Source organism: Thermobia domestica, chromosome 3 (genome assembly GCF_964235325.1).
Source record: "Thermobia domestica chromosome 3, izTheDome1.hap1.1, whole genome shotgun sequence".
In the NCBI taxonomy this organism is placed as follows: domain Eukaryota; kingdom Metazoa; phylum Arthropoda; class Insecta; order Zygentoma; family Lepismatidae; genus Thermobia; species Thermobia domestica.
In genome coordinates, this window is record NC_137456.1 from 302,204,400 (window position 1) to 302,276,488 (window position 72,089).

The following is a 72,089-nucleotide window of genomic DNA, read 5'->3' on the forward strand; positions in this document are numbered from 1 at the left end:
GCAATTTATAATGACAGGAACACGAACACAGAAACATCGAGGACAATTAAAAATCATAAATGAACTCCCGCCGGGAATCGAACCCGGGACACCATACATGTAAGTCACACGTGCTAGCCAGTATATCAGCGGGGAGGGCACCACTCACCCCCTGTTTTGTTAGTAATTACGACCACTGTATTGCCAGCTATCACTTCTGTGGGTTGTATACTATGATCACATGTTCCTTCTTTGCTGGAAGAATTAAACATACATTCTATGTAATACATGAGGTATTTAGACCTACATGCTCTTCATATAATGTAACAAAAGGGTCATGCTGGGAATAAGAAAAAGAACATTCATTGGACAAAACGGAAACTATTGGCATCAAAAATATTTATCTACGAGTCACGCACAGTAGTATATTTCACAATAGTTACTGTTTAGTTCAGTAAACGAAAAAAGGGGTAAAAAAAAGCAAACATGTCGCGCCAACGAGATCGACCAGAATTGACAGAGGCGGAAACAGATGTGTAGTAGAGCTTAGCTCACGAATCTCTGCCGCGATTCTAATTCTTTTTTGCCGTCAACCGCGGCAGAGATTCGTGAGTCAAGCTATAATACAACAACTTGGTTAAATTCATAATTGGTTCTTTATCCTGTAGTAGATCGTATCACAACTTTACGGGAGTGCAGACAAAGATTTACTAACGCTATCATAGAGACACGACGTAACACGATCATATAGACACAAATGGATGTAACTGTGAATACTACAACTTGGATTTATCGAAAGCCGTTTAGATATTCAGTGGATTGCAGGGTTCTATAAGACACAAAAAATAAGACACAAAAAAATTCTTCATACCTCAGCTTCCAGTAGCTAGATACATGCAATTTCTGGTTAGATACTGCAACTCCCGTCGGATTTTAATACATGACGTATTGCAGGATACAAAATGTTTTGCATTGCTTCTTTGTTTGCATTGCGTCTTTGTGTATAAATTACGGATAGCCAATTCCGGAATTATTACTTTTCGGACTTCCGAAAGTAAAACCAAACAAGTTCCGGAATTCGAAAAATTGCGATTTTGGAATAATTCCGGAATTCGGAAAAAATCGGGAATTTAGAAATTTATGATTTCATTACCATTCCGGAACTCGGAAAAAATCGGATTTTTTCGAAATCCGGAGTTTCTCTCAATTCCGGAATTTTCTAAATTCGTGATTCTTTCCAAGTTTCGGAATTTTTCTGAATTCCGGAGTTTAACTGAATTCCATAATTTTCCGAAATCCGGAAAGTGAAAGTTCCGCTTCCGAAGAATGAATTTATTTTGGTTATATGAATACTGGCGGAAATAAGTCTTTGACCAGGTAATGGCGACTGTTTTGAAAGAAATGGAGAGTATGGCTATTCAATCTGTCATATTTGTAGTTTCGTGTGGAGAAAAAAAATTGTGAACCAATGATTTAAGAACAACTCAAGTTATTAATATAAACCTTGCCTACATCATAAAAGAAAAACGAAAGACATTTTGAATCGAAGAAATATAACATACAAGTTTGCAACCGGAGACAAAGAAACCTAACGTAACCAGACTATCGAAGAATCGTTTACCGCGTAGCGATTGCGGTTCAGTGATCAAGGTGCTTGTGCAAATGCACGTCGCATTTTTTTACTTTAGGATTTTTGATGGCGATTGAACGTCGATGACATACGTTTTATTACATTCAGATATTTGAATACTCGGATGTTTCAATACTTGAACTATTAAATCTTCAGGAATAATAATAGTAATAATAGTAAATTAATAATTATTATTATTATCTCGTAGAAGATTAAAAGCTAGGAGCTAATTATCGCTCAGGTCATAGCATTACAAGCAGAAACGTGACATTTGGAAAGAATATTTCGCTTTGGTTTATTGATGCTCACGAGGAGAAGAATTTCTCATCTCGTTTCTAAAACAAACAAAATAACATGAGCATTAACATTTTACAATCGAGGCGGGAAGGACAACTCAAAATTTTCGTCTCGGTTTGTATCGTAAACATTTCCCGTCTTGTCTCGATTCTTGAAATAGTGTATGTCCATTCTTTAAGTAACAATTGCTCTGTAGACTGAATCTCATAGGCTATTTCGTTGCATTGTATTTCAGAGCTCATTAAATTACGCTCTGTGTATGTATTTTTGTAGCAAAGCTTTTATATTTACCTCTGCATATCCTAAAACTTAGTTTATTATATGCCTTACTGTTGCGTGATATTCAGTTATATTTATTACAGTTATTTCCCCTAAAACATACAGTAGAATACTTTCTACATGAAACTTCAATGGAACGCTCTAGTTTAAAATGTTGGTAGTGGCGGAGGTGTGTCTTGAAGGTACGGAACCCTTTCATCGAAATCTCTATTTTCAAGTAAGTTTTGCTAAATTTTAAAGTAAGTTTAACACTCTTAATACCATTATTATTATTATTATTATTATTATTATTATTATTATTATTATTATTATTATTATTATTATATAAACATTGTGTATAATTTTTAAAGATATGCGGTTGGTATATGAATAGTAAAAGCTAATTGACTGTCGATCTCGGTCGTCGAAAAGTCTTCAGGAGGCAAGAACATCGGTCACGTTCTGGGTTTGAGTTCCGAAGGGGCGTAATAATAATACGAAATATTGCTAGCTAACTCGTGTGTCTATTTGACAATATAATTTTATATTATTATGTAAAAATAAGTAAGGCTGGCTGGCGCCCCGCCCCCTAATTTTTTCGATGCGCCTTATGGGTCCACGGTGTCGTACAACCCAACTACTCCTATACTGAAATAGTTGTTACTGTTGTCTAATTCGTAATGGAGTTTCTTCTTTGAAACAGAAGTATCACTCATTAACTTAAATACCTTAGTCATTTATTATATAATAAATGAACGAATTTGATTTACGTAGAGATATTCCATGAGAGAAAGTAATCAAGTTAATAGAAGATACCATTGAAAAGCTAGAACACAACTTAAAGAAGAAAAGGAGTAAACAACGAATTGCTAGATATGCATACCACACTTAGATTACGTTATCGGTTATACTTTCTGCAAAAACTGGGTTTATTAATATTTTTATACCCGTAACAATTTACTCAATATTAACAACGTCTCTTGCAACTGTAAGTGCTATTATAACAGGTTTGTCTTCTAAGTTAAACATAAGCAAAAGAAAAGATGAATATAGAACCATTGTCACTTGTATTAACTCATTTAAAGAACAGTTAGAGATGATAATTAGATTAAATGGCGAAACGGATGAAGAATATATAAAAAATAGGTTGCATCAAATCAGAGAACAACTTAAAGATATAAAATCAGAAAAGGTGCTAGCATCCAGAATCTCGACGATTTTCTCTATAATAAATGAGAAAGAAGAATATTAATTGGGATGTAAAAGAGATGATAAAAGAAACAGCAGCTAACAAAAGAAATGGAGAGCTTATACCTGATGATATTCGATGTCTTATTGTGGGTCTATCTGGTTCTGGTAAGACTTTTCTGTTATTTAACTTCTTATTACAGCCAGGTTGGTTAAACAATAATTGCTTCTACATATATTCTAAAAGCATGGATCAACCAAAGTATGAACAATTAAAAAACCGATTTGAAAAAGCAGAACTAAAGTTCAAAAAGCAAATTGCAACGTTCATAAGCAGTAATGATTTTATTGTACCTATTGATAAATGTGAAAAATACTCTGTCGTCGTGTTTGATGATTACATTTTGGAGAACAAAGATGCTGTTAGAAATTAATTTACGATAAGTAGACATAGACGTTTAGACTGTTTCTATCTTGCTCAGACATATTCAAAAGTACCTAAACAGCTTATAAGAGATAACGTTAACTTCCTATGCGTATTTAGACAAGATGATACTAATCTTAAACATGTGTATAACGAGTTTGTTGGAGGAGATATGCCTTATGATAAATTTAAAGAGATATGTTCAAAATGTTGGCAAGAAGATTATGATTTTATAGTAATTGATATGACAAGGAAGGTAAACAATGGCAAGTATAGGAATAAGGTAAAACACTTCATAAACATTTGATATTCTTTGACGTTTTTTGACGTTTGTTCGTTTTCTATATAATAAATGGATGAGAAAGAAATCAATAAGAATATTAAGTTAAAGGAGTTCTTGATAAAGGGCTTCAAATCTTGGAAGAAAGACAGAGCATGTATATACGATAAATTTAAGACACAAGAACAACCTGTAATTGATGCTATCCAAAATTTAGGAAGTGAGATCAAAAAAGTAGCAAAACCAAATAAAAATCTAATAACTGAACTTGTTCCAGCTGTACAGAAGACGGCTTCAATAGATCCTAGTCTACTAGAAACACCTAAAAAGATAACTTATGATAGTCAACCAAGTAATAGTGATACACCTATAACAGGAGAAGTAAAACACATGAGAAAACAAATTATAGACAAAGTCGAAGGAGTAGAGCCTTTAATAACAGCACAATCATTTGGTAAGATTGCAACTAAATATTATAGAAAAGAAATGATAGTGTATTTGGAATAAGAGCTGTTGAAGAAGATGGAAGAATAATAAAATAGGAAATTCTGATGTTAAAAAGAGTGGTGATGATTTGATAATTAATGGTAAAACTTATAAAGGAACAGAAGGTCTATGAGAATTGTTGACGATGAATACTAATAAAACCATTGAAGATTATGATGATGACGATTTTGAACAGTACAAAAAAGTAATAACAGAATCAGATGCTGCCTTCCAAAAATATAATCAAGATAAAAAAGTAGCATCTAATAGAGGTTCTAAGTACATTAATATTATCAAGCCTATTTGGGATGATTATATTAAGCCATATTTACCTCCAACACCAACAAGAAGGAAAACACCAAAGTCTGGGGAAGGAATAAAAATATACAACGAATTACCTAAAGAATATATATGGATGGATGATGTGAGAAAGTTAATTGATCGGTTAATAGTTATAGATGGAGAAGAGAATGCTCGTATTATAATTTTTATAATGAGAAAGTTGGTATAGTGAGCATGATGAATAATAAGGTTTCACAATTTATTCCTAATGAACCAAAAGGTATAGGTTATTTGATTAAGATATTAAATACGTTACCACCACGATTCTGGAATGATGAGAAGCTTGGAAAAGGACTAATGAATAAGATTTTAAACATGAATGTGATACCAGAGTTGCATATACTAGGCTTCAGCTTTTGCGGGCCTTTCACGAAGCAACGAGAAAGAATAGAAAGAGGTTATAAAGGTATTAACCCATTAGATGATGCTTGTAAAGAACACGATATATACTACAGAGACAATAAAGATACAGTCAAGACATATTGCAGATAAGAAACTAGAAACTAAAGCATGGAATAGAGCATTTAGTAGTGATGCATCAATTGGTGAATGATTAGCTGCTTTTGGAGTTGGTACTGCTATGAATGCTAAGGTTAAGTTAGGATGGGGACTATAAGTTTTTAAAAGTTATTATTTATAATTCTTTTATGGATACATCCCATAAAAGTGCTGTGCAAGATTTTCTTTATAATAAATGGATAGTATTGAAAGTTGTGAGTTACAGAGTTTTAAACCTAACACAAGGATATTTAATAATTTGAATGAAGCTAACAAAGATATTGAGTTTGATTTCGATGTGGGGGTTGGGTTTATACATCCACACAAAGCAGATTGTCATATGATTTCTGAAGTTGGTGCATCAGCTGGAGGAACATTTGGTGCAAATGATACTATAAAATTTGTAGATAATTTCTTACCAATCCTCTTTTCTCAAATTGAGGTTAGAAAGCATGGAGTTGTTATAGATAAGATTGAACTACCTGGAATAACATCTACAGCTATTGGAACATTAAAGATTTCCAAACAAGAAGTTGAATATCTAAAACAAGCAGGATTTGAAACAGATGATAAACTTGGCCTACGAAATGACTTTAGCGTTTTATATCCATTAAGATAAATTCCAGGCTTTATAAGTGATTATAAAGAGGTTATGTGGAAAGATGGATAGAGAATAACATTTACAAAAGCTAACAACAATAACGATGTCTTGTACAAATGGGCTGGAAAAGGAGCAAGTTCAACAGCTCCTCAAGATGGAAAAGTAACAATGAAGAATATGGAGATAAGAATGCCTATTATTGAATACGAATTTAATCACGAAAACAAGTTACTGTTGAATATTCTTAAAAAACCTAAAATCATGTTTTCATTCCATACTTATCAGTGTGTTCAGAAAAATGTCTAGGTTCTTTCTTGGAGTTCGATGTTACTACTCAAATTAATTCTAGATAATTTAATATGCCTGATTTTGTAGTTGTAATGATATAAACTGATTGAAGTAGCAAACAAACAGCAGATGCAAGTAATTTCGATCATTGTAAGGTAAAGAATATCTATCTTAAGAGTGGAAGGAATGAGGTATTTCCAAGAGAATCAAGAAACTTAGATATTGCTAACAAGGATTATTTTAAGATGTATGAAAATTATACTGCATTTAAGAGAATATCACGTGGTAATACCGGAATATACTATGATCCTAAAAAATATAGATAACAGGCCAATGTATGTGATTAATTGTAGTAAGAGGAAGAATGTATCGGTAAATGAGAGAACAAACATAAATATTGTAGTAGACTTTGCAGAAGCTGTGGCTAATAATACTATATGCTGTGCGATTTTAATTGTACAAAATAACTTTACATATGACCCTAGGTATGAGAAAGTAATAGAAGAGTTTTAAATAGTTAAATGTATTTTTGTAATGTTTGTGGAGCTTTTCCATAAACGTTATTGTAAAATTAGCAAAAATGATTAAAAAGTTTTTTTTTGTTAAAGATAAAAACTGAAGAGTGATAATACATTTTCTATATAATAAATATGGCGAGTCATATTGAGCTTTTAAATAAACTTGGAAGTGTTGAGCAAAAACAAGTTATTGGATTAAGAGAATTAGAAATAGATACAGAATATAAGATTGTGAAAATGGAAAAGATTAAAACTAAGTTCGCAAAGAGCATTTTAGATAAATGCGAAGAGTTTAAGGTCTTTCTTCCACCTAGATTTGCAAATCACTTAACAGATAAAATGATTGATGAAATCATTCAAGATGGATTAAAAATCAAATACTGGTCAAAAAGATAATTATCTAACTGTTGAGTTCTTCAAATGGGAAGCGGTTTTATGATTTTTTTCATGAAACGAACATTTTCCTTATAATAAATAAGCTATGGTTAATTATTTGAATAAAAAAAGACGTTAAACTATTGAGATTCCTTCGTATAGATGAGTTAGAAAAAGGTAAACAGTACGAGATAACATTGTGAAAATTTATTCAAACACGACGTTATGGTCAAAGAGTTTTAGTACATTTAGATGAGAAATATAAGACGTTATTACCACAAAGATATAATGATGATACTAAACAAGTGTTGAAAGACATGAAAAAATATAAGCTGTTTGTTAAGTATGAAGGTTTGAAAGATTTAGAAAATGGTTATACAATACATCTGTTTTACTTTAGAAATGAATCCAAAAAATAACAAAAATGGTTAAAAATTTTTTTAAAGTAAAGAAATGGAGTGGTTAGGATGGATCCCTAAAACGAATTTAGTCTTACTAATAATGTCAATGTAATCATTAAGAATGTACAAAAAAGCACAGACGTTGTCTTCGAAATTAATGGTTGTTTATTAAGCTTAAACTATGACCAATGGACTGAGTTTAAGAAATCATTGTTTCCCATAGAGAACGAGGTAAGCAGAAGATTCCATTATCAGTATCCAAACTTGTAATTTTAAGTATGTTTTAAATTATAGTTAATTGATTTTAAGAGTTTTATGGTTATAAAGCTATAAAACTAAGACCTTTGGACATACAGAATGCAATGCCATTTGAATATTAAAAGTCCATATATAAATAAGAGAGTCATTTAAGTTTTTGTAACAATATCCTTAAAGTTATGCAACGTTCAAGTCATTTAAAAGATAGCGGATTTTTTCTCTATTGATTGCCGTTTGAATTTTCAAAATCGACTAATATTTGACGAAGTTATAACAAATTTGAAATATTATCCTGAGAGTTATGCAACCAACAATACATTCATAGCATAGAAAGTTTATTTCTCTATTGATTGCCGTTTGAATTTTGAAAATCAGTTCATAAACAACGGAGATATTGCGATTTTAAGAAATAGCACCGCCACTGATGACAGGGTTGGTTATGGTGTTCAAAAAATTATCGTGTTTACCTTATTTGGTGGTAATTCATTGGTAATAGTTTCAAAGCTTAATTCGTAATTTGTAAAATTGTGGAAAACCATTTTAGAAATAATTAGTTTCCAACCCTGTTTTTAGAATTTTTTGTCTTACAACTTAGGATTTAGTTCTAATACCAATGAATGTTGATGGGAACGAAAGAGACCCAAGAGATATTTCTTCATGGATTCAATGACGTCATGTGTTACGTTCTCTCGGTCATGGAGACTACGTCATTGGTACAGTGCCCTCTCACGACTGCTAGCTAAAAGTTATGTTAGAGGAAGAGAGAAAGAGACCCAAGATATATTTCGGCATAGATTCAATGACGTCATGTATTACGTTGTCTCGTTCATGGAGACTACGTCATTGATACAACGCCATCTCACGGCTGCTAGCTAGAAGCTATATTGAAGAAAGAGGCTAATGTATATATGTATGTTAGCGTGAGGAGAAGGAAAGAGAAGCTGGATTGTTAATCACGCTTCAAAAAAGAAAGAAAGAGAATGATCATAAATCTCATGTACATGTATGTTATTGCTTTTCTCTCAACTGAAACTTGCTTGTAAACTGAATGCATGTGTGTGCGTGTGGCGAAAGTGTATATATGTTTGTAACAGCGAGTCAGCAACTTAAATTTTACTTCTCATCATTCAGCTATCCATTGACCAATTTGGATCAAACAAAAACTATTTTTCAATCAAAAACAGCACTACAAGTTATAAGTTTTAGATTGTATGTTTTTATGATATTAAATGCTATAAAAGCCTATGTACAGTGCAATTACTCAATCTACTTTATGCTATTCTTCTTTGTTAAAGTACTATGATCAGTAGCGGCTTCATATTTTTTTGTCAGTTAGGTGTGGAGGAGTAAAGTGTCCTAGGACATACATACATACCCTACTAACTTATTTTTTAAGTCGCTATAGCGCGGAAAAGTTGCCTCTGGCACTCATTAGAAAAAAAAGAAAAAAATCAAATCGGTTACCATCTTTCGTTCGCGCATCGCAGTAAAAATTTACCAAAAATGCCGAAAACGTTCTGATTTTTAATTTCTTATAAATAAATAATATTTAATTAATTCCATGATTTATTTTCGTTAATATAAATTGTAGTGAAGTATAAAAATGTTTACAGTGTGTTGTTTTGTTTTATATTTTCCAATTGCACAATTTTACTGAAAACTTTTTTTTTTACAAAAAAAAAATACTTTTTCATACTTTATGTATGTGGTAATTTTTCACATATAAGTTAAATGATTGGTTTAAAAAACAAGCAGCTTTGCAGGGAAATATTTCACCGCAGTCCAACAATTTACTGGATTCTATCAAGTGCAAGTGAGAAAAGTCTAAGAAGATACCTGCCCTTGAGTTATGATTCATCTATTTGCAAAGGAAATGCGGTTTGGGCAAAATTGCATCAATAAATCTTCAAGAAACGAAACGGCTAACTTCAAGACTGAGTTGAGTTCATCAACCATTCTGTAAAAGTGAAAATGATGCGTTCGTCCCAGATATTCCCACCAAAATTCCGTCAGAATGGCAAATGAGAATAAAACTGAAGATAACAGCACTAAATAGTGATAGATTTAGTGTATCTAACCCTGCTACTGCTGAAATTGCTTCCAGGGTTCTGCAAGATATTGAAATGGTGACAGACACGGAATATTCTCACGTGGTCGATACGAATAAAATACGGAGAGAGAAATGTCATATGAGGAGATGTTTGCATTGTAAACTTGATGCGTTTCTTCGCATTCTATACTTTGATGGGCGCAAATATGATACCTTGGTAGTTGAAGAACGTGATTCTAAGTTATTTCGTAGACATCAAAAAAGAGGAGCACCACACTCTCAATCAATAACATGGGTCGACATATATTGGTCACGTTTATCCATCATCGGGACCTTCTACTGATATCTCTTCCAGCATAATTTCCTACTTGACTGAACTTGACATTTCTTTGGACGAATTAGATGTTGTTGGCTGTGATGGTACTGTTACCAATACAGGATGGAGGAATGGTGTAATTCGGGAAATTGAAATTCACATAGGTGGAACGTTGCAGTGGGCCGTATGCCTTCTCCATTTTTAATGAGTTGCCTCTCCGCCACTATTTTCAACACGTTGATGGGGAAACAACAGAACCTAAAACCTTAAGTGGGCCGATCGGTCAACTGATAATGGCCGTGAAAGATTATCTGTAGCATAATCCCTGAAGTACACCGTCAAATTTTCAGCAAAGACCAGCAGTACTTTTGGATATTTCAAGATCAGTAAATGCAGGAGAATGTCCAAAAGACTTGCCCTATCGAGACCGTGGCCAAATGTATCACTCAAGATGGCTGGCAACCCCAAACAGAATTCTTAGGTTGTGCCTCAGTACTCAATATCCCTCAGAAGGTCTTAAACAATTGGTACTTTTTATATTGCTTTGGTACGTACCTTTGTGGTTTAAAATCATAACAAGCCATTATTTTTCAAATGGTTCGAAATATCTTTTTGAAACAATTGCTACAACAAGATACCTCCCTGAAACTCTTTGCCAAGTGGTAGAGCCTGTAATTGAGATAAACGCATATTTGCCCAGCTTAAAACTTTGGTCTTGGCTATGATAACGGACGAAAGGAAATGTATTAGAGAACTTGGTTTTAGACGAATAATAAAGGCAAGACAGGCAAAAACTAAAGGGAAGACAATCAGGATCTTCATACCACCCAAATTCACTTTTGGTGCTAAAGATTATACTGAAATAATTGACTGTTCGACCTGCAAAGTATCTTCTCCTCCATTGTTGCGTCGAATCAATGATGATGAAATCAGACTCTTTATACAGAGTGGCATGGTATCCAATTGGGAAGATGTAAGAGAGACATGTCAAAATGGTAACAGAAGCAGCTGGCAAAGTATGTGGTGCTCAGTCAACAGATGGATATATGAGGGCAACTGTAATCCAAAGCTATTATGCTACACTTCAGCCAAAAATATCATTTCAAAGTGAATCCTCACTGCTAAAACAAGTGAAAAAATCCACAAAAATCAATGATTAACTAACAATATGTAAAAAAAACCTGCAGTGGATGGTTGGTTGGGAAGGGTGTGGGTGGAACTCGAACTACAGCAACCTCCTTGTGCTGAGTTCTGGGTCATTCCTGTTTACGAATGGGCAAAGAGTTGCAGATGAAATTATTTAAAATTTAATTACAATTTTAAAAGGTTGCATGAACGGTTTTACAATGTTAATTTCGATTTTCAAACCAGTCATTTAACTGAAATAATCAACACTATGTTACAGAAATAAAAAATGTTATTTTTTGGAAGATAATTTTCAGTTATGTTGTGAATTTAAAAAATACAATAACTATTTTTTTTTACAATTAATGCAATTTATATTACAGAAAATAAATCATGGAATCATTAACTATCAGTTATTTTTAAGACAAAAGAAATCAGAAGATTTTCGTCAATTTTTGTAAACTTTAACTGCGATGCGCCAACGGAAGATATTAACCGATTTCAATTTTTTTCTTAATTTTTCTTATCTGTACCAAAGGCAATTTTTTTTACTATAGCGACTTAAAGAAATAAAAAGTTCTTTTCGGCCCACCTTAATATATATATGCATCATCACGGCATTGTCAAGGCTCTGTATTTGTATTTTACATTTATTGTTGCAGCCGGGTGTTTCTGACTGCCGTATACGGTAGTCCGATCATCACCCTTGTTCTTCGCGCGCAGAGTCATTCGAAGAACTGAAAACGTACTTTATACAAAAACAGTTCATGGTTGTGAACTCGGAAAGCCTGGTACTTCGGCTTTTCAAGGTCAAATAGTGGGAGAAAAAAGTACATGTAGAATGTGAAGAGGGTGCAACAGTGACTGATACTTGTAAGAAACATATTCATGTGTAGTTCGTGCTCATTCCGCTTGTAGCGCTACTGTGGCACAACGCATATTGTAACTGTATAACACTTGTACACCGCTTGTAGGTTGATTGACGTAAGTGACGACAGAAACTACCTTGTCAGCTCTGACTGCGATAAGGCACTGCTGTGCTGCTTTTGCTTTTCTGTTTTCTCCTTTGTCATTTGTGAGATGCCAAACATGTTGTTTTTAATTGTTGCACGTGTTGAGCAGGTTCCTGCGGAGCGAAGTATTTAAGAAGTTGACTACATATTCTTGTTTACGATAGAAATATGATAAGTACTTTGAATTATAATATTCAACAGTTTTAAATTTGTTAACTGTTGAAAAAAAATACGACAATAAAGTTGTACTTAAAAATGCTTATCAGTCGAGGACGTAGCAACTGAGAGTGCTGATTACACATTTTCTGGTGGAAGAATTTCGTTACCGTAGAGGTGAAGAGCAGACGCCCATTTAGACAGCCCCTCCCTCTTTTCAAAGTCAATCGAAAATGATCTCAATCGTTTGTACAGAAATGTGCAGGCCAAATTTTCATTTGTACACAATTAGAGGCGCCGCCAGAACGAAAAAGGTGAGGTGGGCTGTCTGAATGTTAGCTCCCCACCATGTCCAATTCAACCACTAATTATTGCAAACGTTCGTACATCATTTGTACAGAAATGTGCAGGCGAAATTTTCATTTGTACACAATTAGGGGCACCGCCAGAACAAAAAGAGAGTTGGGCTATCTAAATGGTACCCCACCACCAAACCCCATTCAATCAAAAATTGTCGCAATCGTTTCTACATCGTCTGTACAGAAATGTAAAAGCAAAATTATCGTTTGTACACAATTAGGGGCGCCGTCAGAACGAAAACAGAGTGGGGGCTATCTAAATGGTAGCCCTTTCCACCATGTCCAATTCAATCACAAATTGTCGCAATCGATTGTATATCGTTTGTACAGAAATGTGCAGGCGAAATTTTCGTTCCTACACAATTAGGGGCGTCGCCAGAACGAAAACAAAGTGGGGGCTGTCTAAGTGAGCCCGTCACCATGTCCAATTCAACCCCAGATTGTCGCAATCGTTGGTACATCGTTTGTACAGAAATTTGAAAGCGAAATATTTGTTTGTACACAATTAAAGGCGCCGCCGGAGAATGTTTAATTGGTAGCCCCTCCACCATGTTCAATTCAATCACGAATAGTCGCAATCGTTTGTACAGAAATGTGCAGGCCAAATTTTCGTGTGTACACAATTAGGGGCGTCGCCAGAACGAAAACAAACTGGGGCCTGTCTAAATGGTACCCCACCACCAAACGCAATTCAATCACAAATTGTCGCAATCGTTTCTACACCGTCTGCACAGAAATGTGAAAGCTACATTCTCGTTTGTACACAATTAGGGGCTCCGCCAGAACGAAAACAATGTGGAGCTATCTAAATGGTAGCCCCCCAACATGTCCAATTCAATCACAAATTGTCGAAATCGTTTGTACATGATTTGTACACAAATGTGCAGCGAAATTATCGTTTGCACATAATTAGGGGTGCCGCCAGAACGAAAACAAATGGGGGCTGTGTAAGTGATAGCCCCCCACCTGTCCAATTCAATCACAAATTGTCGTAATCGATTGTACACCGTTTGAACAGAAATGTGCAGGCCAAATTTTCGTTTGTGCACAATTAGGGGCGCCGCCAGAACGAAATAAAAGCGGGGCTGTCTAAGTAAGCCCCCCACCATGTCCAATTGAATCCCAGATTGTCGCAATCGTTTCTACATCATTTGTTCAGAAATGTGAAAGCGAAATTTTCGTTTGTACACAATTAGGAGCGCCGCCAGAACAAAAACAAAGTGGGGGCTGTCTAAATGGTTAGGGATGGGCACGAGCGAGTTTGAGCGAGTTTTCTTTGAAACTCGACTCGAGAACTCGGCTCGAAAAATTTCCATCAACTCGACTCGAAACTCGACTCGAATTTTGCTCGAGTTTCGAGTCGAGAAGAGCCTAAACGAGCCAAATCGAGCTAAATCCCGTATGTGGTTTAAAGTACTCTCTTGAATTATTCCGGATAGACAATACAATTATTATCAATGGTACTATTTTTACTACAAATTATTATTATTATTATTATTATTATTATTATTATTATTATTATATTTTATTATTATTATTATTAAAACACGATGTATAAACGTGAAGATAGGCGGTTTGTATCTGAATACTAAGAACTAGTTGATTGCGACCTAAGTAGTCGTGAAGTCTAGTAGGCAAGAACGTTGTTCGTGAGGTTGGAATTTGAATTTCGAAGGAGCAAGTACTCGGGCTCGAACCAAAGTTGTTAGAAGTTAGAGGGCGCCGGCCAAACATATTTAAAACTACACGGTCTGGGTTTAGGGTTGTCAATGTCTCGAGCGGCTCGGCTCACAGCTCATTCACTATGGACCCGAACCGAGAAGTAGGGATGCGCACGAGTCGAGACATGTCTCGAATTCGACTCGAATTCGAGTCGAGACTGCTCGAAAAAAAATTTGATTCGATTTGAAAGTCTCGAAAATCTTTGCTCATTTTTAAAAAATATTTCGAAGTAACTAATCATACAGAAACATGTATTTGCCTTGAAACCAATACCGTACGGTACCAGCATTTACTACTTTGAAAAGGTACAAGTATTTTTAAAGTTAATAGTTAACCTTCCGCCAGCGGGCTTTGATTTTCTTCTCATTTCAGTTCATTAAAACTAATAATTATATGTCATGATATTTGATAGTACTATAAATATGCTAACAATACTTAAGTATCTATCCAAATATCTAATTTGTATGAAACTGTTGCGTTAAAGTGAACTTCATAAATTGTCTAAGTGAGCAATTGGTAGTCTATAATAATGTATTGGACTTAGTAAGAAGTTAGTGAAGTGAACCATTGGATTAATTCTGGTTTCATCCGTTGCATTGGATTAATTCTGATATATCATTCTGATTTAAAGCCAGATTTAAATAACTTGATCTTTTTTAAAATAATCAAGTGATTATTAAAATCAAATTCCGAAATAAATTAATTTGAAGTGAAAATAAGTAAAATTCCGTTTCTGTTCTGTTATTTCAATTAGGAGGTATGTACAGTACAGTATGAAAACGAGTGTTATGCAGAGGATGATTAGGGAAAATCCCGTTTTGAACGGGTAACAAGGCAATCCTGCTTTCTTCTCTTCGTAACATAGTGTTTGTAAATCGTAAACTATTCCAATGGGGAAATCACCATTCTAATTTAAGACGAAAATTCTTTTATGTGCATATCTGTTTGTTCCCAGTTTTTTTTTTTTTTTTTAGATTTTGTAACTTTAGGCGAAATTTACGGATGTTATATGTATTTCGTGCAGCAAGCTAGTTCTGATTTTTTTTTATTTTTAAATTTGCCCTACCAAGGTATCAGTAACTTTTGTGAAAAAAAGCAATGTTGATAAATTGCTATGCTTTTTCCGTAATGCTTAAGAAACATTATCTGGGATTGAAATAGGTTAACGATTGGGGATTAATTCAAAATTCAATCCCAATACTTTCACTTAAATGGCATAATTAACATTTAATACTAATTCCTAATGCTTTTTCTTCAGTTAGCGACTTGTAGTATAGTAGAAAAAAGATTTGGTTTAAATAAAAAAATATTTAAATAAAAAAAATCAACAAAATGATTTTAAAAAATCACATTATTTCCACTCTGCGTAATTCACATGCATTTAGCATCTCGCATCTTGATTCTCCCTTCTGGAGAACAGAAAAAAAAACAACGAAAATTGAGATAGTTCAACGAATGTCGGGAATTATCCTTTTTATTTGAAGCGATGGTTGGAGCAATAAAACTTGTCAGTATCTCCGCTGTTGTATTGTTAAATTTACAGAAATGTTCAAAAATAAGCAAAACGTGATTCTACAAAAGACTGTACCCATAGTTTTATTACTGTCAACTGAAATCTCAGTATGTGGTTATCTGGAATGTTTCTGTCCCTTTTCAATTTACAACTTTAGAGGGTAGGGGGTATGAGCATCAGGGGATAACCGCTAAAAGAAATGCTTCAGGACTATGTGGGAAGCGGCATGTTTTGTATATACTTCTTAAAATGTTATCCATTCGTAAAATATAAATTCGCCCTTCCCTCCTTCCAATACAGAGAACCGACTCGTTTGCTGAAGAAAGATGTTCAGAGAAAAATGAAACGCTTGTGTCAAGCACGAAGTTCTTTATCAGACACAATGAACGTAATTCTTTTATTTACTGAATGTGTTCAGCTTACAGGTTATGACTAGTTCGAACCCTCCACGAAAATGCTAAAACCAATGACAAGTGCAAATATATATGACAAATTTGGGTGTATCAAATAATGCAGACAAATGGGAAGATGATTGAGCTCCTTCGTGGTTAAGCGGTTAGAGTAAGCGCCTTTAGTGTAGGATACCCGGGTTCAATTCCTGGCGGGAGCTCATTTGGTTCGGATTTCAGGTTAGTCTGTAGGTCCATGTCTCATATAGCCTCGCTGTGAACGGGATGTTAAACTCAAAATCAGCTCACCTCAGCAAACGGGAAAATAAGTTGAGTTGATTTTGAGTTCCCGTTCAGAAGCGAGACTATAAGAGACGTTAATGGGAAAATGAAGAAGTTTTGTTTAAAGATAACACTGCTTGATGCAGCGCAGTCTACCACTTGTAAAATAGTCTTGAAGTGTTGATATTTGGTATGCATGTGTGTGTATGTGTATACATTTGTTTCTGAATATTTATATACACTCGTAAAACGGATTTGATGGCAGGTAAGCCATTAAAAGTAGTAATATTAAAGTAGATTATAGTTTAGTGACTCTTTCAGAAGCAAAGCTGTATAAGACGTGAACCTGAGATTTGAACCACATGAGCTCCAGTTGTCAATCAAACCGTGGGCCCCCGCGCCGCACTATAAGCGTACGTTAGCCGCACAGCCACTGCGAGGCTCAATATTTAGTAATATCTATTAAATTGTAAAATAGCATTTACATAATTTTCACTAATATAATCTTCACAATGTAAAGTCTCACCTAGCCACATTATCTTGTTTAAAATCAGAAAGCCCTGGGTTGGACTGTGGGATTATAGGAATCCGAATGATATACTTTTATTCTATTTTGTACAGTACATCCATCTTTTCATAATCTCCCTGTTTGATAAGAATAGTTATGAATAGAAATTTAAGTCACATTCAAATGTATCAAACTGTTTGATTAATCTGGGGATGGTTAAGAAATTAATTGCGTCTGGAGGTAAACTATTTCGCAAGTCAATGGATACAATGTGAATGTATTAAAAGTCTACTGATTCACCCATCAAATTTAAATTTTGAAAAAATATTCTATGTGAATACTAAACAGGATATTTAAAAAATTCAATTGTTAATTTATTTATATATTGCTATTTATCAATTTATTTTATTATCTTTATGACACAGCATTATATTACCTTTGTACATGAATACAGTTAAAACACTTGATTAAAATGATGAAGATAAGTAAGGCAGGTCTTCAAAATTAGTTCAGGAAATCTGGCATAATTCAATTCAATGTTTAGCATCTTCGCAAGTTTCAAGTGTGGCAACCCTGCTCTTTTCTTTTCGCTTTTCATTTGAAGTGCTTATGCTCATTTATATCTCTTGTAAAAACCAGCATACTATACTTGTAAGATTTATCCTTCCGACACGCCACAAAGCTAACTAAAAAAATCATCCTGACCAAATGGGCTCTCTGTTTGTACGTGTATATTTGAAGAAAGAACAGCAAATGCGTTGTTTTTTTTTTAGCCTAATTGCTCAATTTGACGCTGTGGTAAAACTCTTATATCACTAAACTTGACAAATAATATAATAAAATATAATGCTTTTGCAACAATGAGCACGGATTGCAGAGAAAATCCGTAAACTCTAAAGTACCGCTATAGACTCTCCCTAAATTAAAGGCATTGATCTATTTATTATTTTCAATTAGAAGTCATTTTCGCTTCTATGTTACTAGTGACAGAATTCTTCTTTGTATCTTTGTAGTCGGGAAAATAATAATAATAATAATAATAATAATAATAATAATAATAATAATTGTAATTATTATTATTATTTTTTATTATTATTATAAATTCATAGAAGAAATGCAATAAATACAAAAGCAATTCACAATTTCCTTCATAATGAAAGCAATTGTCAAGTAGTTTCGTATTTATTGGACTTCCTTTATGAATATATAATTACTCATTATAGTGCATAAAGTGATCTACAAAATTTACAAATTGCGATAAAAATTGAAAATTTTATCGCAATTTGCTACGTAATATGTAAATGATTAAAAAACGCTTACGTATACGGTATGTAAAGATTATATATGTACTGTATATAACTTCGAACAGAGTTTTCTCGAGACGAGTCGAAACAGTCTTAAATGTCGACTCGTCTCGTGAGCATCCCTACCGAGAAGTGAGCCGAGACAACAGCTCACCCCAACTAACCCAACTCGAGCCAGCTCATTACAATCGAGTCGGCTTGAGCCGGTGGCTCACCTGAGCAGAACCGAATCGAGTTGATGGCTTAACCTAACCGACCCCACTGGAGCCATCGGCTCAGTTGAGCCGAGTCGAGCAGTGCCGGTGGAATCGTTTCAACCGAGCCATCTCGACCCGAAGGCTCACCTGATCAGATTCAAACTGAGTCGGTGGCTCATCTCAACCGAGGCGGCTCGAGCTATCTGCTTACTTAATTCAAGTCGATGGCTCATCGCAACCGAACCAGCTGTAGCATTTAGTACATTAGTGAAACATTAATAAGTATCTCGACTGATCCAATTTAGAATACCATATACCCGCTGGTTCGGAATTGAAATAACATCTCAAAATGTTTTAAAAAAATCTCCTAGGTAATCAACCAGAACTTTATCCAAAATAAAAAAAAAATATTGACTTGGTTTATTCGAAGCGTCACTTTTCGGTATCGCAATTACTATATGGCTTGAGAAAAATAATTTTAAAAAAAACAACAAAAACCAAAAAGTAATCGCGAGTGACTCTGAACCAGTGAAAATTTACAGCAGCAGCGTACCTGAAAACCTCCCAAAAATAAAAAAATGAAAGGCAAATAGTTAATATTATAGCACTCCACTCTCTCTCTTTCATACAATAAAAAAACTGGTTGGTGAATGCAAAAACATAGGAATTAAACAGATAAATTAATTTTTAGGAACAGTTTTAATTAGCATCAAAAAATTTTTAGATTTGAGTTACAATATACAATTAAATATATACAAACAATAACAATAGCTAGCAATTACTGTTCTTTCAACGATCTATATACTATCAGGATTGGAATTCACTGTATTTAAATCAATTTAATTTGGACTATAAAACCAAACATTCAATGACCAATAGAGAATTATTAGCTTGAATTGCGAACACCCTTTTTTCATTACACATTTATTAACTTTAAATGTAATCGATGTGGAGATTTTTGGATCAAAAGATTCAGTGTATACTTTAAGATTTTTTAAACGTGTGCATTCAACACCCAGTGACTATTTCTACTGTTTCTAAGTAATAAAAAAATAAATTAAGTACTCACCACTTCATATTTGGAAAATTAAAAATTGAAAAGAATTTTTTTTTACCCCAAAGGCTCCAATCATCTGGTGGGTCCACATTCTAAGACCTTCTCTTTCTTCTACTATAGTGCAACACGATTTAGCAATAAATTTAATTATTTCAGTGCTTATTAATTTTAAACGCCCTGTATAATCTTATTGCGTTAATTTTTCAGTTAAATAATTTCCTTAAATGTCTAAATTTAACGTAATTTCTGCCTCAATTCGATCAAACTGGTACTGTAATTTATTTCCCTACTCCTCTTGAAACTCCCTATGTAGTCTCGTTAAATTTATTCAATTAGAATTTACCGTTTATTAAATTAGTTTTGACCTCTTTAACCACTACTCCTAGCGAAAACTACCTAATTCAAGTTACACCCACTAACGTGTTTAAGCACTCTTCTACGTACTAGCACTACCATTCCACTACGTAGTTTAATTCCAATTTTTAAAAACTTAGAAGTAGAAAAGTCATTTAGAGATTACTTAATTTTTACAAGTTCACTTTTTTTAAAAAAAATCTATTTTTTCTCACTTTTTAATCTCACTTTTAGAAATTAATCTCACTATCAATTGTTAACTTTGTTAAATTCTAGCAACAAGACGGTATAAGAGGAGTCCTAACTCAACTTCGGTTAAATTGAGACAGCCTACATAGCCTAACAATTTTGCCTATCAAACTGTAGCAAACTGACGTTAAGTTACTTCTTCATACATTATTTTGAAGAAAAAAACACTCCACACTCACTACATTAATTCACGGTATTTTATATTTTAGATTTTTGCACTGACAAGAAAAGAGAAAATGTAATACGAATTTTCCGACTTTAAACAAACACTGCTGCATGTACGTAATCTTCCACTAGTTCCCCGTATCGCCTTCAAACCTAGTGACGAGGCATAGCTAGCACGAGGCAACCGAAGCCACAGAAGGGGGAGTGTCACTCACTTTCTCGTCTTCTCGTGCTACGTCATTCAAACACACAGCTAACGAAAAGAAAAGGTGTTTCGCTTATAACTCCAAGCTTTTACAGAAATAAGAGCGAAGGGAAGAAAAACAAAACAAATTCCTTCCTACATATTACAATCTTTTTTTTAAAAAAATACTTTAATCAATTTCTTTCTCTGCTCTTTTTAAACAGTAAATTTACTTCACAACAACAGAATTTAATATATATATATATATATATATATATATATATATATATATATATATATATATATATATATATATATATATATATCATAAAAATAATGTAGCGTATTGGAAATCGCTACACAGCTCAAGCCGTCGTCTAAATTGAGCCGAGCCGATGTCTTATCCCAACCGAGCCGGCTTGAGCTGTTGACTCAGTTGAACCGAGTCGAGCCGGTTAACATTACTTCCTGGGGTGGGCTTCTGGTTGGGCTCAAATCTTCGCAGGTCTGAGCCTGATGGTAAGAACAACAGTATATACTTATATTGATGCTCACCATATTTGAAGCTGTCTCGTTATAAAACCTATTGTCGTCTCGTTACCGAGACGAGACGAGATGCGAGCAATATCCCATCTCGTGAGCAACACGAAACGTATTCAACATTAGTGCTTACATTTCTCATAGCTATCGTTTTCCAGTCTAATCACTCAATCACGCCATATTTTCAAAACGAGCTAAAACGAGCTGAACGAGCGAGCCATTTATCAAACTCGACTCTACTCGAAACTCGACCTCAAAACAGTGACTCGACTCGGAACTCGACTTCAGAAAATTACCTTTGGCTCCACCCGTGCCCATCCCTATAAATGGTAGCGCTCCCATCATGTTCAATTCAACCACAAACTGTCGCACTTGTTTGTACGTCTTTGTATACACGACTCCAAAAGTGCATTACCACCTACAATTCTCGTTTTCCTGCAATAGCAGGCAACCCAAAAAGCTCGGGAGTTGGGTTGGTTCCAAATTCGAAAGACGTTGGACCAAGTCCCAATTTTGCAACAAATATATCAGTGTGGCAAACTGCAAATAAGGAAATAAAACAAATTGTTAAGAATGACAATTTTATTATGACGGAGTTATATGACATCAAAAGTTACAAAATGATCTTACTTAAGCAGTTCAAAAAAGATGAATGACAAGAGACAATAATCAGAAAAAATCATTTCTCTCCTTCCCCCCCAAAAAAAGAATTTCATAAAAAAGAAAAGTTACATAAAGTAAATGTTTAATATAAAAGCCCCACCCAAAAGTTTGAAAGTTGACACCCGAAAGGCAAGAACAACTGAACCGAAGTAGATAAAATTTTTCACAGATATTTCAGACATAAAATGAGGAATACAGGCTTCGTATTTTCCTAGAAAAAACGGTAGGGTGGGGCACGGACCCCTCCAAACCTTTGATCACGAGATATAAAAAGTCCTAGTAACACTGTCAGAACTGTGTAAAGGACATGAAGAATTGTAACGAAACTTGTTCTATGGACAACACGCAAAAAAAATACAGGAATGCGGATTTTTATTATCAGCGGAAAAACAGTTTTAGGGGTCAAAAGTCCCCACGAAAAAATTTGACATTTGACGCCCGGAAGGTAAAAAGAAGTGAACCGAAGTGAATGAAATTTCGCACAGATATTATAGACATAAAATGAGGGAATACAGGTTTCTTATTTCCCTTTAAAAATACGGTTGGGTGGGGCACGGACCCCTCCAAACCTTTGATCACGAGATATCAAAATTCCTACTAACACTATGTCAGAAGTGTGTAAAGGACATGAAGAATTGTAACGAAACTTTTTCTATGGACAACACGCAAAAAATAAAGGAATACGGATTTTTATTTTCTGCGGAAAAACAGTTTTAGGGGTCAAAAGTCCCCACGAAAAATTTTGAAATTTGACGACCGGAAGGTAAGAAGAAGTGAACCGAAGTGAATGAAATATTGCACAGTTGTTGTAGGCTTAACATGATGGAATACGGGTTTCGTATTTTCCTGGAGAAAAGGGTTGGGTGGGCCGCCGGCCCCTCCAAACATTTGATCACGAAATATCAAAAGTTCAAGTAACAGTATGTCAGATGTGTGTAAAGTACATGAAGAATTGTAACGAAATTTAGTGTATGGATAATATGCAAAAATATACGAATACTGATTTTTTTATTTTCTGTGTAAAAATAGTTTTAGGGTGTAAAAGCCGCTACTCAAAATTTTGAAAGTTGACGCCCGAAAAGCAAAGAGAAGTGAACTCAAGTGAATGAAATTGTGCACAGGTATTGTACAGATACGGGTTTCGTATTTTCCATGGAGAAAATGGTTGGGTTGGGCGCGGACCCCTCCAAATATTTGATCGCGAAACATCGAAAGTGCTAGTAACAGTATGTCAGATGTATGAAAAGGCCACGAAGAATTCGAAAGAACCTGTTTGTATGGACAATACGCAAAAAATAAAGGAATACGTTTTTTTTTTAATTTTCTGCGGAAGGACAGCTTTAAGAGGCAAAAGAGGCCACCCCAAACTTTTGAAAGTTGATGCCCGAAAGGCAAGAAGTGAGCCGAAGTGAACTAATTGTGCACAGATATTGTACAGATAAAATGATGGAATACGGGTTTCGTATTTTCCTGGGGAAAACGGTTGCGTGGGGCGTCGACCTCTCCAAGCTTTTGATCACGAAATATTTTAAAAGTGCTAGTAACAGTATGTAAGATGTCTGTAAAGGACATGAAGAATTGCAACATAACTTTGTGTATGGACAATACGCAAAAAATAAGTTAATACGGGCCGTTTATGTTCTGCGGGAAAACGGTTTTAGGGGGCAAAATTACCCACCCAAAATTTTGAAAGTTGACGCCCGAAAGGTAAGAACTGAATCGAAGTCAATGAAATTTTGCACAGATATTGTAGACATAGAGGGAATACGGGCTTCGTATTTTCCTGGAAAAAACGGTTTGATGGGGCACGCATCCCTTTAAACCTTTAATCACGAAATATCAAACATGATAGTAACAGTAAGTCAGATGTATGTAAAGGACATGAACAATTGCTACGAAACTTTTTGTATGGAAAATACACAAAAAATAAATCAATACGTGTTTTTCATGTTCTGCGGGAAAGCGTTTTAGGGGTCGAGAACCCCACACAAAATTTTGAAATTTGACTGCCGAAAGACGAGAATGAATGCACAGAAGTGAATTAAATTGTGCGCAGATATTGCAGATGTAAAATCAGGATATGGGTTTCTTATTTTAATGGAGGAGACGATTGGGCGGGTCAGGGACCCCTCCAAACATTTGATGACGAAAAATCAAAAGTGCTAATAAAAAATGAAATCTTTGAGTTTTACGTCCCACGATTATGCCGGTTAGGCTAAAGGAGACGGTGATTATGAGAGGTGAGTGAAATGGTGGAATGAAGAAAGTGGGAGGAAACGGGAGAACCCCGAGAAAACCCACGAGCACGGTGTTTGTCCACCACAAAGTTCACTTGGCGGGGGCTGGGATCTAACCCGCGACCCCAAGCACCAGAGGTGAACGCTCTAACACTGAGCCACCGCGCTCCCCTTAAGTGCTAATAACAGTATGTCAGATGTGTGTAAAGGCCATGAAGAATTGGAACGAACATTTTGTATGGGCAATACGCAAAAAATAAAGGAATACTTTTTATTTTCTGCGGAAAGACGGTTTTAGGGGGGCAAAATAACCCACCCCAAAATTTTGAAAGTTGACTCCCAAAAGGTACATCTTGTCTCAAAGGTAGAAGGCGTTCTTTATTGCTGTTTTAAGGCAAAAATTTTCGAAGTCCAACTTCGGGTATGTTCGGGAAAAAGTAAACCAGGTTCCCACCTCGAAGCCAACCTTTGCAATCGGGAATAATTTTGCAGATGGGTTTTCCTTCTTTTAAATATAAAAAGACTTGTTACCAATTGTATGAAAAAAGCAATATTGATTGAAATACTTAATGATACAATATTTCGAAACTGTATTAATTTCAGCACATGCTTTTTTATTTAGCTCTCCATACGTAATAAAACTTTCGATACGTAAACAAATCTTTCCATATGTGAAAGAATGTTGCAAATTAAGACATAGAACATAATTCTCGCCTAAGTACTAAATTAAAGTCAACATAGAACAAAAACAGCGTTTGCAGTGGATATGAACTAGAGCTCTGCACGGGCCGGGCGTGCACGGTTCAGCCCAGAATGTGCGCGGGCCGACCCAATCCGGCCCTGCCCGTTTCAAGTAATATCAAACGGGACCGGGCCCTAACCGGACCGGCACATTCCGGGCCGAACCGGGCCGGACACAAATGCTATAGGGCCGAACTAGGCGCATTTATTTCCGGGCCGAGCCCCGCCGTCGTGGCTCGGCCCGGGCACTAAAGGCGGATTGGAAGTTAATGTCATTTTTTTTTAAATGTCGTCCACTACCCCTGCCTTTGCCGTGATTGTACGGTCTTACTGCCAGTTTATGTTAATCGTAATGTGTTTCGGAAACTGACTCTTTATTCAAGATCGCAAAGTACTGTAATATTACTAATATTACTACTTCTACTACTACTACTTCTTCTATTATTAGTACTACGACCACAGCTAGATACTAGTATAATTGCTGCGATTTCGCGTCAGAGTTGACATGTCTGGTGGTACAGAATTTACCTTCTAAGTAGAGAGAAAAAACAGAGAAACGCTAGTTATTATGGACGGTCTGCATAGAATTGAAGCGATCATTGATCTATGAGGGACAACGGTGGCTCAGTAGATAAAGCACTCACATCTGGTGCTAGAGGTCATCGGATCAATCCCTGCTCATGCTATGTCAGTTTTGTGGTGGACAAACACCGTGTACGTGTGAGTATTCGGGGTGGTCCCGTTTCCTCCCACTGTTTTCATTCCACCAATTCATCCCGTCATCACCCATACGGCCTGAGCCGTAGTTACCTAAAGAACGTATGATGAAGTCAAGTACTTGACCTACTAAATAATTTTTTACGCTACCATTAGCCCACGGAGGCCGAAACCGTGAACTGACGTGTTCATAACATCTAGTAATGTTCAATTAGCAAGGCAAATAGCAAATGGTGTTACATGTTCCTGTATTGTTTATAGTTTGATACTACAAATATAACAAAATATAATGATAAATCACCAAGACGCCAGGGTCTATTAGGTGTTCCTGGAATGGTGGATCAGTGGCTGAGCGTTCACTCTGGTGCATGAGGTCCCTGGTTCGATCCCATCTCGCGCGAAGTGAACTTTGTGGTAGATAAACACCGTGTGGGGGGGTTTTCTCGACGTTCTTCCGTTTCCTCCTACTTTACTAATGCCACAATTTCATTTATTTCTCATCATCACCGTCTCCTTTAGCCTAGCTGGCATAAGCCTGGGACGTAAAATTCGAAGATTTCATTTTCATTATTTTGTTTTCGTATTACTAGTAATAGCTGTAGTGGTATTTTCTGTCGTATTGGTATAGTAATGAGTAGTAGTAGTAATATTTGTAGGAGTGACAGCCATAGTGGAATTAGCACTATCATTCGTAATCGTAATAGTAATAGTAGTATTAGCAGTAGCAGTTAGTATTAGTATTATATACAGTGTAGCAGTTTTACATATCTTCTCTGTTACTCGTAACCCACTAATGAGTGTAGTACAAGACTTTTACGTCCATGAGCTGTATTATTGTATAATAAACATGGCTGGACAGAGCAAGTACAGATAACAAGTAGACAGATAGAATAGGACTATAGAAAGTAAACCTTGGGTAACATTTCAAACGATTTTCCCATTCAAGAAAAACAAAAGGACATCAATATTATGACGACACATATCTCATTTTCCATTGAGCCAGGCCCTGTCGAACCTGGCACGGAATACAGGTCCATCCGGGGCGGGCGGGCTGGGCCGTCTTTGGGCCTGGGTTTGCAGGACTCTGATATGAATGTCATATTTATCTAGAGAGCCGAATACATCGCTAGAAGCACGTTCCAAAGAGTACGTGCGTTGGCTCAGTGGATGCCGGTGGCTGTAGCCGAGCGGTTTGGCGTTAGGCTGACAATCGTTAGGTGAAACCTATTGGAGGTTCGAATCCGTTTGAAGATCAAGGGTGGAATTGTAACTGTCCTCGCTGTATCTGTTCGTGTCCCTGTCGAGTCTAGTAGTCTTGAAAAGTGGTGAAAGTAGAAAATAACTCAGGAAGTTTCTTTTTTAAAAAAAGTGGCAAGCCTTTGGATTCCAAATTGTAAGGTTATGAGTTTGATTCACATCTGGGTCTTGCTTTTTCTGAAATTCTATTTTCTGCAATGCATATAAAATAATTACATTAAAACACATCAGTTCTATATATATATATATATATATATATATATATATATATATATATATAACATAATCATAGCAGAACATAGTAATTATTATGGTAAATATATAACATCTGATAGAAGTGTTCACAGTAGGTCGGTATTATATATGAGTATGTAAAATACAAATTAAGAAAATAATACCATACCAAGAAATAGGTTATATAGTGTATTTGCAGCTATTTGTCATATATAGGTTACTTCTCAATATTCATATTACAGCATGACATTTATGTTCTTGAAAAATTATCCGAAGCATAAAAAGATGGTAAAAACAAAGAATCCAAAGTCGGAACGTTCGCAAGAAATTCATGAGCACCAAAGATCACGTGAGCAGACTGATTGTCCTTATGAAGCATGCCACAGCAGAGAGTCTTTTACACAGATTTTCAATTCAATACCTGATATATGCTTTTGCAATGTTGAAGTGGTGATGCCATGGGTCGCCCCCTCTCTCTCTCACTCTTTCTCTCTCTCGCTCGCTCGCTCGCTCGGTATATATATATATATATATATATATATATATATATATATATATATATATATATATATATATATATATATATATATATATATATAAATGTGGATGTATGTGTGTGTACGTCAACATAATTCTGATATGTCTAAAGCAATTTTAACCATACTTCTTACAATATGGAAAAGAGTACTGTCGGGATATATATCAAAAATTTTAGAAAAGAATCGATATTAGTATCGAATCCATAGTTCGTGGTCACTTTGGTAAATAGTTCTACTTTCAATCCAAGTCCAATTAAGCTCCCATTAGCACCCAGAGTGGTTACGTAGCGACATAAAAATATCGAAATCAACCGATATTACATTGGAATCCTAAGTTTTCAGCGCCACTAACTGTGCCGCATTTCCCATTAGTCCAACTAGGCTCGTGCCTAGAAAGCAACATCTTTGAAGAGCGAAATGTTTAAAAATTAAATAATATTTCCATTTTATGAAAAAGTATGAAAAAGTTAAAAAATCAAGAGGAAATATACTATTTCATAAACAATCTTCTTTTACTATTCTAATATGTTTAATGAAAGCGTAAGAAATAGAAAAATAATTCAGAACATATTTCCCACTTATTTTTTTACGTAGTTGTAGCTGTAGAATTTAGTGAGTGACATTTAACTGTAATGAATTCACTAATTAAGCACTAATTGTTTTATTTTGAAGTTAGGGATCAAGGGACAGAGAAATATGTAGTAATTGGGGACGGCGAGAGCAAAAGTAGGGACGCAGAAATTCTAAATGCAGCACTGATAGCTAAATTAATTGGTTGAAATTTTAATGCCATTTAAGACCAAATTTAGTCCTAGTGGTGGCAGCATCCGTTTGCTCTCCTAGGAGGAATGAAAGGGGCTGACATCATAATTATAAAAAAGACCGATATTAGTGTCAAATCCATAATTTTGGGGGTCGCTTAGATAAAGAGTTGCAATCCAGGTGTCATGTAAGTTATGCTCCCATTAGCACCCTAAAGGAGTGTGTGAAAAATGGCATGTAGAAGTAATTGAAAATGACCAATGTTAGTGTCGAATCCATATCTTTCGGGGTCCCTAAGTTCATTGGGAACAATTCTGATTACCTTTAAGTTCATCTTCCAGTAGGTGTAAGGTTCCCTAGCACATCTAATAAGGAGAGTCGAAGGGAGTATCCAATGATTCAAAACGACTGTTATTAGTGTAGAGTCCATAGTTTCGTTATAACAGAGATCAATAGCAAAACTTCTGAACGAACATGTTAGCTGGATTTTGAATTAAAAGGGGCAGCATAGAATCCATTGCTCGCACAGGTCTAAGTATTTAAATCGTTGTGTATAAATGAATATTCCAACCTAACTGCGGAATGTCTGGGACAACCTTTACCAAATTTTGGGACATATTACTTTCAATCTAAGAAGAACGTATTGTAGTACTGTGGAATTTTGGAAGTGGGAGGTGTGACATGTAAAATTAATGTTAAACGACTGATCTTAGTGTTTCATCCATAATTTTCTCGGTCGTTGACGTGGATAGTGATTCTCACAATGGAGTTTACAACCAAATTCCTTCCCATCTTCATAGGATGATGGCCTGGGAGAGCTAAAAGTAAAATATAAAAAAGTACTGACATATTACTGGAATGCATAGTTTTCGGGGTTGAGAAAGCGATTCTAATAACTTTGGAAGGTAGTTTGTACCCACTTCAAAATGTTTTTTTTAATCGTATCAATTTCTCACCGTGAGAAGAAATGGCCATTTCAACTATTATATTAAGCCAACCTTCGCAATCGATGAAAAAATTCTGTGGATATATGTTTCATCTTTTAAATGAAATAAAACATGTTAAAATCAAAGATGGACTGGGTCAATGGGTCGGTTGGTAAGTGGGTGAAATGGGTCAGGATTTGTGAGTGGGTCAGTAGATCGTGGGTCAAAAGGACGTGACCTACTGCAAAACGCCACTGACTGTGACTCACATTGACCCACCGACCCATTCTGTTCAGTAGATTGTAGACAGCATGTTCTGAACATTGGTGAGTTTGTCTACGTTTTACTTTCAAGATCTCCATTTTTCTTGTTTCTAATGAAAATGTTCAGGTACTCTTGGATTTTGATATTTGCAATTGTAAGAGTGGCAATAGCAATAGGTGGTCGATTTTGAGATGAATCCTGTGAACTTTTAGAGGAGCTAACTACTGGAAAAATATATTTTTGAATCACCTGTAATATAACTAACTAACTCTATGGCCTATGGAACCCGGAGGTTCAGTGCCGCGTTCACAAGAGCTCTCCACTGACTTCTATCCTTAGCTAACTGCATCCAGTTTCTACTTTGTATTCCTATCTCTGCGAGATCCATCTTAATATTATCCTCCCATCTGCGCCTAGGTCTTCCTAATGGTCGTTTTCCTATGGGTCTTCCAGTCAAGAGTTTGAAAGCGTTTCTACTTTCTTCCATTCTAGCTACATGGCCTGCCCACCTAAGCCTCCTAGACTTGACGACCCTAACAATGTTGGGTAAACCGTATAAACTATGTAGTTCCTCGTTATGAAGTTTCCGCCATTCCCCATTCTCGTTCCTCTTGGGTCCGAATATTCGTCTCAGGATCTTGTTCTCAAATACTTTCAGTCTATGTTCTTCCCTCAGAGTAAGTGACCATGTTTCGCAACCATATAGAACAACAGGCATGATTATCGTTTTATATATTTTAAGCTTCAAATTCTTCGACAGAATTCGCGACGACAAGAGATTTTGAACCGAATAGTAACACGAATTCCCTGCTTTTAGTCGACATTTAATTTCTTCGTGAATATGATTTAATATATGAATTATTATATAAAAATTGAAAGTAAGGCGTGCTATATACCACGAGATCAATCCTAGAAAATATCTTAGGATTTATCTTCGGAAAAATGTTATGATATATCTTGTAGGAAATCCTACCCTTTTTGTGTCATACACGTGACGAGTTTTTCTGTCTGACCGAATAACGTTTATCAACATTGTGAAATAGTTATATTTAATAAAAGTACAAAATTGAAGAATTACTATGCTAACCATACTGCACATCCCACTGATATTAATAACAGGCGTTATATTGTTAAATTGGATATCTCTAAAAAAGAACATAAATGTCAGAAGGGTGCTGGTATACTTTTGGTGTACCACTTGATAGAAGGTTTACAAATAAAATTTAATACTTTGCATGAAAAGATATATTTATAAGGATCAAATTTCTGCAAACAACAGAATTAAATACAAAGTAATACAGCTGTATTTTATGTTTACAATTGTAGGGTTACTAGTGTAAAATTATTATAAATGTTTTAACGACGGATAAAATAGGTGAGACAATGTTTAGCAGAAAGGGTCCAGCTATTTTTTCTAAGAAATGTTACAATTTCGGTAGTTTCTATTTACATTAGTTTAGTATAGGCTGGTTCAGGTTAGTCACGGTTATGTTACGTTAGATTATATTAGTATATGGCTCCAGCTAATTTTCAAAAAGTGATAGAATTTCGCTTACTTCTATTAATATTAGGTTAGTTTAAGTTAGTTAATTTCATTATGTTAGATTTGGTTAGGTCTAAGTACTTGCATCTTCCATTTCTCCTGTAAATTTTGTATGTTTTGCCTACTTTTGGACCCCTTGTGCGAAACATTTACCAAAGTGAATGCATATGAAAGATGACCGGTGAAACTATTTTCCACCGCTGATTTATTTCTGTATAGTTTACAGAAGCTGTAGTTTATGTTTACAAGTGGAGCGCTACCACCACGGTACCATGACAATTGCTATTCAAACTCGTATCATTGCCGAAAACCCACTCGTTTTCATTACATTAACTGACGCGCCTGCTTCCTTCGCTCGCACCCCCTGACTGACGCTCGGGTCCCGGCCTCGCCCTGCCCTGACTGTTAGATAGCATTCGTACTTTTCAGAGGCCACCTAGCACAACTTGGTTTGCGTTTTTTGCACTATAGTTTTTATGCTATATATCCGGAACCCGTATTTGTACGCAAATCGTAAAAGAATTGTAGCTTATCATCAATTGCTTTTGATGGTTTTCTATGTATTTTATTTATGCTATGTGAATAATTTTCATGTCGGTTAACGTAAATCATTTAGGAAACAGTGATAAATTATAATTTTTCAACAATTATTTCGAGTGGTACACCTAAAGTTAACCTGTACGATCAGACGATACCTCATCAGTTGTGTTTTCACTTGTTTTGTTTTCACTTTTTCTCACCTGACGTCGCTTAAATCGAAATCTTACGAATTTTCTTTCCGAAAGAGAGCGTGCTCTTAACAAGAGATATCTCATAGGATCGTTCAGAACACAGGAAATGACATGCGATCTGATGGCATACACGTTGAGATTTTGACTCTAGGACAAATCGTAAGAGATTTCCTAGGATCTATCCTATAGTGTATAGCACGCCTAACTATGTATGCGTGATCATCACGGTCAAATTGCAAAGTCAAATGAAATGACGTTTGGTATGTAATCAGGCCTCAATCCCAACTGGGAAGTTATCATACGCGTATCACTTTCATTATAATATATATCCGTAGGAGGGAGTAGGGGTCCGAATTTTTGCGAAAAATTGAGTATCTCACAAGCCGTTCATGTTAGCTTAAATTCAGTATAACGCTCTATTAAAAATAAACAGAACGTGTCCTGGCATTTTTTAAAATTTTCTTTTATGAGCGGGGGGCATTTTCTATATATGGAAAATTGGTAGTGTGTTGGTTTGTAAAAATAATCGAAAAAGATTGACATTAGTTGAGAAACAAATTAAGAAATGAAAACTACAGTTCTTCGCATTTTAAACCCACTGCTTTCTCTTATAATAATTGCTGAAGCTGGTTTTTAATATATGGAGCGTTCAGAGCATAAGGCAATCAAGCCATAAAGTTATGAGAAAAATGTCCATAAAATTTGCATTCCAAGCTTAATTACAAGAGCATTTTAAAATTAATACGGTATGCCTAATTATATGGAAAATTAGTTTTATATTTTATGTTGATCAACTTGATCTTGATTTGAGACTTTCAAATTTCATCCTTTTTTCTACCTAAATGTATCTGTAAGCCAACAAAGAAATAATTATATATGATAAATTTAAATTTATCTTAATTCGGAAGATGAGAAATATTTTACCAATGTATATCGTAAACGTCAGATCCACCGGTGTTGTAACAGAGCGATGCTTGAGCGATTGACGGAAGGAATTCAAACTCCGACAAGTGATAATTTCACAGTCTTGTTTCATTACAAGTGTAACCTCTTTAGTGAAAGGAGAGGAGGACATGGATCATGGTTCAGAGTTAATGACGATGGGTTTTGGTTGGTCGGAGTTGGTCACAATGGTTCAGAGTGGTTCATCGGTGGTGGTGGGTCAGAGTAGGTCAATGGGTTATTTGGGTGATGGATGATGGTGGATCATTGCGAGTCGTGGATCAAATTTTCATTGACACACACCATCTCTCGTTAAAATTGTACTCAAGAGAAGAGGCACCGAATTATGCTCATATTTTGCACATAGATAGTACCCCACCAGAAAGCAGTACGTCTGAAACAGTTCACTGTACCACCTCCTAGAACTCCAGATATAGGGGTTTGTCCGTTTGGCTAATAAGACCGTAATGATTTATCCTACCGCAAGCAAGCTTTTTATCATCGTTTCCCTGAGGAAGTCAGAATTACACGTGGCTAGTAATCGTAACGTTGATTGTTCGCGCCCATCCCGGGGTATTTGTTTTAGTGTTTTTTTTTCTGATTCATCTAAATACAAGAGATGGAGTATAGAATAAATATAAATATAAGAGCACGCATATAGGAGATTTAACATATTTTGGGGATGTAGATTTGTCGTTCGTTGACGTTCCGTTGTGTCTCTGCCGCTGGTGTTATAATTTTCAAAACTGAAGTGGAGCAATCGCAGATCGTCGCTGCGGGGCCGTCAATTTTTGACTAGAGATCGTTAATTGTCCATCGGTGATTTACCGACGCTTACGGCATGGTGCGTTGGCACCCCAAAAAATCTCATACGGTGAAACAGATATGAAAATCGGAAAACACGTATTTAGTATTTTCAAAGGTACCCCGTGTCGAGGTAAAAACGTATGCCAGAGGGCCCCTCGGATGGGCCCAACTTAAAATTTGAACATGGCAAGGGGAATTTAGTAAACATTTGAAAGTTTTGCTAGAAGAAGGAATATTTTAAGAGTCTCGAGTCTCTATGCTAAACTTGAGCCAAATAGCGAGTCTTCAACATGGTAATAAATTAATTGAAAATTCCGTGGCCACCTCTAGAAATACGAAACTTTTAAACCGATATCAGAAGATGAAAACACTTGTCTTATCATTGCAAAGTATAATGCACCAACGTAGAACAAAAAGTATAATGCACCAACGTTCCTTCAATTGCTGTATTCTACCATTAATTTCATAATTCACAATCACCTTGTCCTTTAGACTAAAGACACAACCATGGAACGTAGAATTTAATATTAATGATGTAATAAACCAACAATGGAGCACTTCTTGTTTTACCTTGGTGCATTATTCTTTTGAAATGATAAGACAAGTTTTTACCTCTTCTGATATCAGTTTCACAGTTTCACATTTCTAGAGGTGGTCACGGAGTTTTTAATGAAGAATTTATTACGATCTTGAACGCTCGCTATTTTGCACAAGTTTAGCATAAAGACTCGAGTCTATTACCATCTCTTTTAATTTTGGCAGTACTTTTAAATGATATACTACTTGATTCCCCTTGCCATCTTCAAATTTTGAGTTGCACCCTTCCTGGGGACCTTGGCGCAATCCTTTTACCTCGATAGGGGTACTTTTGAAATTATAAAATACGTGTTTTCCAGTTTTTACATCTGTTTCATCGTTTCAGACTTTTAGGACGGGCTTCATGGATATCATGCTTCTTTATTCTCTTAGTTTTCACATACAAGCCCCCATGCCGTAAGCGTCAGTGGACCACCGATACGCAACTGACGATCTTTCGCCAAAAGTTGGTGATGCCGCAGGTACGATCCGTGGTGCCCCACTTTTGTTTTGAAAATTATACCACTAGCGGCAGAGACTCGACGAAACGCCAACGAACCACAAAATTACTACCCCAAAATATGTTAAATCGTCTATATACCTGATTCGTTTATATTCAGGGGAGTGTAAAAAATAGGGATGGCCAGAACCGGTTCCGGGGCTAACCGGTTTTTGGGTCTGAACGGATCCGGTTCTAGAAGATCCGGTTCTGGAAACGGGTTTTCGGATCCAGGTCTGGAATTGGTTCTTAAAACCGGATCTGCGAGAAGCGGTTCCTCGCGGAACCGGTTCCGCTGTAACCGGAACTTTGTGACCATCCCTAGTAAGAACACTAGAAAATAAAGCAAGTACCCGAGTTGGGCGCGAACATTGAACCTTAAGTTTACTAGCCGCGTGTTTTTCTGACTTCGCCACGGAAAGGATGAAGAAAATCTCGCTTGTAGAAGAATAAATTTTTGAGGTCTTCATTTAGCCAATCAAACAAATCCCTCTATGTTGAGTTCTGTGAGACGTTACTGTGAACCGTTTCGAGATTTATTTATTTCTGGTGGGGTAATATCTATGTGGAAAATTTGAGAAAATCGCCGACGAGCACCTTCGGAGCCTCTCCTCTTTAGTACAATGTTAACCAGAGATGGTGTGGATCAATGAAACCTTGATCCACAACATACTGGACCACCACATATAGTGACCCATGACCCACCGTCTCCCACAATGACTCACCACCAAACGTAACCCATTCACCCAACATAACCCACTCTGACCCACCGCCAACTATAAACAATTCTGAACCATTGTGACCAACTCTGACCCACTAAAATACATCGTCATTAACTTTGATTCGTGATCAACGCCATCCTTTCTACTGACTAAAGAAGTTATATTTGTAATAAACCAATTTTGTCAGTAGTTAGCTACTGTAAAAACTCACAGCCTGCATCTGAAAAGCCAAGTAGTAAGTGCCATTTCCATTTGAAACAGTAATTTCAAATTACGGTTTCAAATGTATTTAACTGGAGCGTTTATTCTATACTTGTACCAGTCTGTGTGTAAACGGTACGTTTCAAAATTAGATTATGCCATTGAGGTAACCATTGTAATTAGTATTCTCAGTTGTGGTTATGTAATTCTATAATGCGTTTAATATATATTTAGGCCAATAATAACTAAATTACCATACTCTACATGGAACTGCACATTAGAATTATTATGAAAGAGTATATTTAGAATCTAAAAATGACAGGGGGCATATTAATGACAGTAATTCACAATAAATTCATAAATAAGCATAGGATGAATAATATTCACGGGGCTGCAATCTAAACAGCAGAAAATAGAGTTCGAAAAGAATGAAGACAACACATTTGTATTTTGTTAAATTTTAGAGAAATTAATATTAAGTACTCTTTTGTGAGATATTAACAGGAATAGAACAAATTGCAGATTAAATATCATTTTCGGTGCAATAACTGATCGATTGTTATAAAATTTTCATTAAATCTAGAGTAAGCATTTAATCATTTATTGATATTCAAATATATGCAACAAATATCGCGACTATCTTGTTTAAATCGTATGTGTGTCGACATCTTTTGGTTGCTCTAACGTGTAATGCCAAGGTTGAAGCGTCATAAAGATTACAGCGTAGGTAAAAATTTGTTTGCATGCATATGAAACAGAATAAAATTGTTTTGGGCTAATATCTACAAAAAATTTATGTAAATCGTCTAAATTAATTGTTACATAATTTAATACCTTCTTGCAAATAGAAAACATTGAAAAAAATCTTGAGTAGACCATGGGACTATTTTGACATGAAAATAGTCATCATGTGTTGCTCACAAAAACGCGGATGTTTTTTCAAGGTACTGTGATGAAGTTTTAATCAGAAGGAGGCGTGTCCTTGATTTATACTCTGCTTAGAAATTTACGGAAAATCGAAGTTTTCCTTGCCTTTACAGGAAATAAAAGGTAATAACTAGACGATTAAGTGTAGCTAAAACGTGATAGTACTGACTAGTTCCAGTGTTATATAATTTTTATAGTGAAATCAGAAACGAAATATGGCTCGCAGCTAAACTTACAATACACTGCCATGGGCAGCTTAGCCATTGGTTTGGGCATTACGTAGATTTACTCCCTAATATTATGTGCAATTAAATTCAGCGTTATTAACCACGATGTAGTCTTTAAATTTCAGTAATTTGAAAATTTTATGTCTCCCTATCTCCCTTCACAAGTTTCGGCTGCTAATTCAAAATTGCAATTTAAAGAATTCAAATAAGCATTGGGCAACAAGCAAAATATTAAATATTATGGTATAGATTGATTTAGTTTCAGCACAGTTTCCGAATTTTTCTTCTAGTACGTTGGCATGCCAAAACTTAGTAGGTTAGTTTAAATTTCTGCAAACGATTGTGCATGTATATCTGAGTTAATGAATGTGTGCATGTTGGTGATTGGTGCATATAGGGAGTTTCTGGTTTCTTGTATTTTAATAGTAATTTCGTAGGTTCTCATGTCCATAAATGTATTTCATCGTCATGTACATAATCATAATGTTTCTTCGATTTGAATGTAAGTGTAGCCGGGTATATGTTCCCTTCAGGAACTGATACTAGCAGGCGAAACTGGGAAATAATGCACCTGTCATAAGTTAAATAATATATTAGTTTGTTATACATAAAGGTATACAAAAATAAGCATATTGCAAATAGGTGTACTCCAGTATATATCTGTAGCTCACGGAGGGACCCTAGGAAGTCCACGAGCTAGTTACAATTTAAAAAGAAAATGAAAAATAATTAGCTAATTTCTTATATGTAGTTGTAGATGAAACTCCTTATAGACACCAATTACTATTTGTCTTAGGTTAAATGGTTATAACTTGCATGGATATGTGTTAGTTGCATGTACAGTGTATGTAATCTTGTGATTTAAATATAGATCAAAGTACCTATTAACTAACTGCAAACAATGAAACTGTGCTTAATATTTATTACGAACGCTACTGAAAATGTATACAAAAGCTATACTTAAAAAGAAAATCCAAGGAAGTTTTGAGAAAACATTGGAATCTATGTTAAGATTTTTTTTTGTTGCGTGGACATATGATGTCCTATGTAAGCATATGTTAACTGATATCACAACGATCTACGACTATTAAAATTATCCTACTTTGAACGCAGCATTATTATTATTGTTGTTTACTATAGGGTATACGAAGTTAGATCATAATATTAAAATACAGTAAACTTTATATTTAGGTCTTACGATGCTACAATGAACGGGTATAGATTAAATTAGTGTAAATGGATTGAAGTCTCCATGGGATGGGGGAATGCTGTTCTTGACAAGAACCTGGAAGCACTTATTTCCGTATTGTGTTCCTATAAAAGAATCAAGTGAAAATTCCGTTGCGTGACACTTCTTTATAGTTTCTCACGTTGAATTATTAAGTGATTCAGTGTTGTTGCCGTGTTCGTTAGCTACTTATTTCCTTTGTTCCCCAGTCTTATGGACTACTACGCTTCTTCATTGTGTGACAAATATGCATATGTGACTTACACGTAGAGAATCAGCATAAACGGAAAGCTGATACATGGTTGGCGCCCATGCGTATTTTCTCAGCCATGAGTAGATTTCGGCTATACAACTACTCATTCGAAATTCGAAATTAGTCCGAAATTTTAAATTATTTCGATATTACCATTTTGTGACAATGATAATTTATCTTGATAACTAGTACATACATCTTGAGCCCACATTGGGAAAAGGGTAGTGGTCCAGGGAAGAATATTTCTTCTACCTTCGTCGAAGGAACTTATATGTAAGAGCCATAGCAACAAATGCATTTCTGGGTATTTCTTTTGCAATGGGTTACAATGGCGACTCAGTCACAGGATTTCTTTAGTTTAATGAATCTTCTGATTGTTGTTTCATTTGCCTAACTTTAAAAGAAAAGAAAAAAAATGTTACATATAATTTGTTTACTTTCTTTTCTTGCATTTGATTATTTACCGTTTATTTTCTTTTATGATGTCTTGGTACAGTACTTCGTCTATCACATGGAGACAATAATTTGATTACTGAAATAATGGAGAAGGGAGACTTAATAATTTAATGGCTACATAAGTAAACATCATACTGTTTTATGTGAATAGTTGTAGGGGAGAAGTCTGCGTGTCTGGCTGATGGCTGGCTGTACATGGTAGTGTATGTATGAGTCAGTGGTTAAAAAAATCGAATATGCTGGTTAACTTTATGAAAGAAAGTGGACGTGAAGCTGAGATTCACGCATGTTGTGAAGTGAAATGTGACGAACAGCATGCCGAGTCAGTGAACTGTGGTTCCTGCTCTCGATGGTATCATGTGAGCTGTTTGAATCTAACTCGCACACAAATAAGAGTATTAAGACAGGATACACAGCCATGGAGCTGTCCTGATTGCAAACACAAGTTCAATGGCGGTGACAGTTTGGAAAATAGTGAGAATAGGGGTGCAGCGAATTTTCAGTTTGGTGCTGCAAGTAGTAATAATATTGGTAGTTCACCTTTGGTAACCCTTGATACTACAAGAAAAGGTGACAGTGTTGACTCGACTGCCACCACATCTGCGGCAACAGGTATGGGGAGTGCAATGGTAACTGTGCCTGTTGCTGAAGGAGAGTTATCAACGGGGAATGAGACACTCATAAAGCTAATGGCTGATATGATGGCCAAACAGCAAGAAGCGTGGGAAAGATTTTCGAATACTGTTAGTTGTCACCTAGAGTGTAAATTAGAAGAAAAACTTAAAGAAAATTCAGATAATTTAGAACATAAGTTAAACGCTAAGTTTTCCGAACAATTAGAAGAAAAGCTTAAAGAAAATTCAGATAATATAGAATCTAAATTAAACGTTAAGTTTACTGAACAGGACAGGAAGTTAGAAGGAAAATTAGGACAGTTAGAAAAAAATATTCGGCAAGATGTAGAAACGTTGAAAAATGATTTCTCAATCAGATTGCAAAAACAATGTGACAAGGTAGAAAAGATTGAAAGTTACGTTATAGTTAATATTAATGAATTGCAAGACAAGTTGAAATCAGATATTAACATTTTGTCTGAAAAATTGGTTAGTGTAGATCAGAGATGTGAACATGGGCTAGGTGAGGTTAACGAAAGAGTAGATAACCTTGACGATAAATTTGCTAAGGACATTGCTAAGATAAATGAGGGAATGGAAAATTTATCTGTTGATGTAGACACGGTTAAGATTTATGTAAACGGAAAGACCAGTAAAGTAATGGATCAGTTGGAAGGTGAAATTCGGAAACTGAAGGAAACTGACACAGATTTAGAAAGAAAACTCCAAGATATTACACAGAAGTGCGATTCTCTCAGTGTGAGATTAGACAAACAGGGAGATGTAGTTTCGAAGAACACTGAAGAATTCGCACAAAAGCTTACTGGTGTGCAGGAAATATGCAATACCGAGGCAAGAAATATTGCCTACATACGGGAAAACGTAAATCAAATGCATGCTGTTGTTGAAGGATTGACGCAAGCAATTTCTTGCGAAAATACTCCAACCACAAGTGCAATTGATCAGAGTGTAACTACGAACTGGGATGATTCCGATCGAGGTAATGATTCGGAAACAAGTAGTAAAGCCCATACCCACTCTCACCATAGTAACAGGCGTACAAATGAGGGTGTTAGGCACTCAACCCCAGTCAGTCGGCGGAAAAGATTGAGATTTTCGGATGAAGAGAAGGGCAATAGAGTACACCACGGGAGAAAGAGACTTAAGTTTGGCCGCAATGAGACAAGTGCAAATGGCAGTAGTACGGTTACCGCGACTTCGAGTAGCTCGTGCAGTGAGGAGTCTGATACCTCACACCAAGATAGGAAGTGGCATGGGAAAAAGTCAGTCTCGTTCGATCATAGAAAGCATCGTCGGGGTTCGTACTTCTGCGATCTGCGTGATTTTCCCCGTTTCAGTGGCGTTCTGTCCCAGGGGACAGCACGGATATTTCTGGAGGACCTAACTGAGACAATGGAGTTATATGATCTAAACGAGCGAGATAGGCTTTATATAGCAAGACGGTGTCTCGATGGATCCGCTAGATCGTGGTACCGTAACATTTCACATAAGGTTAAAACTTTCAATGAATTTGTTCGTCGTTTCAGGCGCTAATACATATCCTCTCATCTTGAAGAAGTTCAGAAAAGAGCATTGTATGGTTTGAAATACGATAAAGCGAGATTTCCGTGTCTGGTAGACTTTGCCTGGTTTGTTACCGAAAAATACCATTCCACAGTTTCTAACCCATGTGAGCAGGAGCTTGTGGATCTTATAATGGAATGTCTACCAGCGGAGGAAAGCCGCATACTTAAACTAGGACCCATCACTACCGTCAGGGATCTCACGCTGAGACTCGCCAAGGTTGATTGCAAGCCTGGTGATCGGCTAGAAACATCTAGCAATCGAAATGGTAGTAATAGAAAACTCGCTATCCGTCAGGCAAAAGCTGAGCAATTTACGCAGGGTAAAACTAACAATGTAGTTCCACCGAATTCTTTTAAGGGTAGGGACAATCAGGAGGAACGAAAATATGAAGAGACTAAAACTACGCGAAATAATAGTAGCGTAAATAGCACTAAAAATAGTAGCGATACTTATAGGGGAAATAACCGTAAATACTTTAATAGCCGCAATGGTAACAATAATGGTAATAAGAGATTTAATAATAACCGAAATGGAAATATATTTAGGCAAAATTCCATTGTGGCAAATAACCAAAATTTTAATTCGGCTAAGAATAGTGCAAATAACAATGATTTTAGGATGCCTATGCCCCTGTATAATGGGTTACCTATTCCTCCTATGTACCCGAGATTCGGTATGCCTTTACCGTATTTCAGCTACGGTTATCCTGGTATGCCTCCATGGCATAATCAAACCAGCCAGAGTTATTCTTCCTCTACTAACACATCACCTGTGGTAGCTAGTTCTACTGGTCCTAGTCAGGGTTCTGCTAGCACAGAAGGAAATCACAGCAAGGGTTCGGAAAACTCGCGGTGCAGTCGTCCGTAAGTGGGGATGTTGACGATTGCACCGGTGAACCTCTCTCCCCACAACAAGAAATAGATGAAAACGATTCGGAAACAGTAGTTAAAGAATTTATTTTGGTCAACTCTAATTTGGAATACCCTTTGAAATTCCGTAAATATTTCGTGCTAAAAGAGGATCCCGAATACGAAGATAGAAATTTTGAATCCTATCCCTCACCATCAGTTGTTTGTGAGGTGGGTGGAATTCCTATTCGTGTAATCTTGGACACGGGAGCAGAAATTTCTTTGCTAAATTATAACGTTTGGAAGCGAATACAAGACTATCATCCCTCGGCAAAATTGAAGCCCGTTCCTAATTTGAGTCTAAGTGCTTTTGCAGGTCAAGATAGATTTGTCATTAAGGGAATGCAAACACTGACAATTAATATACAGGGAAACCTATTTGGTGTCCCAGTATTCGTAATTAAAGATATGAAATCAGATTTTCTTTTAGGTTCACCTTTTTTCGCTAAATTTGGAGTTCACCTTGATGGTGAAAATCGAAAACTCTATTTGAGGAATAATTACGGTGACAAGGTTTCCCTAGATATTAATTATCCAAGTGTTTTGTTAATTCAAATCAAAGATGAAGTTTCCGGTGGATATCAAAAATCAATAGATCTGGAGACAAGTGATTATAATCCTATCTCCGAAGAAGAGATTAGAAATTATATTGAAGACAGGAACGATTTAGATAGTAATATTAGTGATCAACTGTTGAAACTCCTGTTAAAGTACCGGCATCTCTTTTGTGAATATCCTCGTGAAATAAAGTGTGAACCATATAAGATCCAACTTACTGATAATAATCCGGTAGTAGGGAAATTATATCCCATCCCTCAATCGATGCAGGCTGAATTTGAAAAAGAAATTGACAAGTGGATCAAACTAGGAATTGCAAGAGAACAACCAAGCCCTTATAGAAATCCAATCCATTGTGTTAGAAAAGCTTCGGGAGGGGTACGTCCAGTAATCGACCTACGGTTGTTGAATCAAAAGGTCATTACTCCCCGTATTCAAGTAGAGCCTATAAATGAAATCTTAACCCGCATATCCCATAGTAAAGTATTTTCTTCAGTTGATGCAACTATGGGATATTACGGTGTAAAGTTGCATGAAGATTCAGTATCATGCACAAGTTTTGTTTATTTAGGACGCCAATATGTGCTATTAAAACTAACGATGGGATTAAAATCATCTCCGGCAGTATTTCAGAATGTTATGAATTCATATTTTGGGTTCAAGACTAGGAATTTCGTAATAGTATACCTGGATGATCTTATGTGTTTTAGTAACTCAGTCGAGGACCATTTTCAGCATTTAGAAACAGTCTTTAAAATATTTCAGAGTGCCAACTTTTCCTTAAATTTCAAGAAGTGCCAGTTTGTGCAATCTGAAATTTTATTTCTTGGGCATATTGTCAATGGATTAGAGATTAAAGCTAACCCCAAGCATAACCAAGCCATCCGACAATTCCCAATTCCAACAACTAAGGAGAGACTTCGTTCCTTCTTAGGAATTTTAGCGTGGAGGAAAAAGTTCTTCCCTCACTTCTCCAGCCTGACAGGTCCTCTTTATGACCTCCTGAAGAAGGATCGTAAATTCAAAATGGAACATCAACACATTGAGCTTTTCAATCAATTGAAAGAAATGCTCAGTAGTCCACCGGCATTAAGCCAGCCGGACTTCAACAAAGAGTTCCATATCTTTTCAGACGCTGCTATGTCGGTTGGGGCTATAGCAGGATATTTAGCACAGTACGGGGATACTCCGGAAGAGATCCGTGTGATAGGATATGCCAGTAGGCGTCTAAAACCCTACGAATTTTCGTACTCCATTTTCCAAATGGAGTTATTGGCAGTAGTTTATTTGTGTGAATATTTTGACTACTACATCTTAGGGCGAAAAATAGTTGTTCACTGTGATAATAACGCTGTTACCTATGCGTTCAAGTTACAGAATTTGGATCCGAGGACAACAAGATTGCTATTGAAGCTGCAAAGGTTTGACATAACCTTTGTCCACATTAAAGGAATTGACAATAGTATTGCCGATATATTAAGTCGCAATGTTCCTAATGATACCAGTGACGCTGGTGAAAAATGTATTTATTTTGTAACCAGTGCAGATGATTTCCCGTTAGATAAAGAAGAAACACTGAGAGAGCAAGGTAATGATGAACTCTGCAATCAGCTAAAACAGAAATTAGCGAATAATGCAGGTAATAATATTAAAGTAGTTGATGACATTCTATTCGTCCGGAACTCTCAGGATGAACGTTGGGTTTTTGTGTTGCCGCAAACTTTGGTACAAAAGTTTGTAACTATCATACACAATAAAGGGCATTTCGGGGTTGACAAATGTGTGAAATTTGCCAAACAATTATTTTATTGGAAGAACCAGAGAAAAAGCTTCAAAGATTTTATAAGCGATTGTGAAATTTGTGCAAAGACAAAATATTCAAATCGGATTGTAAGACGGGAAACCTATAAAATAGAAGCTGACAGGCCACACCAAAAGATTTGTGTGGATATTGTGGGTAAGCTGCCATGCAGCTATGGATTTTATTTCATTTTGTCAGTAATAGACGTATATAGTCGATTTGTATGTTACTTCCCGCTTCGAACATCAGCTACGAAAGAAATAATTCGCGTACTGGAAAAGAATTATTTTTATACGTTCCCGTACCCGAAATTTATACTCTCGGACCAAGGTCCCCAATTTTTGTCTAGTCTCTGGCGTAAATACTGTGAGGCACATAAAATAATACACGTCACTACAACGCCCTACAACCCAAAAGCTAATGGGATATTGGAGAGAACTCACCGAGAATTGAATAGAATTATAAGGTTATGTTGCAATAACAACCACGCTAAATGGAAAGATGTAGTGAAACCAACCCAAGACCTTTTAAATTATAGTTACCATAGTGCACTTGGGCAAACGCCTGCAGAGCTTTTCATCTCTTATTCCGCTGCAGAGCAACACAAAGATAACTTCCCGTGGCCAGATGAACTAAGAGATATTAAGAATGACAAACGTTATATCGAGGTTGTCCCCAAATTAGGAAACAGAAATAACAGAAAGGCACATGGCAAGTCCTCCTCAGAGATTATTTTGGAACGTGGAAATCTAGTTATGGTAAAAACACATCCATTGTCGGACGCTTCCAAACGCTTAACGCACAAGTATATGTTGACATACCTCGGTCCGTATATTATCACAAAGATTAATAAAAATAACGTAGAATTAAAAGACTTAATAGGAAGAGAGGTTCGAGCACAAAATTTCTCAAATATTAAACTGTTCAATTGCAGTGAAAAGAAAAGAAAGGCTCTTTTAAAAGATTATCCGAAAGAGGAAGAATAACAAATGTGTTAAATTTTGGTTCCTTTCTTGCATTGTTTCGTTGCTTTTCCTTGCAATTTGAGAAACTTTTGTTAAACTCCATTCAACAATACTTATCGTCTTCAGTTATTTAATTTAAAAAAAATATATAGAGAGAGTGAGATACAAATAACTTTCTGGACTATATTACTGTCTCTAACAGTGTATACGGTTTTTAATAGTTGCTGTTCATTTTGCTTCATAATAGGATAAGTGATTATTTCATTCTTACCAATTTTCCATTACTCGTGTAATCATTATTAATTAATAAGTAAAGTTAGATTATTAAGTTCCTAACTTCCGTGGGTATTCTTAGGAATTTCACGTGAGCCTGCAGTTGATAGGATCCTGCAGTGGCTCTAAATAGTTTAATGAGCATGGTTGCTCAAGCTATTTTGATTTTTTTGTTATTATATTCAGTCTTCATATATGTGTGTATTCATCATTCATAAAACATAACCACTGTTGTGCTATCCGCTGCTATAATGAAAAAATGAATAAGTAGCAAATTCCATTAGAAAAATGATTAAAAAAAATAAATTATAAAGGTTGATCAAAGAGCAAGGGAAGATCATGTTCAAGCGAGGGAACTTAAAATCTGTTATAAAGCATAAAAAGGCCAAATAAAAAAATATTCTCTCGAAATATTTTTTTTCCAGCTGGGGGGAAATTGAAACAGTAATTTCAAATTACGGTTTCAAATGTATTTAACTGGAGCGTTTATTCTATACTTGTACCAGTCTGTGTGTAAACGGTACGTTTCAAAATTAGATTATGCCATTGAGGTAACCATTGTAATTAGTATTCTCAGTTGTGGTTATGTAATTCTATAATGCGTTTAATATATATTTAGGCCAATAATAACTAAATTACCATACTCTACATGGAGCTGCACATTAGAATTATTATGAAAGAGTATATTTAGAATCTAAAAATGACAGGGGGCATATTAATGACAGTAATTCACAATAAATTCATAAATAAGCATAGGATGAATAATATTCACGGGGCTGCAATCTAAACAGCAGAAAATAGAGTTCGAAAAGAATGAAGACAACACATTTGTATTTTGTTAAATTTTAGAGAAATTAATATTAAGTACTCTTTTGTGAGATATTAACAGGAATAGAACAAATTGCAGAATTAATATCATTTTCGGTGCAATAACTGATCGATTGTTATAAAATTTTCATTAAATCTAGAGTAAGCATTTAATCATTTATTGATATTCAAATATATGCAACAAATATCGCGACTATCTTGTTTAAATCGTATGTGTGTCGACATCTTTTGGTTGCTCTAACGTGTAATGCCAAGGTTGAAGCGTCATAAAGATTACAGCGTAGGTAAAAATTTGTTTGCATGCATATGAAACAGAATAAAATTGTTTTGGGCTAATATCTACAAAAAAATTTATGTAAATCGTCTAAATTAATTGTTACATAATTTAATACCTTCTTGCAAATAGAAAACATTGAAAAAATCTTGAGTAGACCATGGGACTATTTTGACATGAAAATAGTCATCATGTGTTGCTCACAAAAACGCGGATGTTTTTTCAAGGTACTGTGATGAAGTTTTAATCAGAAGGAGGCGTGTCCTTGATTTATACTCTGCTTAGAAATTTACGGAAAATCGAAGTTTTCCTTGCCTTTACAGGAAATAAAAGGTAATAACTAGACGATTAAGTGTAGCTAAAACGTGATAGTACTGACTAGTTCCAGTGTTATATAATTTTTATAGTGAAATCAGAAACGAAATATGGCTCGCAGCTAAACTTACAATACACTGCCATGGGCAGCTTAGCCATTGGTTTGGGCATTACGTAGATTTACTCCCTAATATTATGTGCAATTAAATTCAGCGTTATTAACCACGATGTAGTCTTTAAATTTCAGTAATTTGAAAATTTTATGTCTCCCTATCTCCCTTCACAAGTTTCGGCTGCTAATTCAAAATTGCAATTTAAAGAATTCAAATAAGCATTGGGCAACAAGCAAAATATTAAATATTATGGTATAGATTGATTTAGTTTCAGCACAGTTTCCGAATTTTTCTTCTAGTACGTTGGCATGCCAAAACTTAGTAGGTTAGTTTAAATTTCTGCAAACGATTGTGCATGTATATCTGAGTTAATGAATGTGTGCATGTTGGTGATTGGTGCATATAGGGAGTTTCTGGTTTCTTGTATTTTAATAGTAATTTCGTAGGTTCTCATGTCCATAAATGTATTTCATCGTCATGTACATAATCATAATGTTTCTTCGATTTGAATGTAAGTGTAGCCGGGTATATGTTCCCTTCAGGAACTGATACTAGCAGGCGAAACTGGGAAATAATGCACCTGTCATAAGTTAAATAATATATTAGTTTGTTATACATAAAGGTATACAAAAATAAGCATATTGCAAATAGGTGTACTCCAGTATATATCTGTAGCTCACGGAGGGACCCTAGGAAGTCCACGAGCTAGTTACAATTTAAAAAGAAAATGAAAAATAATTAGCTAATTTCTTATATGTAGTTGTAGATGAAACTCCTTATAGACACCAATTACTATTTGTCTTAGGTTAAATGGTTATAACTTGCATGGATATGTGTTAGTTGCATGTACAGTGTATGTAATCTTGTGATTTAAATATAGATCAAAGTACCTATTAACTAACTGCAAACAATGAAACTGTGCTTAATATTTATTACGAACGCTACTGAAAATGTATACAAAAGCTATACTTAAAAAGAAAATCCAAGGAAGTTTTGAGAAAACATTGGAATCTATGTTAAGATTTTTTTTGTTGCGTGGACATATGATGTCCTATGTAAGCATATGTTAACTGATATCACAACGATCTACGACTATTAAAATTATCCTACTTTGAACGCAGCATTATTATTATTGTTGTTTACTATAGGGTATACGAAGTTAGATCATAATATTAAAATACAGTAAACTTTATATTTAGGTCTTACGATGCTACAATGAACGGGTATAGATTAAATTAGTGTAAATGGATTGAAGTCTCCATGGGATGGGGGAATGCTGTTCTTGACAAGAACCTGGAAGTACTTATTTCCGTATTGTGTTCCTATAAAAGAATCAAGTGAAAATTCCGTTGCGTGACACTTCTTTATAGTTTCTCACGTTGAATTATTAAGTGATTCAGTGTTGTTGCCGTGTTCGTTAGCTACTTATTTCCTTTCTTCCCCAGTCTTATGGACTACTACGCTTCTTCATTGTGTGACAAATATGCATATGTGACTTACACGTAGAGAATCAGCATAAACGGAAAGCTGATACATGGTTGGCGCCCATGCGTATTTTCTCAGCCATGAGTAGATTTCGGCTATACAACTACTCATTCGAAATTCTAAATTAGTCCGAAATTTTAAATTATTTCGATATTACCATTTTGTGACAATGATAATTTATCTTGATAACTAGTACATACATCTTGAGCCCACATTGGGAAAAGGGTAGTGGTCCAGGGAATAATATTTCTTCTACCTTCGTCGAAGGAACTTATATGTAAGAGCCATAGCAACAAATGCATTTCTGGGTATTTCTTTTGCAATGGGTTACACATTGTTACAATTGCAAATATCAAAATCCAACCGTGTTACCTCATTTTATGTCTACAATATCTGTGCACAATTTTATTCACTTCGGTTCACTTCCTCTGGCCTTTCGGACCTCAACACTCAAAATTTTGGATGGGGGTTTTGGCCCCTAAAACCGTTTTTCCGCAGAAAATACGTTTTTATGTATTCGTTTATTTCTTGCGTATTGTCCCTAAAGAATGTGTCGTTCCAATGTTTCATGTTCTTCAATTTCTTCTGACATACTGTTATTAGCACTTTCCTCGCTTCACCGAAGCAAAAATGATTCTTTGAATGTCATTGAAGGTGTTCAAGATCTGGTTGTCTCATTCAAATCTCAACCAAAAAAGATAACTCATTATTTGTTTTCGGAATGTAATAAGCTAACAATGATTTACCTTATTGTTCCTATGACTTCAGTGACACCAGAAAGATTACTTTCCATTCTATGATGAATGAAATCTTATCTTCGGAGTACCATGTCCCCATATAGATTAACTACTTGATGATTCTTCATTCCTACAAAGATCTTCTCGAAGAAATTATGAAATAACTCAGTACCATTGACAAGTAGCTAATATTAGTTGATGTGATTTTGAGTTTAACGTCCTTTCAGCAGCGAGGCTATATGAGACGGGACTTACTGATTAATCGTGAAATCCGAACCACTTGAGCTCTCGCCGGTGTCTCTCACGCCAAAGGCGCGTATGCTAACCACTTAGTCACGAAGCTCGGAGCTCATATTAGTAAAGAGGAAAGCACATTATGGGAATTTCAGTGCAAAGAACTACGTACGACGACTGTTAAATGAATATTTGTTATCTTGAATATAATGTGACAATCGTCAATCTTATTTGATGCCATTTATTAAAAATAACATTATCATTTCTGTAACTCACTACAGTATACAAGTTAAAATTCACACAGTGTGCAAAAGAGGGGAAGGGATTACAACGTATAGTCACGAAAGAAGTAAGTCAGGCGGGCAAGAGGGGAAAATATTCCCAACCCTGTTCACGTGAGTTAACTTCTCTGAGAGACTTGCTGCTTTCACGTGATGTCTGTAAGCCGCTATCCCAAAACAAATCCAATATCTGCTGAAAAACAATGTTCTTTTCGATACGAAGTTTAGTGCTTTTAGACAGAGAAGGAAAACAAAACAAATAATTCATTCATAGTAGTTTACAAGTGCCAGATTACCTATTATAATTAATTTAGATGTCTAAATACTCATGATCTACTCACAGGTAATTGAAATGTGAACAATGAAAAGTGATTTCGGAAATTCAAGATTGCATTATTGGTCTAATACTTTGAAATGAAATGAGAATTTTAACATCGCACAATTATATCCTGGAAGCTAAAGGAAACAGATAATAAGTGAACTAAACAATTAATGAAAGGAACTGACAAGGAAGGGTCACGCAGTGGCTCCGCTGAGATCCGAACGAGACAATTGTGTTTGCATTTGAAATGTTATAACTAGATGAATCCCAAAGTTATACGTGCCACCGGGAGGAATATCGTGAGTTACAACATATTTTGTAATGTAAGAACTACAAAAAAATTACATGGCAGAATAGTTTGAACCGAGTCATTTGTTCGGAAACGGTTGGGTAAGTGGAAAACTCGACCAACACGTATCCCATCATTTTCAACGACAAACTTTTTGGGGTAAAACACTTTGTCCCAGGGTCCCCCGCAGGGTCCCAGACGGGGTCCAACTCAAAATTTTCAAATGGCAAGGGGGGTTAAGTGGCACATCATTTGAAAGCTGTTATAAAATGAAAGAAAATGCAGCAAGTCTCGACTCTCTACAACAATCCTGTGCAAAATGACGGAGGGTCAAAATGTAAACAAAAACTTAATTGAAAAGTCCATGGTCACCCCTATAAATCGGAAATGGTGAGACTTGAAAATAGGAAGGGAGTCTGGCATTATGTTCAAAGTACAACAATTTAAGTGAAAACGTCTTGTCCCAGGGTACCCACAGGGTCCCAGGTGGGGTCCAACTAAAAAGTTTCAAATGGCAAGAGAGGTTAAGAAGCTATTCGTTTGCAAGATCTTGTTAAGTTAAAGTAGATGGAACAAGTCTTGACTTTCTACGACAACCCTGTCCAAAATTGTGGCGGGTCAAAATGTAAATAAAAGCTTAACTGAAAAACTATGGCCACCTTGAATCCAAGATGGCCGCTTAAAACCTATGCCATTCATAACAGTACCAATGTCTATTTTTCTCTATTATGTATTTAGAAATACTAGGAAGACTAAAGAACAATTGAATTCCGATTCACTTCAACTATTATTTCATTCGGTAATAACACATATATGGTTTCTTCTTAATGCACGTTCGTCAGGGTTCTCTCGGCATTATTTACTTGAATATAACGAATATGAGAAGAACACACAACTATGGCTTCCTACTCATAGTAAAAAAAAAGTTGAATACCTTCGGGTATTTTTCTAATTTTGTCATACGTAGTTCATACAGAAAGAACTTGCTGCACCAGTAAGTTGGGGGCTCTATTGTAACGTATTCGTGATGGTTGCATTTGTATGTCATTCGTTGGTTTGATCTCAATACTTTAAACAATACCAAATAAAAAAAATCATTTGCAAGATTGGAAAGTAGTACCAAACATATGTAAGTCATTTCAGTACATCGAACTGCGTCAAACGTTGTTGGCTTGGTCACAGTATTCCAAGAAATAACATGTTTATATACAAACTCATTTTTCAAACTGGCAGTCATATTGGATTACAGATTATACTCTTTGATATTTTGGGGACTATTAACCATAAACGTTCACTTCTCCAACACTAGTGGTGTGAGCTGGATATGCGTTCGATAAATAGTGCGGCATTTTGAACTCAAGATGTCGCGTTTTTGTACATTTTGCATATTTTAGTCACTTACTTACATTAATGCCAAATTTGTTTTCCTAGCTTCGGCGGTTTGGTATGCTTATCCTTTCGATATAGGTTTTAAGCGGCCATCTTGGATTGTTTTCCAATTTGTTTACATTTTGAACCACCGCAATTTTGGACAGGGTTGTCGTAGAAAGTCGAGACGTGCTCCATCTTCTTTCACTTAACAAGAGCTTTCAAACGATGTCCTACCTCTCTTGCCATTTGAAATTTTTTAGTTGGACTCCACCTGGGACCATGTGGGGACCCTGGGAGAAGACGTTTTCAATTAAATCGTTATACTTTGAAAATAATACCACACATCCTTTTCTGTTTTCACATTTGTCTCACCATTTCCGATTTATAGGGGTGACCATGGACTTTTCAATTAAGTTTTTGTTTACACTTTGACCCGTCGCCATTTTGCACAAGGTTGTTGTAGAGAGTCGGGACCTGCTGCATTTTCTTTAATTTTACAACAGCTTTCAAATGATATGCCACTTAACCCCCCTTGCCATTTGAAAATTTTGAGTTGGACCCCGTCTGGGACCCTGCGAGGGACCCTGGGACAAAGTTTTTTACCCCAAAAAGTTTATCGTTGAAAATGATGGGATACGTGTTGGTCGAGTTTTCCACTTACCCAACCGTTTCCGAACAAATGACTCGGTTCAAACTATTCTGCCATGTAATTTTTTTTTAGTTCTTACATTACAAAATATGTTGTAACTCACGATATTCCTCCCGGTGGCACGTATAACTTTGGGATTCATCTAGTTATAGCATTTCAAATGCAAACACAATTGTCTCGTTCGGATCTCAGCGGAGCCACTGCGTGACCCTTCCTTTGAGGAATGAAGTGGAAGGCAATAAAGAACTCTTAGAAACAAATTGACACAAAGCTGTTCAACATAAACTTACATAGTACAGGCTGGAATCGAGCCTATTACCTTGACACTAAAAGTGAGTGTTCTATCATTGAGCCACCATACTCTCATTGTTACGGAAAGGCGCTCCCGGTTCCGACGTCGATTGGTTGGGTGGTGGATTGATTTGGAGTTTACTATTCTATTCAGAGCGAGGCAATTGAAGATGTGGACCTATATCTTAACGTGGAATCTGAACCAGATAATCTCCCACCAGAAATCGATGCCGGGTCTCCCGTGCCGAAAATAAGCACTCTAACTATTACGAGGAAATTCCCCACGGTCCAGTGGTGCTATTCAGCCGGATCGCTAGAACCGGTTGTTAAAATATTTTCCGTCCGCAGAACCGTTTGTTAAACCCAGACAACAGTAAATGTTACACAGTTACACCCAGAAACAGTACATTTTTCTTTAACTATCTTTGTTTTTAGAACCTCTTACAGCTACAGGGTTAAACATATTATCTCTCAGAACAAGGTATAAGCGTTTATTTCTTAATCTCAAATGCTCAGATATCAAGAATGAAAACTGCGATTACATTAGTATAGTTGTGAGGGTTATTTATATTCAAAACGTATACATACCGGTACCATTATCAACAACGACGTAAACTTCGTGATTTTTGCTACTGTTCTTCACGAAGGGGGTCTCTCTCGTCTCGTGAAGTATCATGGAAATTAAATTTCGTTTTCAAAAAGGTTTAATGATTTCTATTGGATGATGTCGTCTTGTGTCTTTTCCTCAGAAACATTACTTTGTGGCACAATAACACACACATCAGTAAATAGCATGTGTATCAGTTTTCAGTATTATAGCGTGTCGTTTACTCGTCATACATTGCAATCAGAAGATCTTATAGTTGTAGCATCTCTACTATCGTATAAGTTGTGTTTTAAATATCCTAATCATCTATTGTGTAATTGCTGCTCGTGAAATTTTCACCAATATTGTTTAACGCGTTTAACTTAACAGGTTTCATTATTTCTCTTTGTTAAGGGGGAAGTTTGGATCACAAATTCTTTATAAATGAGATTAAGAGATTAAGAAAGAATCGTCCTTAGTTTTGAAGGAAGTAGTAAAACAAAACCCTTAGGTAACAGGAAAGAAACCCTTAGGTAACAGGAATAAGAAAGACTTTGAAGTTGAATATTATGCTGCCCACACCAAACGAAAAATTTTATTTTCAGATGGACAATGATCCAGACATCTTCATCTTCCATTAAATAATCAAGAATCAGATCTCATGTAAAACGCTCCAAGAAGACTGTTGATTGAAAATGCTGAGAAATAAGAGGTTTCAGTCATTATGTGTATGGGGACAGTTGGTTGTAAAGGTGTAACAGCTTTTTCAGTTCATCCATTCTGAGTGAGGATTTTCTTCGGTTTTCCTCATTCATACCAGGCAAATGCCGGTATGGCACCTAACATACAGGTCCCAGTTCACCTCCTTCCTTTTCCATTCCTGTCTTCCCTAGTCACAAATTGATTCCATACCTCCTCGAATGAATGCGGTGATAGATAATAATGGTTCGTGGACACACTATTAGGTTTAAAATTATAAGATTTTTATGTTTATTGAAGACTGTTTTGTTCAAGACTAATATTAGTTTGAAGTATTCACGAGGAAAAGGGAAAAAATAGTTCTAAGCATTTGGAATTGCAAAGACAGACTGAAATATTTTATCTTGTTCTTTTTGTTTAATAAGTGAAATTATATTTTGGTCTTTTTTGGTTGGAATTAACAATTCTTTTTATTCCATCATTTTTCTATTGGAGTTAGGAAAACAATTTTGAAACACACAAGGTCAAGGCGAAATTAAGTATAATATCTTATTTTGTTATTTGTGTGAAATATATTTTTTTCTTTCTTTCTTTCTATATACCAGGGGTAAAAGTGTATCTGAAAAGGTAGGGGGAGGCATGAGTCACGCCGCTCCCCGTGCCTATGTTTGCCATTGTAAATTTTTAGAAAGTGGTAGGATGCCACACATATTTTCTGGAAGTGAAGGGGCGACGTCCCCCGACGTTCCCCCTCAGTTTTACCCATACTATATATGAGAATTAACTTTACCTTTATTCTTATTATGGAAATAACAAAATGGATTTTCAGAACAGTTTTGGTTTTCAAACACTTAATGCCAAGAAGCAAGCATATCGCCATGAAATAAGCATATCGTTTCATTTATTTCTTTCTTGGACTCTTCTATCTATCTAGTCGATCGCCCGAAGGCAAAACATCGCACAGCAAACAAGCTGATTCGACACGTGCCAACGACAGAATGAAAGTCTTGATTTTAGTACTGAAGCTGCCTTCGAAGCAAAATGCCTGCAGGCGTGGCTCTGTGCCTTGTAACAGTGTGTTAAAAAAAGAAAAAAGCAGACACCTTCGTAAAAGAACTGATAAGACATTTTTTTATTATACAGAAGGTTGTTGTTTGAAGCCTCTTTATTCCTTATAAAAACAATATATCCAGATTCACGGAAGCCCACAGGATAGAAAGTTGAAAAAATATCTTTATGATTCAGATTTATTATTATTATTATTATTATTATTATTATTATTATTATTATTATTATTATTATTACTAGTATTAGCAGTAGTAGTAGTATCACATAATATTTTTTCGTTAGTCCTCACAGCAATTAATAGTTAGCAGCAGAGGTAAAAGTGCTTGGGAACGCGGGGGGACGCCGTCCCCCATCTCCAAAACATGTGTATGGCGTCCCCCCAGTTCCTAAGAAATTACAATGGGCAAAGATACGCATGGAGGGCGGCGTGACGTCATGCCGCTACCTACCGTCCCCCTACCCTTTCAGATTCATTTAATCCCTGCTTAGCAGGAAATCGATAGCAGAGTTAGTAGGACGTAGGGTGGTCGTTATTTTTTGATTTCTGAATTTCTTTGGACGAGCCCCGTAAAATGGTTCCATGTAAGCCAGGAGAAAAGTTAGCTCCAGTGAATAATATTAAATGGTGCCTCAAGCGACCTAAAGTTTTGAATACGATTACTATACATAGCACATGGGGAAAATCTGGAATAAACTCTTGTAATTTAGAAAGCTTTAAGGGAATGCGAAAATTCCCTGGATAATGTGACTAGAAAAAGAGACACACCTAATTTTGTATAGTATTGGCATGGCGGCTATCTTGAAGTCCGTCATCTTGGATTCAGATCAAATTTTTTAAATTGGTAGAGGATCATGTGATATATCGTTTTGAGGTAGCGTTTTACCAGAAACACAAATCTGGCAGTAGTGTAAAGATACCTTTAGTCGTGTAAGAATTATTACCTATGAAATGATTTCGGGAATGAAACTCTTGTTTAACCCCTCCCCCCAAATGTTATTTTAGTTCAAATGTCAGGGTTAACATTTGAATATTTCAAATTTTTTAGTATGTTTTAATGAAAAAATCAAGCTGCGGATACAACCATATTATATGTCGAGAAGGAATTTATTTAATTGGTAGTGCCAACGAACAGATTTTGGGAAGTAAATTACTATCAAACAAGCAAGTGTTGAGTGTCTTTTTCTACAACTTGAGAACGGTAAATCTGACAGTGATGGAAAGTACACGATTAGCTGTTAAAGAAACTGAGGTATTTTGGCAAAAGGCAAAGATCTCGGTAAAGGATGTCCAACGCAGAGTTGACAAACTTATTATATTGTATGAGAAATGGTGAGCATTACAGAAGAACAATGAAACGTCGAGTGAAGTGCAAAGGCAGAAAGAAGTAGTCTTCTCAAATATCATGCCTGATTTATTTGATATAGCACACACTAATGCTATAGGTATAATTGAAATTAAAAAAGATAGAGAGTTTCTTTTGTCTCAAAGACAGACGGGTCTTGCATTCTGCTAAAGCAGAAGCTCCAAAAAATCGTCTATACCTTCCTTGTAGACACCACATTTATGATTTAGTTTTAAAATGTGTATTTGGTAAGTGTTGTGTTTGGTTTGCAGCTGTACAGGACGTTCCTCTATTCAAGCGTTTCTCAGAACGAGTGGTCTAAAATAAGTTGCACTTACTTTCTTCCAGGAATTGATGATAATGATGTAAGTTCGACTGCTTACACTTTGGTTCGAAATAGACGTTATGATCCAAGAATTGATAAGAATCTTACTGATTTTGTAATTTCCGTATATAATGAGTCGAAGTTAATTAATCTATACCAAAACCCATCTCGAATTATAGCATCAATCCGGATATTGTTATCTTTTGGGTTGCAGCAAATACTGATTTCTGTACAATGCATTAATTTCAATCATCTAATTATAATAGTGCAAAATTTTGAAAATCAATCAATGGTGCAAAATAATACTAGCTTGAAACCAAACTAGTAATAACCGAAACCAAGCCAATCATATTCCAATCTGAAATATCAATGTGCATGAAGAGTGTAGTCCTAATGTAAGAAGTAATGATAGATTCAATTATTCCGGTAATAGAACCGAACCCAATTCCAGAAGAAACAGCAATGGTAATCGTACAGCATTTAATCACGCAAACAGTATATCTAATTTTTCTCGAAATTTATAACTTCATAGCTGGCAGAAATTCTCAAAATATAAACCAAAGAAATTTAGAAATTCATAATATATAGAACGGTACTCAAGATAAGAAGTACGGTAATGCCATTCAATGTAACCTAATCGAATCGTTTGCTAATGTAACCTAAGCTAAAGTTTTGGGAACAGGTCAAAACTCCCACAGCCATAACCCTCACACTCAGGAAATGCCAAAACGCCCACACAATCGGTCATAACTCCCACAAATGGACAAATCTCCCATACATAGCAACGGTCACAATCCCCATATAAATGGACAAAAACCCCACACAAATGGACAAAAAACCCACACAATCAGACAAATCTTCCACATTCTGAAATGATCCTGGTTGCATGTCTTGCCCTTGTACTTTTAATAACATTTTTATTCCACTTAAATTAATGTTGCAACTATTCTTCTTGCACTGTTTTCTAACGAAAGAAATACTAAAGTTGGCGTCATAAAGAGCCGCAACAAAGACGTGCAATCACAATCATTTCAGAGTGACGGTGAATTTTCCGATTGTGTGGGGGTTTTGTCCATTTGCGTGGCAGTTGAAACAATTTCTGCATGTGAGAGATTTGACTATTTGTGTGGGAGTTTTGTCCATTTATGTGAGGATTATGACCGTTGCTATGTGTGGCTGTTTTGTTCATTTGTGTGGGAGTTGTGACCGATTGTGTGGGCGTTTTGACGTTTCTTGAGTGTTGGAATTTTGGCTATGGGGATTTTGATCGTTCGTGTGTTTCAGAGATCTGTCCATTTCTGTGGGAGTTATGACCGATCGTGTGGGCGTTTTGGCATTTCTTGACTGTGGGGGTTTTGGCTGTGGGAGTCTTGACCTAGACCCAAAGTTTTCGCGTCCGTCAAAAACATATTCCATTAATTCTTGTTTAGTTTCACTTTGATTATAGTTATGATTTAATTTGTAATTCGTACTTTGTAAGGAACAATATTTCCGATGGAAGAAATCAAGTTTTAAATTTTGGTATCAAATTTGTAGAAACAGGACACCACAGGAAGACTACAAGGAAATTTTGGGACTGGTCATCATATTCTTGGGTGGTATACCTCCTTGAGGCGTTTTCTTTCGTTTGCCTCGAACAACTCACCATGCAGGGTGGAAGGGAAAAGCAATCTACTGTTTAAAAACATTTCTCTTTAGCTAACAATTTCGTTTAACGAAGCAAATATAAACGGGCCTTCGGAGAGTATGCATTTTTCTGATACGACTATATGTGCAAGCTTGGTCTAAATGTAATTGACCATCCCATTCACCATTATAAGACCTGCAACTTTTGAAAGGTTTGTACAGTTATAGACAAATAGATGCTGAATTCACTCTCTAAATTTTCTCGCCGTCTCTGGTACTTGGCGAAGGAACACGTAGTTTTTTATATGTACTTAGCATTACGAAAAAATGACTGAAAGAATAAAAACTGTAAGGGGAAACCGTGAAACAGCAAAGAGGTTTGATTCAATAGATGATACGATAAAAATTCTTGTGAAAAGCGAAATCAGTCGTTTTGTGAAAATAAACACAAATTTTCCTCGAGAGATTTAAAATAGCTAAAGGGTTTCTTGAGTGTGATAAGATTTCATGGTCAAATAATAATGACTATTAAATTCATTCACGTAACAAACGATGCAGCAGAAAGAGAAGTGAAACTAATAAAAGATTACAACAACGTTCTTACGAAAAATGAGGAACAGAAAGTTTCTTTTGCGGATAGTGAAGGTCCACAGATAATCTTTTCTTAGATGTGTCCGAAGTGAACTGTGTAGCAAATAAGATTGAAAACTTCTTCCAGGTTATAATTTTTCTCTTTCCTCATAATGGACTATGAGTCATAACGATGAAAACTTATTTTTAGTTCATAGCGAAACAAAGATTTAGGTTTTTCTAGCAGTTTGTTTCACTTTATGTAAAAAAAAAAAATTCAAAATTCTTACAAATATGTTGCCTATAACTACAATAAGAAGCATTTCGTTTTTCATGTGTAATGACTCTTACATCATTATAGGTATCTTGAAAATAATGCCAGATTTGTGCTTCTGGTAAAACGCTACCTCAAAACGATGTCCTGTGACCCTCTTCCGGTCTAAAACTTTTTACCTGAATTCAAGATGGCCGCCATGATAATGCTATACAAGATTAGATTGGTCTGTTTTTCTAGTTTCATTGTTCAAAATATCTTCCCATTTCCTTAAACCGTTTCTAAATTACAAAGGATTCTTCCAGATTTTCTCCATATACTACGTATTGTAATCCGATTCAAAACTTTAGGTCGCTTGAGGCACCATTTAAAATTATTCAATGGATCTAGTTTTTCTTTTTGCTTAATTTAGTCCCATATGGAACCATTTTGGAGGGCTCGTCCAAGGAAATTCCTAAATTTATTTTTCCCCATATAAATAAGGACCACCCTAGTAGGACAGCTACTCTTTATTGATAAAAATCGTAATTTGGCAGTTATTAAAAGCAATATTTCTGTGTCTGGAGGTAGAAGAGAGGGGACTATGCAAATTACTATTGTCAAGTATAAAAATGAAAGCTGTGTTCAACACTGACTACGTAAAATTCAATTTTTTTTAAAAAAAAGCGAAATGCTTACATCTTTTAAAAGTAAAATTAATATAATTACTAAAAAATACATTCATTAAAAAATTCATGGTTGGCAAGGGCACCCTCTTAAATCCACGTGAGAGCGTTCGAGTGCAAATTCAAGTAAAGTAAACGCATGGAAGTCCAAGGTTCGATTCCCGTTGGGAGTTCATGTGATTCGAATTCAACGTTAATCAGTAGGTCCACGTATCATATAGCTTCGCTGCTGAAAGAGACGTTAAGCTCAAAATCAAATCAAGAAAAGTTAAAACAATGAAAAAGTTTTCAACTGTTTTGGAGTATTCAATTCTAGGGTAATTAAACTACATACAGTATTTGATAATGGAAGCATCGTCAGAAATACAATATCCAATAAAGCAAACTTTTCGAGTAGGGTTCGTCTGAAGTTACATACAGATATTGAAAATAGTTTAAAAGGGTGCATAATGCAGAAATACTATTTTATCGCGTATGAACTTGAGGCTTCTAGAACAGCAAGTTCTGACCAGACATTAACATCGCAGAACCAGGATATGATCTAAGGATGAACTAAACCATAATTTCCAACTTTACCCAGTGTAAATAAAGTAGCATTGAAACCCATTTTATCTAGTGTATACCTGAGCGTCATGGGGGGTTGTAATCCCTATAAAATTCCCCTTGGATCCACGCCTATTGAAACCAATTCAAATTTCATAACTTCACACACGGCACGATCAACGCTGAATCTATTGAAATCTTACTACGTAATAATTATCGAGTGTCTACACTTTTTTTATTAAAGCTCATGGTATATTCTATCATAATATAAATTGTCACTCATGTGGTGTGCGCTAATGTAACTAGGGATGCGCACGAGACAAGATTTGTGGATGTCTCGTCTCGAAAATGTGTTGTAGAAGTGATGTCTCGACTCGCAAAATGCATATTTCTCTATTGGAAGAGCCGTGTCTCGACTTGGATTTTGTCAGGAAAATCCTGTCTCGATTCTTATCGTGCTCATCCTTAAACGTAACTCATGATAAAAATGTTTTGTTTTCAAATAAAATGAAACGGTTGAGGTGGATCTTGCCAAGTAGAAGACATTCAATATATTAAATCGCCTCGCAACCCACTTGGCCACACACTTACGTTACACTCTTCAACCTTTTTCCCAAGCTATCTAAAGTATCGGCTAATCTTAAATTCGCATTGCCGATTCGGGCTTTCCAACAAGAATTATAATGTTGCAACTTAATTTGGATGTAAACTCCTGACTTAATTTGCATTTAATAACATTGTAGTGTGCATTAAAATCATGACAAAAATATAGTTAAATCTCAATTTCAAATTTCATGTCTACCTTGCATCCAAATACTTGTATTCTCATTGGTTTCAACGTTGGTAGGAGCCGAAAGTTCCAATTGATCCCAATCTTTTGCTTTAATTCCCTCTATTTGTTCGTAAAATTTTAAAGAAATATTATTACTAACAAGTAACACTTCCGAAGCGTAACACTCCGATTTCGATAAAATTTGAAAGGTAGATAGTACACATGAAATAAGCAAATACGGGTTTCGTATTTTCTGCGGAAAAAATGGTTTTAAGGGACAAAAGCCTCCACCCATAATTTTGAAAGTTGACGCCCGAAAAGCAAAAACCAAGTAAACCGAAGTAAACGAAATTTTACACACATACTGCAGACATAAAATGAGGGAACATGTGTTTTGCATTTTCCTGGAGAAAACGGTTAGGTGGGGAACGGACTCCTCCAAAACAAAAGTTAAGGCCCGGAAGGCAAGAGGAAGTGAATCGAAGTGACTGAAATTGTGTACAGATGTTGTAGACATAAAAGAGGTAATACGTTTTTCTTATTTTCCGGAGAAAAAGAGAACCGTTTAGGTTGAACACTGACACCTCCAGAGTATGTCAGAAGTGCTTGAAAGACATGATGAATTGGAACAACACATTCTGTAGGGACAATACGCAAAAAAAATGAATCCGGCTTTTCTTTTATTTTCTGCGGAAAAACGATTTTAGGGGGCAAATGCCCCCGCAAAAAATTTGAAATTTAACGCCCAAAATGCGAGAAGAAGTGCAGCGAATTGAATGAAATTGTGTGCATATAGTGTAGATGTAAAATGAGATAATTGGGTTTCGTATTTTCCGAAGAAAAGCGGTTGAGTGAGGCACGGATCTTATAAACTGTTGATTACGGAATACCAAAAGTGCAAATAAGCATACGTTAGAAGTCCCTAAAGAATATGGAGAATTGCAACGAAACTTCCTAAAGGCTATTTTTAAAACAACATATGAAACGTGTTTTAATTTTTGCGGAAGAACCGTGTTGGGGCCTAAGACCCATCCGAAAAAAAAGGGAAATATTACCATAATAGAGCAGGAAGAAGTGGACCCAGGCAAATCAAACTTGTGTGTAGATATTATATAGACCATATGTAAAATAAGTCCTATCGTGTTTCTCAAGTGTCCCTATCCGGTTTGCTTCATATTTGACAGATCAACAGCAATATGGAAATAAATCGACATTTGTTTTTGTTTATGCGGAAAAACATTGCAAGGGTTGAAGGTGCTTCCTGAAATACTATAAAATACGCTATACTGTTTGCGCTTGCTGTTACTTGATCTGCCAAATTTGAAGAAATCGGATGGAGACACGACACTTGTGAAACACGGAAGGCCATATTTTACATATCCAATATCTACATACGATTTCATTCGGTTCGGTCCACTGATACCGCCACTCAACGACTCGGTTCACTCAATAGTTTTTTTTCTTTTCAGGAAAATACGCAATACGTATTCCCTCATCTTACCTCTACAATATTAGTGCACATATCATTCACTTCGGTTCACTTCTTCTTGCCTTTTGGGGTCAAATTCCAAAATTTTGAACGAGGGCTTGTGACCCCAAAACCATTTCTCCCTTGAAAATAAAGAACGTATTCGTTTACTTTTTGCCTATTGTTCATACACAAAGCTTCGTCCAAATTCTTCATGGCCTTTATACACATCTGAGACACTGTTAGTAGCAGTTTTGATATTTCGCGATCATAGGTTTTGAGGGGTCAGTGCCCTTCCCAACCGTTTTCTCCAAGAAAATACGAAACCCATATTCCCTCATTTTATGTCTACAATATCTGTGCACAATTTTATTCACTTCGGTGGGGGCTTTTGCCCCGGAAACCGTTTTTACCCAGAACAAAAAAACGTATTGCTTTATTTTTTGCGTATTGTTAATACACAAAATTATGTTGCAATTTTTAATGTTGTTTGCACACATCTGACATACTGTTACTAACACTTTTGATATTTCATGATCAAAGGTTTGGAGGGGTTCGTGCCCCATCCAACCCTCTTTCCTGGAAAATAGGAAACCGTATTCCCTCATTTTACGTCTGCATTATCTGTGCACAATTGCACTCACTTCGGTTCACTTCTTTTTGTTTTTCGGGAGTCAAATTTGCTAATTTTGGGTCGAAGCTTTTGTCCCTAATATCGTTTTTCGCAGAACATAAAAGAACCCGTATTCCTTTATTTTTTGCGTATTATCCATACAAAAAGGTTCGGTGCAATTCTTCATGTACTTTACACACATATGACATAAGGTTACCAACACTTTTCATTTTCTGTGGTCAAAGGTTTGGAGGGGTTGGTGCCCAACCCAACCTTTTTCTCCAGGAAAATACGAAACCCGTATTCCCTTATTTTATGTCTACAAAATGTGTGCAAATTTTATTAACTTCGGTTGAATTCCTTTTGCCTTTCGGGCGTGAATTTTCAAAATTTAGGGTGGAAGCTTCTGCCTCCTAAAACCGTTTTCACGCAGAATTTTTTAAAAAAACGCATCGTTTACTTTTTGGGTATTGTCCATACACGAAGTTGTGTTGCACTTCTTCATGTCCTTTACACACATCTGACATACTGTTACTAGTACTTTTCATGTTTCGTGATTAAAGGTTAGGGGCGTCCGTGCGGCACCAAACCCTTTTTTCCAGCAAAATGCCAAACCTCTATTCCCTCATATTATGTCTACAATATCCATGGACAATTTCATTCACTTCGGTTCACTTCTTTTTGCCTTTCCGGCGTCAACTTTCATAATTTTGGGTCAGAGATTTTGCCCCTTAAAACCTTTTCTCTACAGAAAATAACCCTTATTCATTTATTTTCTGCGTATTGCCCGTACATAAAGAATCGTTTCAATTCGTCATTTCCTTTACACAAATCTGATGAAAGGCTCTGAGGGTTCCGTGCCCCACCCAACTTTTTTGCAGGAAAATACGAAACCCGTATTCCCTCATTTTATGCCTACAATATCTGTGCAGAATTTCATTCAATTCGGTTCACTTCTTTTTGCCTTTCGGGCGTCAATTTTCAAATTATTTGTTGGGAGTCTTTGCCCCCGAATGCCGTTTTTCCGCAGAACATAGAAAAACCGATATTTCTGTATTTTTTGCGTATTATCGATACAAGAAGTTTAATTTCAGTACTTGATGTCTTTTACACACATCTGACATACTGTTACTACCACATTTGATTTTTCGTGATCAAAATTTGGGACGGGTCCGTGCCCCACCCAACCGTTTTCTGCATTAAAATACGAGACCCGTATTCTCCTTTTACGTCTACAATATCTGTGCATGATTTCATTCTCTTCGGTTCACTTCTTCTTACCTTTCGGGCATCAAGTTTCAAAATTTTGGGTCGGAGCTTTTGCCCCTAAATCCGTTTTTGCGCAGAAAACTAAAAAACCCGTTTTCCTTAATTTTTTGTGTATTTTCTATACAAAAAGTTTCGTTGCAATTCTTCATGACTTTTGCGCAGTTCTTACATACCGTTAGTAGCACTTTCGATATTTCGTGATCAAAGATTTGCACTGGTCCGTGCTCCACCCAACCGTTTTTTTTTTCAGGAAAATACGAAACTCGTATTCCCTCCCTTTACGTCTGCAATATCTGTGCACAATTTCATTGACTTTGGTCCAGTTGTTCTTGCCTTTCAAGTGTTATCTTTCACCATTTACAGTGGGGGTTTTATATTAAAACTTTACATTATGTAACTTTTTCTTTTTTATGAGACTCTTTTTTTGGGTGGGGAGAGAAATGCTTTCCTCTGATATCTGTTTCTTGCCATTCATCTTGTTTGAAATGCTTAAGTAAGACCATTTTGTAACTTTTGATCTCATCCAACTCCGTCACGATTATAAAATTGTCATTTTTAACAATTTGTTTTATTCTCTTATTTGGAGTTTGCCACACTGATACATTTGTTACAAAATTGAGGTTTGGTCCAGCGCCTTTCGAATTCGGAACCAACCCAACCGCCGAGCTTTTTGGGTTGCCTGCTATTGCAGGAAAACGAGAAATGCAGGTGGTAATTCACTTTTGGAGTCGTGTATACATAAATTTGCAGGGGAAATTTTCGTTTGTACACGATTAGGGGCGCGCCAAAACGATAACAAGGTATAGGCTGCCTAATTGGTAGCACCTCCCCACGTCCGATTCAGAAGAAAATTATCTCAATCTTTTGTACATCGTTTGTACAGTAATGCGCAGGCGAAGGTTTTATTTCTACGCTATCTGGTGCGTCGACAGAACGAAAAGAATGGGGAGCATTCTAAGTGCTAGGACCACCATGTTAGATTGAACCACAAATTGTCGCGATCGTTTATACATCGTTTGTGCAAAAATGTACAGGTAAAATTTTCGTTTGTATTAAATAATATACGGATATGAGTAAATTTAATATCTGCGATCAACGTTAACCGGTTTGAATATCGGTTGCTGAGATTCAAAATGATACCTGATACACTAGTCGAAAAAAAATCTTTTTCTCTGGCATACAGAAGAAAATACCTGATTCTAATAAAACTTTTCACGTAGAATTCGAATCCGCAATCAGTTTTTCTCCATCACCCTCAGATTTCCAGTGACAGAGGGGTTTTCGGGAAATTTCCTTTTTTTTTTTTTTTTTACAATTTTCATACCTGTAGCTCGAGTACCTTAGGTATGTAAACGCACAAATTTTATGGTGTGTTAGCTTGATTTATACTTAGTAAGCTCTCTGAGGTTCATAAGAATAGCATTATTCTTTCTAGAGAAATAAACATATTTATATAAAAAAATATGCTATGTTTACGGTTCATTTTACAATATTCATTAGTGCAGATAAAATCACATATAACTTCCACGAAAAATACAATATAGCACGGTTTATATCTTATTGGATTTGAAATAAAACATATTGTCAATTATGTATACACCGTGTCACCATTTTATTTCTACTTAATAAATAATACAAAAGAATTGAGTGGTATCTTCTTAATAAATGAACACTTACTTACCTCAACTAATATGTTTCAGTTGTCGACTTTCATCTGTGTTTGGCTTCTGGATCTTCTCTTTTAAGTGTCCAACAGTAATTAGGTAGCATTTTTGAACTCCACTGTCACTGGTGTCTCTTCTCCATGGCGGAAATGTCCTGAGGAAAACGTTCCCCATACACATCACTAACAGCACCAAGGTTTTCAGGAAAGAAATGCAGGTGGAAGTATAGAAAGTGAACTTTAAGGGACATGTTGGAAACAATTTCTTTTAATGATTGCAGGAAATCACTTACAATTTCACGGTAATTTGGGGTTTTCTTGTATCCTAAAACATTATCTGTTAAACATTTAAATTAACACCAAGCTGCTTTCTCAACCAGAGTTAAGAGATCCTCAAATTTTTGGTCACGAATCAAACATCCACAAAAATCCCTAGCGTCACTAACCCGAGGAAATTTTTCCTTGAGGTAACAAAATCCTGCCTTACTTTTGTCCATTGCCTTAACCAAGTTTTTGAAGAGCCCCAATTTTATGTGAAGACGAGATAGAATTATCTTATCAGGGCTCACCAGTGAGGAATAAACAGCATTCTTCTGTCCAGGCGTTAATACATGTGTTGGCCATTCCTTCTTGATGTAATGTTCCGCTTTGTTCCTGGTGTTTCATTCGCAGAGGAAACAACAATATTTCGTATAACCAAGCTGAAAACCCATTAACAACGAAATGACTTTTAAATCACAGCAAACGGTCCACTTGTATTTCTCATACTGAATTCTTTCTAACACTATTTCGTAGGTTTTCATAGGTTTCCTTCATATTAATTGCATAAGCCAAAGGCACTGAAGGAAATTTGTATCCATTGTGGAAAAGGACAGCCTTAAAACTAGTTTTGGAAGAGTTAATAAACAATCTGGACTCTGTACTTATATGTCCATGTCCAAGTGTATCCATCACAGCATAGACATTATTACAATACACTAAATAATTTTCTTGAGAATAATAGTTTTGAAACTCTGTATGAAGGTTTCGAAAAACGCACACTTTGGTGTCACGATGGAGAGATTCCAGCCCTTAAGTCTAGAAGCAATAATTTTGTCTGTATCTTGGAGAGTTTTAAATCCTGTAAGAGGTCAATTAGTTCACCCTGAGTTATCAAATGGGGATCCAATGTAGATGTGCTTCCTACATAAGTAGGATCATCTTCTTCATTTGGAACTTCACTAGTTGCCTCAAGTACGTAATCCTCATTTACCGTAAGAGGAGGAGGAGGTACTTGTACAGGTAATTCCGCACTGTGTGGAACTGGCCTAATTGCTTATGGCAAATTAGGGTACTGCACTGTGTGGTTAGACTTACTGGTTATTTCTTTTATTTGTGTCATACAAAAGTAGCAATCTGAAAAAATGATATTTTGTTTCCCTCCAGATCATCGGTACTGCGAAGTTCATGTCTCGTTCACCATTTGCCCATCCAGTCAGGCGTTTCACGGAAGTACAACAAATCTAGTGAGGAACGAAATTCTTATCTTGGTCTCCTACACAGTAACCAAAATATAACTGATAACACTTCCTCACAAGTGGAGTAAAAAAAACATCGACGTTGCGATTTAAATATCAGCTCCCCACATACATAACAGAAATTGTCCGGTTTATTTACACACTCTCCGGCATCTTGTATCCTGTAAGGTATCACACACACATACACACATGAATCTACAATCCATCAAAATTCCCACAAAATCCCTCTAGAAATTCCCCCATACAAAAATGGCGACATGGTGTACACATCATTGAAAATGTTTTATTGGAAGTCCAATGAGGTATAAACCGTGATATATTGTAATGTTCGTGGAAACTATATGTGTTGAAGACCGACGCGACCTTCCGACCCGAGTAGACTGACCCGACCCGACAATCCGATCCGATTGACTCGACCCAACAACCCGACCCGAGCTGGTCCCATTGGTCCGACCCGAGCAGACCCGACCCGACAACTCGACCCGAACAAACCCGACCCGACAACTCGACCCGAACTGACCCGATTCACCCGACCCGAAGTGACCCGAGACACCCGACCCGAGGGGACCTAACACCACAACCGACCCGAGTGACCTGACCTTACCATCTAACCAGTTTGAGAGAACTAGAACCTTACAAAGCTGCCGTCAGAAAAAAAATGCTGGCCATTCGTATGCATAAACCATTGTTTCGGCTTTTTTATTTGTAGTATAATTATCCTCCTCCTGCTCCTCCTCAGTGTTCTGCCATTAATGACAGGCCAGTTTCCGTGAACTAGTTAAGAAGCTTCCATTTTTGCGATTTCCCGCTAACATCTTCCTCGCAACCCAACATAATGTTCCACCCTCCTTATTATAATCTATGAATTGCAACTTCTTACACACTCTCGCTCTCCTGATATCACCCCCTTTACTACATCTCTAAGAATGCAATTCCTTAGCAAGATCGAAACTTGTGATCCGTCCATTTTTTCGCTTCCTTATATCGTCCAATATTGCTCTCGTCTCTTGCATTTTTTTTCATCATTTCCTAATTCGTTTTACCCTCTCTACCCTGCTATACTTCTCTATTTTCCTCGACATCCAAATTTCCAAGGTTAAAATTTAGGCAATCAACTTCAAAAGTCAAATCACTACCGCAGCAATAATAATAATAATAATAATAATAATAATAATAATAATAATAATAATAATAATAATAATAATAATAATAATAATAATAATAATAATCTGAAGGTGACCAAGAAAGTTCTGTCTCTTTTTGTGGAGGTGTGTGTTAAATTGGCCCTCACACCATGAGTTGAATGCAAATGGAGATAAGGCGAAGGTCAGATGTTGGACGAGACGAGACGAGACAGAATTTTCATGAAGGGGTACGAGATGAGACAGAGCTCTTTCAATAGAAACATATGCTTTATTCGAGACGAGACTACCTTCGCGACACATTTTCGAGACCAAAATGCCCCAAACCTGGTCTCGTGAGCAACACTAGTAAGTATATCCAACATACTACCTGTTCAAATACACCGTGAACGTGCGTAAGGACAGAGTGAACATGGGACCTTCACAGACCTTCATAACGGCTTGTTAGCTGTAGGAGTTCAAATTGCTGCTCCGCGGGGTTGAAGTTATGACATGCCTTTCGTGAGGATGTCGTGACTACGCGGAGAGTGCAGCGGTAGGACAGTTTAAGGACGTTGACGAAACACTCGAAGACGCACCACGTGCCGGAAGACAAACAGAGGAACAAAATAAAGATCTTTAGGCAGCGATTGAGTAGAAGACAGACATGTGAGGAATTGGTACTACAATTCAGTGTGAGTGGAGAAACCATTCGGAACCACCTCCATCAACTTGGGGAGCACTGCAAGTTGATGGGTCCTACATTATTTGACTTGGGGCCAGAAAGCAACGCGAGCAGATACTTGTGTTTATTTGGTGTTCCCTCTGAGGAAGAAGCAATTTCTGGAGAGGGTGTTGACATGTGATGGGAAATGGGTCTTGTTCGAAGCTCCACGGTGCCGTCATCGTTGGTTAGCATCCCATGAATCGGTTCTAAAACAGCCCAATTCAGCACTACACCAAAATAAGGTTCTCCTGTGCATTTTGTGGACTGCTCGCGGCAACGTCCATCGGGCACTGCTATCAGCTGGTCAGATCTTCAATGCAACTGTGTACTATCACTCTCTGGATCCAGCACTTCTGAATCGCAAAGGGGTCCTCCTGCTACAAGGCAACGATAAGCCTCACGTGGTTAAAATGACCCAGGACACCATTCTACGCCTTGGATGCGAAACACTATTGGATCCGCCATTCTCCACGGACATTGTTCCGTCCGAGTATCACCTGTTCCATTCCTTGGACAATCAACTTAGAGAACGCCAGTTCAAATCGCTAGTAGAGGATCAATATGCACTTGATACCTTCTTCACTTCACGACCCACCAAGTTCGACTGCGATGGAATCCATAGCTTTCCAGAACGTTGGCAGTAGGTCGTCGAGGCTGATGGAGACTTTTTGATATTCCAGGTACGTCTTAGGTTACATATCAATGTTCGAAGGTGTTGGTGAAAAGGCGGCGGAACTTTCTTGGTCACTCTTAAAGTAATAATAATAATAATAATAATAATAATAATAATAATAATAATAATAATAATAATAATAATAATAATAATAATAATAATAATGTGTACTGTTAAAAAGCAGATGTTTGACCCGAAGGTCCATGGGTATTGATTCCAGCTCGTACCAAGTAAGCTTTCTGGTGGACAAACACCGTGGGTTTTCACGGTGTTCTACCATTTCCTCCCACTTTCTTCATTCAACCACTTCAATTATTTCTCATCATCACTGTCTCTCTTAGCGTTGGAGCATAACGTGGGACGTTAACTAGATATTACCTTTCAATTTCACTTAATGTGACATTTAACTGGACATAAAAACGCAGAAAGAATAAGTCAGTAGTAATATTAATTACAATTACCATGCCAATTAGTTAATATAGGGTTATATTAAAATTTTATTACTATTTCACCTATAATTAGTCACAATTATCATTCATTCACCAACTTCGAATTGAATTCTATAACAAAGCTAATTATAGTATTTCAAAATAAGTGAAGAATGTGACGACCCGACCCGAGCTGACCCGACTGACCTGACCCAACACGTAACCCGACCCGTTCGAGAGCACTATCAGAGGGGTAAAATTAACAGTACAATTTATTTTGTATGGTTTAGCATACTTTAAGGCTACCATATTGTTTGAAAACAGAAGAAACGGGACATCTTACAAATTAGTAGTAAATATTGCAGTTTGTATTAATTTTATCTTTCGAATTTTACTACAGCATCGCACTAATTATACTACTTAAAATAATGTATTAATATAGTCCATACTTAATCAACAGTGCTAAAAATTATTATAGAAGCTAGAAACTATTATACAATATAAACGCAATCCGTAAACATACAATATTTGGGCAAAAATTATATTTTCAATATTATTACACATACAACCTCACATGCTCTACATGTCTATAAAGAAAAAAATCCAGATTTATGGACTGATTTATTTTTGCTAACCTAAAATGCGAACTAAAAGAAAGCAATTTGCATAATTGTTTTTCTGAAGCAGAAAAAAATTGTCTTTTGGGGCTGGTCTGCCACGTTATAAGAATTTGTTGTCACCTTGGGGTATAGATTCTTACTTTTAGTGATAAGAGTGCCACTTAGGAGTATTTAAACATTGCATGTTATATCCGGGGAAGCAGCGATTGGAATAATAATAAAAATTAGAATGAAATTGTCCCTATAGTATTGTCGGAATCGAAAGCAAAAGGAATAAGTCGATTTTATTATCCTTTCAGAAAATTTGATATGTAATTAATAAAAAAAAGGACAAGAGGGACAATTTCTGCACACCGGGACAAGCTTTAAGAAACCGGGACGTATGGTAGCCTTACATACTTATTTGCATGCGGAGTGTCAATACGGAGCCACTACCTAGCAGAGTTGAAACAATACCTCGTAAATACGTTGCCAACTCAGGAAAACAAAATTACCGGCACACCCTCAAAATTCTCTGTACAAATGAGAAACTGAAAACTGTATTGATCATTATGTATTTACCAGCAATTGTCACTTCTTTAAAATTATCGAAACAGATTAATAATACTGGATATTAATCTTTACGTAACAATAGTTGATTCATAAAACGAAATTTACTCTATAAACTTACACTTCAAAGAAAGGAAATTGCTTTAAAAAGTCATTTTCTACTTTCAATAAATGTATAAAATTCTTTTACAATAAAATCCAAGTGTTATCAAATTTCTTATGTTAAATAAATAAAAAAAAACTGCCATAGATGAAAAAATATCGATAATGTATAATACAACGGATATTTGTGATTGTAAAGGCACTGTTGAAAAATG